At 36.3% G+C, this 72,089-nt stretch overlaps 1 long non-coding RNA gene and 1 other non-coding gene across 2 annotated transcripts; one reads left to right on the forward strand and one right to left on the reverse strand.

The window, feature by feature from the left end:
• Positions 1-24,857: 24,857 nt before the first annotated feature.
• On the forward strand, positions 24,858-24,964 carry LOC128286316 (small nucleolar RNA R71). Its single transcript, XR_008276859.1, has one exon. It is a non-coding gene; the product is annotated as a small nucleolar RNA R71 (small nucleolar RNA).
• A 3,779-nt stretch (positions 24,965-28,743) lies between these two features.
• On the reverse strand, positions 28,744-35,376 carry LOC128285207 (uncharacterized). The gene is made up of 2 exons (XR_008275654.1): positions 35,308-35,376; positions 28,744-28,963 (listed from the first exon to the last, which is right to left on the reverse strand). It is a non-coding gene; the product is annotated as an uncharacterized LOC128285207 (long non-coding RNA).
• Between the last annotated feature and the right edge of the window lie 36,713 nt (positions 35,377-72,089).

Raw genomic sequence — 72,089 nt, forward strand, 5'->3', positions numbered from 1 at the left:
AAATTCCCCCACCTTAGAGGTAGTGGCCGGCCATGGTAAATGTGATGAGTAAAATATGTATTTTATAACAATATAATAATAGTAATGGCCTAAATTATGAGATAAAAAAATTTGGTAAAATAGAAATGGATGGGAGAAACAAAAAGAAAAAAAAACAACATATTTGTTTTTGTTCATCTTCCTCCTTAGCTTGGCCGAAACTTGAAGAGAGAAAGGGAGATAGCCATTCGGTCACCCTTGAGCTTGAATTAAGCCCAAGAGCTTAGAGGGTCAAAGTTGGACAAGGGGAAAGAAAAAGAAATTGAATAGCCGTTGAAGACGTTCGACAACATCCGAGGTAAGTCATTAAGCACGTATTTGATATTGCTTAAATGATTGTAAAATTTATGCAATTGTGTTTAATGGGATGATATATATATTTACAAATGAAAATGTATGTGTATGGAATGATGACATTTGTTGAATGTAAAAGAAATAGTGAAATGTGTGGAAAGTTGCTTTCGGCACAAAGTGTGCGAACAATCTGAGTGTACGGTGGCGAGATTGGCACTAAGTGTGCATGCTGGAAATATATGGCACTAAGTGTGCGAGCTCGAAGGGTATGGCACTGTGTGTGCGGGCTTAAATCGCATGGCACTAAGTGTGCGAAATCGAGTATTAAGCCTTTGTGTGTGCATACTATATATATATATATATCTCCGATCGAACAATTATATGGAGGGTGTGTCTCCATTGAGTTGAGTATGGACAGCGGATCGGGTAAGTACCTTGAGCTCATGACGAATAGGCAATACGTTCTTGCTCGGGGTTGAGCGTGGTAAGCTTTAAATCTATGTGATGATTGCAATTGTATGATTGTGGTGTGAATGAGTTGGTGTGTAAAAATGCCACAATTATCTTATTGTATAGAATATGAAATGTGGATGTATGACTTGGAATGAGATTGAACCGAAAGGTCCGAGGAATTATGGTATAGTTCCGATATGGATGAAGTACCTAGCCTCGTTTACTGTTTCGTTATTTCATTTTATGATAATTTTAGTAATGGATGGTTGTGGAATGCTTATGACTTACTGAGTTATAAACTCACTCGGTGTTTTCTTGTCACCCATTTTAGGTCTCTTGGACTCGTATTGTTTGCGTGCTCGGAACCGTCATTGAAGTCATCACACCGGCTGGAAATATTTTGGTATTGTCTTCGTAGTTGAACTAGGAGAACATTTGGCATGTATAGGCTATTTTGTTTTGTTGAATTGTGGGTTGTAAACTTTAAGCCATGTGAAAATGGCCTATGTGGTCGTTGAGTGGGATGCTAGAACCTATAGCCACGAGTCTTAGAAACTTTAATTTTGATAAGGTGGCCATAAATTGTGTCATGTATGATGGATGATTAGTAAGGCCAAGGAAAGATTCATGAAATTGGCATAGTCTACTGCAGTAACTGTTGCTGACAGCAGCAGTGAGATGAGATTGAAAAATCACTAAAAATAGTAGAAGTAGAATTAAATAGTGAATAAATTATGAAATTTAACCTTGATAAATCTATTTTTATATGGATGAAACGAAACAACCATATGAGCAGTATACTGAGAGATATTAGAGTTCTTGTGAGACAGGGCCAGAACGATTTCTGGGTCCCCTGTCGCGACTTTTAAAATTTACTATAAATTTTCCAGAAAGAATTAGAAGTCATGCCTTATATGTGCAGATTCCATTTTGAGTCTAGTTTCTTTAGAAACAAACAGCGCCAGTATTAAAGCCCTGTACAGAGAGATATTCAAGTTGTAACGCGCGAAGGTCAGTGTAGTCGACCCCTATAACATGGGTGACTTTAAATAATAAACTGTACCAATTGGCCTGACCAAAAATTCTAGAAATAAATCCAGGGATGGATATATGAGTCTAGTTTCAGGGAAAATTTACGGAACTGATTTTCGAATTTTGGAACTCGAGATATGATTTTTAAGGTGATAGTGACGCAGTTAGCTAGCCTGCCTGGAACTGAAATCAATTATTGTCAAGAGAGAAAAAAGGGAAGTAAGCTCGGTAACACCACGTGTTCAAATCCGGTGACGGTCACGGGTTTGGGGTGTTACAGCAAGGGATTCCAGCACAACAAAAGCATAACATTCATATAGCTAACGGATAATTTCATATGCACAAATTCTCAATATCATACTTATTCCACATTCCAACCCCTATATTCATACATAAGGGTTCATCTTAGCCAAATACCGAAAGCTCATTACTCGATTGAGCGAGTATTATTCGAAGGGAATCAACTATTCCAAAGCACATACGAACATACCTCGTTGCTGGAATTCTCAAGCGTATTAACTGAAATTTTACAGCAAGTTCATTCATTCTCGAATCACGTATCTTCGGAGTTTAACCGGATATAGCTACACATTCAAATGCCTTGGGACATAGCCCGATTCTGATAACTTCATACGAATGCCTTGGGACTTAACCCGGATTTAGTAGCTCGCTCGAAAGCCTTCGGATCTTAGTCCGGATTTAGTAACTTCGCACGTATGCCGTCGGATCTTATTCCGGATTTAGTCACTTAGCACAAAGCCTTCGGGACTTAGCCCGGATATCATTCGAATAACCATGTACATTTATCAATAAATCATAACACATTCATATTTCATTTTCATTAGCAAAATTCAAACACAAGTCACTTATCACATTTGCAATTTCGGCTCAATAGCCACACACAAAGAGCATGATTTTAATTTGCTTTAAACATGATCTAATCAATTCAGAATTTAAGCTCTATTACTCAAGAACTTACCTCGGACGTGGTCGAGCGATTTCGACGGCTACTCGACTACTTTTTCCTTCCCTTTATCGGATTTAGCTCCCCTTTGCTCTTGAGCTTAATTTAACAAATAAGTTGATTTAATCATTTGAGCATCGAAAGAGGAATTCAAGGTACTTAGCCCACATATTTTCATTAGACATTAAAGTCACATATGTACGGAAATCATGAATCAAACTCAACACATTAGTTAGTACTCTCCTTAGCTGAATTTTCTAAGCCAAGAATAGGCATCAATATGCTTGCCCCTAACCGAATGCATGCACACCAATTCCCCTCATGTGGCCGAATATGCATGTCCATGTTGAGGCCAATTATGCACTTAATACCACACAAAAACAGCATACATTTTACTAACTAACGCATTACAAATTGTAGCTCAATACAATCTCTCATGTACTTCATAACTGAAACATCATCACAAGCAAATTTATACCTTGAAATAGTATCTATGTCATGCCAATACATCATGTGCAAACATATATACATATAGGTGCAAGGGCCGAATCATAAGAATGACTATGACTATCTCATATATTTTCATTATGGCCGAATGCTCCTTCTACCCCATTTACCTTCACAAAGCATGAACTTCATCATCCAACTTACAAGCTTACAATGTCATGAAGTTTAACCTCATGGTATCTATCAAACTCTCACTCAAAAGTGTTAAAAAAAATATTCAATAATCATCAATCCACCATCACATGCACCATTACAAAGCTTCACTTTTAGCATGCAAATGATATCAACACAACCTCACCTTAGCCGAATATCATCTCCATGACATAGTAAGGATTTGAACCATGGCTAGTTAGAACTCAAGCTAACTACAAAAATATACATGAATCTCATGGCAAAACATCAAACTTACCTTAATCTAGGTACAAGTATGGCCAAACCTCCTCCTAAACCTCTTCCAAACCAACCATGAAGCAAGAACCCCTTCCTTCTTCCTTAGAATTTTCAGCCAAAGGAAATGAAAAAGGATGAACAAATTTTTTTCTTTCTTTCTTTAGGACATTCGGCCAAGAGCTATGGAGAAAGATGGACACTTTTTTTTTTTTTGTTTCTCATCCTACTAACATTAATATTTTATTGCCCATGCTTTTTATTTTATTACTTCTTACATAATGCACTTACAAAACATGTTTCATGACATGTTTTGCCCATATTTCCTTGTCATGGCCGGCCATCACTTGTAAAAAGAGGGGTATTTGACATGCAAGGCCATTGTTTTGCATGCATGCTTTAATTAGTCATCACACATTTCCCTATCCTACTTTCAAAGTTTACTACTAGGTCCTTTCTAGTGAAATTCACATTTATAACTCTAAATTAAAGCATCAAGATTGTCACACATGAGTTAACACATATTATAGGCATCAAAATAAATATCAAATTATTTTTATGCCTCGGTTTTGTGGTCCCGAAACCACTTCCCGACTAGGGTCAATTTTGGGCTGTCACATACTCTGTATTTTTATGTGTGTTTCTATTTTATAGATTTTGGATTCAAGTTACAAGCGTAGGGATCGTCAACAAAGTCTATCACACTATCTACAGCTTCGGTATTTAAATAATCAAACTCGAATTATGGCATGTATAGGCTGGAAATGTGTTTTGAAATGTTAGATTTTTGTTTTGTATAATTTGAGCCATGCAAAAATGGCTTAATTTCCATGTTATTTTTGGATATGTTTGCTTATACGTTGAGTTTATTTTGGCTATGGTATCTTATGCTATGGATGAATAATTTTTGTTTTATGTGTTTTGTGGAGCATTGAAGTTGATTAGTAATTTGGATGTGTTTTGGATGATTCGGCTATAGTATACCCATAAGTATGAATTATATTTGCTATGTTACTCTTGATTAAAATGGTTTGGCTATTACTTGTAATAATAATAATTCCATTTGGTTGACAAGTACATTCGGTTAATTGTTGAAATGAGATAATGAATATATGTTTTGATATTAGTTCGATGTATATATATACTTGTGAAATGTGGTTGATTATAATGCTAATGGTTGTTTGTACAATTAGTCATGTTAATTTTGGTATTCAGTTATTATTTTCATGTGATATATGCTTTGGAGTTGGTTGATGATTACGAGATATATATTTGTGGATGAAAAATCGCTATGATATACATATATTCATATTCATAGGTATATTTAATTATAATATATATGTGTGTACTTATAATATGGATGATATGTTTACGGGTTTAGTTAAATAAATTCGTTGGTTCTTTGTAAGGTTTATGTTTTGAATATATGACAATTTGTAATTTGGTATTTCTTTATATAAATATTATGCACATGATGAATGGATTTTTATATATAACTCATCTTAAGGTATATATTTATATAGGTAAACTTTGTTATCCGAATAAACAAAAGATAAATATGGTGTTTGTATCGATCTCTAATGGTATATTATTTTAAAATTCTAGTTAGTTTATTTGAGTAGTATAATTTGGTTGGTAAATACATTCAATGGAATGTGAATTTAGGTAATGAAAATGTTTATTGATGATTTCGCTTTTGCACTTATGTAATTAAGTATATAATGTTTCAGTTTGATATATGTAAGTGTATAAATATGGTGTTGAATATTTGAATTTAATTTTAGTGAATAAATATGGTTGTTCGAGGTATTTTGGTTGAGGTTCATTATTGATTTATATTTTAATATGATTTATATATTATATTATGATTAATAAAATCATGCTTATTATTTTAATTGAACTTATGTTTTATATATATATGAGTTTGACTTGTATAAATGTGTGGTTGTTTGAAAATGTGTTTTTGTTCATTAATGCCGTGTAATCCTAATCAAACGACGGATACGGGTTAGCGGTGTTACATTTTATTGGTATCAGAGCTACGGTTTAGTCGATTCTAGGACTAACGTTGCGTGTGTGAGTCTAGCTATACATGCCATATTATATATTGCGATAATGTGATGACTTCTGACATTTGAAAATGTGTTTTCATATAGTGAATGGATCCCGACAGAGCTGTAGCTAATGATGTCGAGAGTGTAGCACCTGCTCTCGCGCAAAGGACAGTGTCGATTGATTCTCGATCGATTTCTAGTAATCAGGAGGGAGAGGCTAAACAAGCCTTTTACCAAATGATGAATGACTGGTTTACTCAGTATATCCGAACTAACCCGATTGTACAAAAACCTCCACCCCCGACTAATCCATCTTCGATGCCTGTTGTACCTCAAGTAAGTGATCCGTTGAGATTGTATAAACCACCTATTTATAAAATTAGAAAACATGGGGCTGAAGAGTTTAAAGCTATTGATGATGATAATGCTGAGCAGGCTGAGTTCTGGCTTGATAATACTATCCGTGTGTTTGATGAGCTGTCCTGTACCCTAGATGAATGTTTGAAATGTGTCTTATCATTGCTTCGTGACATAGCATATCACTGGTGGAATACCCTAGTATTGGTAGTTCCGAGAGAGCGAGTGACTTGGGAATTCTTCCAGACTGAGTTCCGTAAGAAGTATATTAGCCAGAGATTTATTGATCAAAAGTGAAAAGAATTTCTAGAGCTGAAACAGGGTCGGACGACCGTGACAGAGTATGAGCAGAAATTTGTAAGACTCAGTCGATATGCCCAAGAGTGTGTTTCTACCGAAGCCATAATGTGTAAAAGATTCGAAGATGGGTTGAATAAAGAAATTAAACTATTAGTTGGCATACTTGAGATAAAAGAGTTTGTTGTACTTGTTGAGCGAGCATGCAAAGCTGAAGAGCTCAGGAAAGAGAAAAGAAAAGCTGACTTTGAAGCTAGAGATACACGTAAGAGAACATCTGGTACGTCATTCCAGTCGGCACCAAAGAAGTTTCGAGATGATTTCAGTCATTTTAAAGCCACTTCGGGTCATTCTAGATGGGATCAGAATAGACCACCAATGAGCTAGAGAGCTACCTCAATAGCTAGTGTGGGTAATGTCAAATCAAATCAACCTGAGTGTAAACATTGTGGTAAATGACATCTTGGCAGTTGCAGATTGCATGATCGGGCCTGTTTTAAATGCGGATCGACAGATCATTACATTCGAGATTGCCCAGGGTTAGCTGAAGAAAAGCCAGTGCAAAACACAAGACTAGGTAACACTGCGGCTCGGGGTAGACCACCCAGAAATGTGGGTAATACGAGTGGCAGTCAGAGAGGAAATAAGGATACAGCATTCAGATCTGAGGCTCGTGCACCTGCCAGAGCCTATGCTATTTGTGCACGAGAGGAGGCTTCATCCCCAGATGTCATTACTGGTACATTCACTCTTTATGATACTAATGTAATTGCATTGATCGATCCTGGTTCTACTCATTCTTATGTGTGTGAGACATTAGTATTCAGGAAGACTCTACCTATTGAGTCTACTGAGTTTGTGATTAAAGTGTCAAATCCCTTGGGTCGATGTGTTATGGTTGATAGAGTGTGTAAGAATTGTTCTTTGATGATTCGAGATTTGTGTTTTCTGGCTGATTTGATGTTCTTGCCATTTGATGAGTTCGACATAATTCTGGGTATGGATTGGTTAACTCTGCATGATGCTGTAGTAAACTGCAAAAGAAAGACCATTGATCTACGGAGCCAGAATGATGAGGTTATTCAGATTGAATCTAATGATCTGAATGGGTTAACAGCAGTGATTTTTTCGATTAGCTGATAAATATGTGAGAAAAGGCTGCGAAGCTTACTTTGCATATGTACTTGACAGTAAAGTGGCCGAAAGAAACATTGAATCAGCACCTGTTGTATGTGAGTATCCAGATGTGTTTCCTGTAGAATTACCAGTTTGCCACCTATTCGGGAGGTAGGGTTTGGTATTGAGTTAATGCCTGGGACGACTCTGATATCCATAGCTCCATACAGAATGGCACCTACAGAATGTGCATTGATTATAGATAGCTCAATAAGGTGACTATAAAGAATAAGTATCCGTTGCCATGGATTGATGATTTGTTTGATCAACTGAAAGGGGCTACAGTGTTTTCGAAAATAAATTTAAGATCAGGCTACTATCAGTTGCGAGTTAAAACTAAGACATGCCAAAGACTGCTTTTCAAACGAGGTATGGGTACTATGAGTTTTTAGTTATGCCATTCGAACTCACTAATGCACCTGCTATTTTCATGGATTTGATGAATTGGATCTTCAGACCATGTCTGGATTGGTTGGTGGTTTTGTTTATAGATGACATTTGATCTACTCTCGTGATGAAGCTAAACATGGTGAACATTTGAGACTTGTGTTACAAACTTTGCGAGATAAACAGTTGTATGCGAAATTCAGCAAATATGTGTTCTGGTTAAATGAAGTCAATTTTTTGGGTCATGTGGTATTAGCATTGGGTATTCGGGTTGATCCGAGCAAAATTTCAGCTATACTCGATTGGAAAGCTCCGAGGAACATTTTTGAAGTCTGAAGTTTTCTAGGACTTGCTGGTTATTATATACGGTTCGTGAAAGGTTTCTCTATGATTACAGCTCCTATGACGAAGCTATTACAGAAAGATGTTAAGTTCGAGTGGTCAGAGAAGTGCCAGAAAAGTTTTGATCAGGTAAAAGCCCTTTTTGACCAAAGCTCTAGTGCTAGTTCAGCTAGAATCGGGAAAAGAATTTGTTATTTATAGTGATGCATCTTTAAATGGTTTGGGCAGTGTATTGATAGAGGAAGGAAAAGTTATAGTTTATGCCTCGAGACAGTTAAAACCACATGAAAAGAACTATCCAAAGCATGACCTAGAATTGGAAACTATTGTGTCTGCGTTGAAAATTTGGCGTCACTATCTATTTGGTGAGAAATGTCATGTTTATTCTGATCATTAAAGCCTGAAATACTTGATGAATTAGAAAGAAATGAATTTGAGACAACGTCGATGGTTAGAATTGCTAAAAGACTACGAGCTTGTGATTGACTACCACCCAGGAAAAGCTAATGTTGTTGCTGATGCTTTAAGACGAAAATCACTGTTTGCTTTCTGTGTAATGAATACGCATATGGCCATACGCATATGGCCATGTCTGGTGATGGTTCGATAATAGTTGAATTGAAAGCAAGACCGTTATTTATTCAACAAATTTGTGATGCCCGGAAGGTTGATAATGAGTTGATAGCAAAACGAGCTCAATGTGATTTAAATGCTGATTCAGAGTTTCGAGTTGATACTGATGACTATTTGAGATTCAGAAACTGAATATGTATCCCGAGGAATTCAGAGTTGATTCAGATGATTTTGAATGAAGCTCACAGCAGTCGGTTATCTGTTCACCCAGGTAGTACAAAAATGTATAATGATCTGAAACAACTTTACTGGTGGCATGGTATGAAACAAGACATTTCTAACTTTGTTGCAAGATGTTTAGTCTGTCAACAAGTAAAAGTTGAACATGAGGTACCTTCTGGAATGCTTCAACCGATCATGATACCTAAGTGGAAGTGGGCAGAGTTACTATGGATTTTGTATCTGGTTTACCATTGACACCAAGCAAGAAAGATGCAATCTAGGTTGTTGTGGATAGATTAACTAAATTGGCTCACTTTGTTCTGATACGTACAGACTACTCACTTGATAAGCTGGCTGAATTGTATGTTTCTCAAATTGTGAGATTACATGGGGTACCTATTTCTATTGTTTAGGATGGAGATCCGAGGTTTACATCGCGGTTTTGGAAGAAACTGCAAGATGCACTAGGTACGAAATTACATTTCAACACTGCTTTCCATCTGCAAATAGGTGGTCAATCTGAGTGAATCATTCTGATACTTGAGGATATGCTGAGATGTTGCATTCTCAAGTTTGAAGGTACATGGGAAAGATACCTACCTCTGATTGAATTTGCGTATAATAATAGTTTCCAATTGAATATCAAAATGGCACCTTATGAGGCTTTGTATGGTTGTAAATGTCGTACGCCTTTGTACTGGACTGAGCTCAGTGAAAGTAAGATACATAGGGTTGACTTGATCACAGAAACTGAATAAAACTTGAAAGTGATTCATGAAAATCTAAAAGCAGCACCAGACCGTCAGAAATCATATGGGAACTTAAAACGTAAAGATATAGAGTTTCAGATCGAAGATAAAGTCTTTTGGAAAGTCTCACCATGGAAGAAGATACTCAGAATTGGTCGCAAAGGCAAATTGAGTCCAAGGTTTATTGGGCCGTATGAAGTAATAGAATGCATCCGACCAGTTGCTTATAGATTGTTGTTGCCATCTAAACTAGAAAACATCCACAATGTATTCCATGCTTCGATGCTTTGTAGATATTGATCTGACCCCTCACATGTGATTAGTCCGGCTGAGGTTGAGATTAAGCCCAATATGATGTACGAAGAGGAACCAATTCGTATTCTGGCTCGCGAGATTAAAGAGTTGCGAACTAAGAAAATTTCGTTAGTTAAAGTACTGTGGCATAAACACGGAGTTGAGGAAGCAACGTGGGAGCCAGAGGGTGCAATGAGAGAACATTATCCGAACCTATTCACTAGTAAGATTTTCGGGGATGAAAATTCGTAAGGGGGAGTGTTGTAACAGCCCGATTTAGACCCTAATCAGAATGGTGGTTTTGGGACCCAAAATCCGAGTTAGAAAAATATTTTTAAATTATTTTTTTGTGTTTATTTTGTGTGAATTTATATCTGTGAAATTTTCGTGATTTAATTTTGTCGCTTAGGTATCCGATTTAATAAAAGGACTTAATCGCGTAAATAAAAAATTGGTAGTTTAATGTATAAAGGGTCAAATTGTTATTGGCTTTACAAAAGGAAGCCCTTAAGTGGTAAATAGCCCATTGACTTATTAAATGAACGGTAGTGGACATATATTATATGGTTTTGTTATAATTTTAGTACGGTTAAATAAGTAAATTAAATCATAAGTTAATAAAATATATTATAACATAAAACATAAATAATTAAAAAAGAAAGCCATGTTCATATTATTTTAATTATTGCCAAAACTAAAACAAGAAAATAAAAGAAAATAAAACCTAGGTTTGGTTGTTTTTCAAGCTCAATCAAGGCAAGAGTTCAGCTCAGTTTTTGATGATTTTTACGTTTTTGAGATCGTTGCTTCGGGTACTACAAAACCCATGCTTGAATTTTTTATTTTGGTGAATATTTTGAGTTATGCTATTGTTGAGAGCTTGTGATTTTTGTTGTTTGATGATGAAATATGAAAGATCTGTTTTAGATTAACATATTTTGTATTCGAGTTTTTGATGATTTTGAGTTATTGGGACTAAATTGCAAAAATAATAATTTGAGGGACTAAAATATGAAATAAATTAAATATATAGACTTGTTTGAGAGTGGGAAAAATTCGGCTCAACATGGGTATGATGAAGTTTTGTGTATTTTGTGCTTTGTGCAAAAATGACTAAATTGTAAAAAGTGTAAATGTCAGGGGTAAAATGGTAATTTTCCCATTTATTTGTTTTTGGACTAAATTGAATGAAAATATGTTCGAATGAGTTTAATTTGAATATGTTCAGATCAAGAACCAAAGAAGCCAGATTGGGATCAGAAAAAAACGAAAGTTGTCTACTAACTGCTTCGTTTCGTTTTACATCATCCGAGGTAAGTTTATAAGCGAATAGACGTGCCTAATTGTCATTCAATGATAAATATATATGCTGGTATGTAATGTATGAATTTATTCATGTTATTTTCGAATGTGTATAAGCTTGGTAACCATGTTCAAGCATTCATTTCGATCGAGTTATGACATCCGTAAGCCCCGCATGAACCTTAGGAATAATTAGGATACATATGTCATGACATAGGATTCTGATATATGTGTAAGAGTAAGACCATGGCATCAATATGTGATTCCGATATGTGTTTACGAGTAAGACCCTGTCTGGGATAGTGGCATCGATATGTGACTACATGTAAGACCATGTCTGAGACGTTGGCATTGTATGATTTGTGTGATTATCCGAGTGTCCTATCCAATTCCGAATGGTTCATCGGGCAAAGGTAAATTGAGTTTGAATGTGTTAAATGAGCTGTATGCCAGGTATGATTTAACTTGTTACCTATTTGAGGTAAAGTAAATATCTTGATTAATTATTGCAAATCTTAAAAGGGTGCAAATGAAGAATATATGCGAATGTGATATGTGTATTTGACTTTGTGAGTTAGTTAACTTGTTTATCATGAATCATCTTTAAACATGTGCATATATGATTAGGTAATTTCGATTATATATTTAATATATGAATATGATGAATTATTTTGATACAGGGGCTTACGTAATCAAGTGTAATTGGCCTTGAAATTATTATTGAAATGAAACTTAGTATTAGGCATGCATCATTATCTGTATTCGGCTTCATGGTTAATAGATGCATATGAAACTATGTGATTACATATGAGTTTATATGTTAATGGGTACGTGAAGTAAGTTACAGTGACTAGTTGGTTGTGGAATATCAATGGTAATAATAATAATTAGGCTTCATGAGTATTCTGCCAGGGTGATAATTGAGTATGAAAATATATATTTATAATGAATTACATATATGTGGATCTGATATATTATGATACTATAATTTAGTTTGGTTTAAATAAGTTGATAATATTTTTGGAATGTTTAATTGCTTATGACTTACTAAGCTTCAAAAGCTTACTCTGTGTTTTTATGTGTGTTTCTATTTTATATATTTTGGATTCAAGTTACAAGCTTGGGGATTGTCAGCAAAGTCTATCACACTATCTACAGCTTCAGTATTTAAATAATCAAACTCGAATTATGGCATGCATAGGCTGGAAATGTGTTTTGAAATGTTAGATTTTGGTTTTGTATAACTTGAGCCATGCGAAAATGGCTTAATTTCCATGTTAATTTCGGATATGTTTGCTTATGCTTTGAGTTTATTTTGGCTATAGTATATTATGCTACGGATGAATAATTTTCTTGTGATATGTGTTTTGTGGAGCATTGAAGTTGATTAGTAATTTGGATGTGTTTTGGATGATTCTACTATAGTATACCCATAAGTATGAATTATATTTGCTATGTTACTCTTGATTAAAATGATTTGGCTATGACTTATAATAATAATAATTCCATTTGGTTGACAAGTACATTCGGTTAACTGTTGAAATTAGATAATGAATATATATTTGGATTTTAGTTCGGTATATATATATACTTGTAAAATGTCATTGATTATAATGCTAATGGTTGTTTGTACAATTAGTCATGTTAATTTTGGTATTCGGTTATTATTTTCATGTGATATATGCTTTGGAGTTGGTTGATGATTACGAGATATATATATTTGTGGATGAAAAATCGGCTATGATATACATATATGCATATTCATAGTTATATTTTATTGACTCAACCATGTTTCATGATAACATTTAATATATATGTGAACTTATAATATGGATGATATGTTTACGGGTTTGTTAAATAAATTCGTTGGTTATTTGTAAGGTTTATGTTTTGAATATATGAAAACTTGTAATTGGTATTTTTTATATAAATATTATGCACAAGATGAATGGATTTTATATATATATAACTCATCTTAAGGTATATATTTATATAGGTAAACTTTGTTATTTGAATAAACAAAAGATAAATATGGTTTTTGTATCGATCTCTAATGGTATGTTATTTTAAAATTCTAGTTAGTTTATTTGAGTAGGATAATTTGGTTTGTAAATACATTCAATGGAATGTGAATTTAGGTAATGAAAATATTGATTGATGATTTGGCTTTTACACTTATGTAATTAAGTATATAATGTTTCGGTTTGATATATGTAAGTGTATAAATATGATGTTGAATATATGAATTTAGTTTTAGTGAATAAATATGGTTGTTTGAGGTATTTTGGTTGAGGTTCATTATTGATTAATATTTTAATATGATTTATATATTATATTATGATTAATAAAATCATGCTTATTATTTTAATTGAACTTATGTTTTATATATATATGAATTTGACTTGTATAAATGTGTGGTTGTTTGGAAATGTGTTTTTGTTCGTTAATGCCTCGTAATCCTAATCCGGCGACGGATACGGGTTAGGGGTGTTACATATTTGCAAATTCATAACTTATTCTACTTGTATCTCATACTTTACATATAAATACATGTACAATTTTGTAACTAACTCATACCTTTTCAGAATACTGTCGAGTACTCGATATCTCGCACACTAAGTGCTAATACATAGCCGAAGCTATTATAATTTCGCACACTAAGTGCCTTGCATTGCCAAAGTTATCCCGGTCTCGCACACTAAGTGCCATATGTATAGCCGATGTTATTCCAAACAGCACACTAAGTGCCATATATATAGCTGATGCTTTCTTGAATCGCACACTAAGTGCCATATGTATATCCGAATTGTCGCCAAGCATGACTATAAGTTCATAAACACAATTTAAGTAATATCAAAACATTTAAAGCATAATTGTAACAATGCTTATCATATACGAACTTGCCTCAGATGTGAAAATAGCAAATCAAGTCGATTAGTCGATAACTTTATCTTTTCCCCGATCCAAGCCCATATTTCGCTTTTCTTGATCTAAATATATTCAAAAGTAACTTATTTAATCATTTATTCATTCAATTTAGTCCAAAACACTCTTTAAGAAACATTTATACTTTTGCCCCTAAACTTTCACATTTTTCACAATTTAGTCCTTTTACACAAAATCACAAATTCATGAAATTCAAGACTAACCCATTCTAGCCAAATTACCGTTATGCCCATAGAAGCCATATTTTTCATTCATTTCTGATACGTGATATTCGCAACAGGTTTTAAAAAATTATAATTAATCGTTCTTGAAACTAACTATTATCACCATGAAGGCAAGTGTACCTATCGAACAGTAGTATAGCTTTAGCAAGACAGGATTGTCGAACCCAAAGGAACCAAGAGTACTAGTAATTACTTTCTTTTTATTATCTAGCCTAAAAATTAAGGGATTTGTTTATCTAAATTAATTAACTAAACTAAGAGTGCACAGAGAGAAATTGAGGAAAAGCTTTTGGGAAAATTCGATTGATTAAGACAATACCCAAGGAAAAATCCACCTAGACTTCACTTGTTATTTGACTCTAAATCAGACGATTTATTCATTTGACTTGATTCGTAGAAATCCCTAAGTTATATTATTATCTCTCTCGAGACTAATAACGTCTAACCCTAGGTTGATTAATTGAAATCTCTTTCTAATTAACACCTAGTGTTGCATTAACTCGATCTATGGATCCCCTTATTAGGTTTCACCCTAATCCGGCAAAATCTTATCACCCTATCTCTAGGCGTGCAATCAACTCTGCTTAATTATGATAAATTTACTCTTAGACAGGGTCTATTCCTCCTCTGAATAAGAGCATTAACTCGAATCAATATCCTAGAATATTAAAACAAGAATTAAGAACACATAATTAAGAACAAGTCAAATATTTATCATACAATTTAGATAATAATAACAACATTCGTCTTAAGTTTCACTACTCTTAGGTATTTAGGGGGTTTAGTTCATAATTATAGAAGAAAACATCTTAAAAGAATAATGAATACAAAACATAAAGAAAATCCAAAACCCCTGAATGGAAATCAAAGGGAGATCTTCAGTCTTGATGATGAATTCGGCTTTTGAGGTGGACCAATCGGCTTCCATTGAGTAATTCCTTGCCTCCTAATCTGCTTCCTCCTTTCCTAAATGCGTCCTCCTTTCCTAAATTGGACTTTTCCGAATAGGGTTATACTTGGGCTCAGTAGGGACACACCTGTGTGCGATTACTCCAGCCCGTGGTCAAGGTTGTTGAATAGGCACGGGCGTGTAGTCTACCCGTGTAAGTCGTGCTTCAATCCTGCCAAAGAGACACGGCCGTGTGACATGCCCGTATGAGGAAGTCCAGGTCGTGTTGATTTCCCATGTGAGTCCATTTTCTCCGTTTTTTCCCGTTTCTCATTCTTTTTACTCTCCTATGCTCATCTAAGTATAAAACATGAAACCAAAGAATTAGGAGCATTGAATTCACCAAATCTAAGGAGAAATCATCCATAAATGTGTTAAGAATAGGATAAAAATATGTATAAATTACGGTTTATCAAATACCCTCACACTTAAGCGTTTGCTTGTCCTCAAGCAAAATCTTCAACTCACAGTCAAAATAAATTCTTCTCAATTTATAATCCCTATCAATAATATCTCAAAATAATCCATAAGTATTCATACATTGAAAATTCAACTAAAAGTACATCAAAGTTTCAAACATTCTAAGTTGAGTATTTTATCACGAAAACATAGGTGTCTCCCCTTATCTAAGTGATTACCTTTGATATCCTCGCTAAAGATTCACTCAAATCACTCAAGGTGTTTAAGGGCATCAATTAAAACACTCATTAGTCAATATAAAAAGTTATTACCATAGGCTTGCTTGAAAATCAAATCTTTGCCACTATATATTGAGCTGATACATCAATCAAAAAAGTTTTTAGAGGGTTGCAACGTGGCTTTGGTTAGGGGGTGTGGTCACAAGCTGAAAGAAAAGGTTAGCATCGAGATTGAATTGAAAAATTACCTAGCTAGAAAAATAACCAGTCATCAATTGAATACAAGTGAGCTTCTTCTCAGAATATGGAATTAACACTCACGCTAAAAAATGACGAATTACTACTAATATGTGTTGAAGTAATTTTTTTTTTTAGAACAAGTCAAATACATAGAAGAACAAAATATAGCTAAGCAATTGGTTCAAATCATATCAAATTAGGGGATTTCAACAATAATGGGTTATGGGTTAATATTGAGGGTAAATCAATTAATGGTTTGTTAGGCTCAAAGGGGTTCACTAAGGGTTAATTATGAAGGTAGGCTTTTGTGAAGTAAATTTTTAAACCTAAGTGCCTTTATCAACTTGTCATATCAAATCAAATGGTGTGGTCTTGACATGCATAATCAAGCAAGTTCTAGAATAACAAATCAATACTGACGCACTCATAATAAAAGTGAGCATGAAAGAAATAAAATATGCTCTAAAGGCTCAAAATCTCACAAAAATTATGACTTTTTTATTTTTAAACTTGTGAATTTCAACTCACGATAATATTTAAACTTAGGGAAACAACCTAAAAGTTTATAATTCTTCAAAAATCAACTTATCATGCTTGATTCCCTAATGTCTTAAAGTTTAAACAATCAATGCATAAATGCCTATGTTTTAATTCAAGACATATCAATAAAAATCATAAATTAATTAAAATTCATTCTAATAGTGATATGAGTGATTCACGTGAGAATAAGACAAAATTCAGGGATTTTTAATGATGATATGAAAAACCCCCCCACACTTAAGATGTACATTGCCCTCAATGTACAAAGATAGATATATTGAAAAATATAGATAAATAATCATAAGATAGGGAGAGAAGTGTAACTTCCTGAATGATGAATGAACTCCTTGATTTGGAGTTATGGAAAATAGTCGGCTAAGGCAATGATGAGAATGGAGGAGGATACTCCGGTGGTGGTAGAGGTTCATTAGTCCATAAGTCCTGCGTCAAAAGAATATTATCTGGTGGTAGCTACGGTCGTGGTCGAGCAGGATATGGCAGCCGTGGAGAACCTTTATCAGTGGAGTTTTTAGTTCCTATGCGATGATGAAATTTGGAGCTCTTTATAACTGTGATAGAATTAAGAACTTTTTAGGAAATATAAGGAAGCATAATTACTCGTAATGAAATAGCTGAAACTATAAATTATTTAATAAAAATTATAAAAACTAAAATTAAAATAATAATAAAGGAAAATGAAATAAAAAGTACTTAAATAAGATAAATAAAGATAAAAGTGAAAATAAAAATAATAATAAAAAGTTTTTAAACATCGTCATCGCCGGATGGTTCGCGAGGTGGTGATGGCGATGAGATGTGAAAGTGTTGACAAATCTGATGTAGAGTCGCATCAATGTGGTCAAAGCGCTGAAAACATTGCTGCTCAAATCGTGTAAGGTGCTCAGAGATGTCAGAGTATGAAGCCGCCGTATGAACTGGACGATGGATGGTGGTGGCTGAGACGGAGGGTCCTCATGACGTGGAGGGACATCATCAGTAATGTCCTCTAGGTCCTCCTCCTCGGTGGACTGGACAAGGCGGTACCGAGGAGGGTAGGTGCCACGTCATTTCTTGATCATCCTCATGTTTACCATGCTCGAGATACCCTGTGAGGACATCTGGCCGATGAGAGTGAGGGAGGATAATTGTGCTGCTGTGTTGAGCAGCCCAAAGTACTGAGCCAATCGAGTCACATAGGGCCAGATAGAGATGACCCCTCTCCTATGTCACTCTGTCTAATGGCGGATGATGAGGGCGATGAAGTAGGTGAGGTCGAGGACACGCCCGTTCGTCATACTCTATAAGAAATAGGCGTCATGGGTGGTGACGACACCGGTGCTCTCTCGTTGTCCCGTCAAAGTGTGAGCCAAGATGGCTTGTAGGTACCTCAAGGATAGAGGGAGAGTCGATGCCTTGGAGTGGCTAGGATCGTAGGTGGCCGAGGCAGGTACGAGGTCCTTCCAGCACTTTGAGGGAGAGTAGTGGATGTGGCGGTGGAGGGTGTCGAGTTCATTGTCGTCTATGAACTTCTCCGTGTACAGCCCTAGTGCAATCCCGAACTCGGGTACGCTCAACTGGCGCACTAGACCACCAAGGCGGAACTGGACCGTTCCAGGATCGTCAAAGTTGGTCATGATGGTCTGAAGATAGAACGTCGAGTAGAGTTCCAATGTGAACTTGAGATAAGTCAGCTCGACAATCTTAAAGAAGAGCCCCCATGGGTCAGTCGTCAGGAGGGCTTGGACCGTGTTAGCCAATTGAATCTGTTCAAGTGTGGCCCAGTCAATGCAGCGGCCTACACTTAGGGGTCAGGCCTATAATGTCTGAAATAGCTCCTCCTGGGGTCCGAAGGGGAACTCGAGGAAAGGGTGTCTAATCTCCGCGGTAGGACTCGAGGATGACGCTGCTCATTTCCTCTTCTTCGAGGCGGGGACAGCGGTCTTCTTACCATATGAGGATGACATTGTATATCTATATTGAAAAGTCAAATTTCAACCAATATGTCCCAAGAATAGCATGGAAAAACAAAACTAAATAGGAATATTTCATGAGACTCACATACTAGATGAAGAGAACAAAACTAAAACAACTAAAGCAAATATATTAAGTTATTAAAATAGGACTATGAGAATAATACGACGGGAATATCTAATGTATGAATGCATGTGGGTAAGCATAAAATCCATGGAAACAAGAAAGATGGAAAAATGCAATATGAAAAATGGCAAAATTCTTTAATAATGAGCATGAGTATTTCTATTATTCTACTATGAATGTTCACTTAAAATAGTCAAATAGATCATAGAAAACATGAAATAGGCAAAATATTTAAAGAAAATAGAGAGAAAAGAGTAAACAAACGCAAAAGGGAGAACCTTGGGTCATCGAAAACAGTGTTATAGGCGGCGCCCAGGCGTGCCAGGTAGGGCGTGTGGAGTTGCAGCGGCTAAGGTTAGAGATTTTTGGGAAGGGAGATGATGAATAGTGAGAGGTTTATATAGATTTTTAGGCATACGGTCGTGGGGCACGCCCGTGTGCCCTATTTTTTGCCTGTGTGTTTCGCGATTTTTAAATTTAGGCATGTCTGACATTCGCCCCATGCCCGTGTTCCTTGGGCGTATGGGTGCACAAGGCCGTGTCGCACGGCCGTTTCTTGCTTCGTTCGCTTCTCCCACACCCGTGTATGATAGCCTACGCCCGTGTTAGTTTGACAGTGTCGACCACGGGGCTAGGCACGGGCGTGTCAAACACCCGTGCTAAATTGACAGGTTTGCCCACGGTTTCAAAACACGAGCGTGTCGTACGCCTGTGTTGGTTTGGCAATTTCGCCCACGGCCTTATCACACGGTCGTGGTGACTTATTGCATCCCGTGTTGGGGAAAATGTTTTGCCCTGTTTTCACACAGCCGTATCGCACGGCCATGTCTCCTCCTATGGTGCAAGCACGGCCTAAGGCACGCCCGTGTGCCTGGCCGTATGGATGGGAAAACCCTGTTTTTCAAGATTCAGTTAGTAGGTTAGATGTGAAAAAACTAGAATTTAAATAAATAATTACTATTAGTGCTTGAGTTACCTCCCGAGAAGCGCTTATTTATAGTCTAAGCTTGACTTACATCTTTGGTGTGTGATCATGGTGGCTCGAGGAGTTTACACTCCTCATCCCTGCTATGAACTTTATAAATATAAGGTTTAAAATGAGTATTGTTTACCTTAAAAGTTCTGAATTTGGCGTGAATTACCTCGACTGTACCATATGGGAAAATACTAAGTACCGTGAGAGGAATTTCTTCATTAGGTTCAGAAGTGGTAATGCGAGGATCTGCTGCATCTAGTAGTACTTTGTCTCCAACCTTAAGTTGATCTGGTGATGTATTGAGCTCGTCCTGGCTCAGTTTCAGTTTATCGGGTGTTCTCGATTTCTGTGTCCGCCATTCATCTAGTTCCTCGATTTGTAGCCTTCATTCTTCATAGATAGGTCTTTTGTTGTTGCTTGAACATGGCTTGTGTAGGTTCTTCGAACTTATTTCTTGCAAAGTAGGTTGCACCACATGGTCAGTTTTAGTAGAATGATTTATACAACCACCTTTAATTTTTGATGTGTTACTCGAATTACGAGCTTGAAGGGTGATTGTTTCGTTTCCCACACGAAGTGTAAGTTCACCTGTGCCAACATCAATTATTGTTCTAACGGTTGCTAAAAAAGGCCTCCCTAAAATTAAAGGAACGTTACTATCCTCTTCTATGTCTAGAACAACGAAATCAACTGGGAATATAAATTTGTCAATTTTAACGAGTACATCTTCAATAATCCCCCTGGAAAATCTGATTGTTTTATCAGCTAATTGAATACTCATCCTAGTTTGTTTGGGTTTCCCAAGACTTAGTTGCTTAAATAATTTGTAAGGCATGACATTGATACTAGCCCCTAAATCAGCCAAAGCATTATTTACATCTAGGCTACCAATTAAATAAGGAATCGTAAAACTTCCTGGATCTTTTAATTTGTTGGCCAGCTTATTCTATAGTATGGCTGAGCAAACCGTATTTAGTTCCACATACGATGCCTCATCCAACTTCCACTTATTTGTTAAAAGCTCCTTTAAGAATTTGACTGCGTTTGGCATCTACGAAAGATCTTCAATAAACGGTAAGTTAATATGTAACTTCTTTAATAATTTAAGGAATTTACCGAATTTTTCTTCTGTGCGGTCTTTCCTTGTCGCGTTTGGGTATGGAACACGAGGTTTTTATTCTTTACTTACTAGTTTCTGGTCATTGTGGTCCATCTCACCCTTATCGGTACTTACCACTGTTTCTTGCCTCGGTTCTGGTTCAGGTGCAACTAACCCTTCCTCATCTTGAATGGTAATTGCATTGATTTGCTCCATTGGGTTAGATTCAATGTGACAACCCTAAAGTGACCCTAGTCGGAAAGCGGTTTCGGGACCGCTAAACCGAGTCACCAAATTATTTGGATGTGATATTTATGGTATAAAATATGTGAATATGAATGTGCGAAAATCTTAAGCTTCGATTTAGTAAATTGCATGTGAATTTAGTCAAAAGGACTTGTGTGACACTTTTGAAATGTGATAGGCTAATCTACAAGGATCTAATAGTGCATGTAAACAAAAAGGAGGACTTGCATGTCAAATTCCCCTTTTAATTGCTAGTGGCTGGCCATGACAAAGGATGATGGGCAAAACATGTCATAGACATGTTTTGTTGGTGCATCATGGGTGGAAAAATAAATTAAAGAGCATGGGCAAAGAAAGAAAAAAATGGTCTCATCCATGCTCCCCCTCCCTTGCCGTGAATGGAAAAAAGAAAACAAAGAAGAAAAAAAATGTTCATCCTTTGATTAATCTTTTGGCGAAAATTTGAAGGAAAAAGGGAAGAAGGAGTGAAGCATTCGGCTATCCTAGGTCACTATTAAGGTAAGTTTGATGTTTTGCCATGAGATTCATGTATATTTTAGTAGTTAGCTTGAGTTCTAACTAGCCATGGTTCCAATCCTTACTATGTCATGGAGATGATATTCGGCTAAGGTAAGATTGTGTTGATATCATTTGCATGCTAAAAGTGAAGCTTTGTAATGGTGCATGTGATGGTGTATTGATGATGAATGTGTTATGGAAAGAAATCGGTCTTCCTAAGAATATATTTGTGAATGTTTATATTAGTAATAGCCGAAATTAAAGAGGTTTGATGTCTTGAACAAATGTTGATTATATGATTCGAAAATGAGATATGTCAATGATGAAGTATAATTGGCCATGGAGGTAGCTCATTTTGGAAGTGTGATTGTGGTATATTTTCTTTGTGATTGATTATAAAAAAATTTGGCTTAAGTGAGGTAATTGGTAAAAGATGTGTTTATGATGTAATACATATGATGTAATAAATATGTATGATATACATATATGTGTGATAAGGCCGAATGGCCAATGCGATGAATGTGAAAGTGTATGTATATGTGATAAGGCCTAATGGCCGATGTGGTGAATGTGAAAGTGTATGTATATGTGATGAGGCCTAATGGCCGATGTGGTGAATGTGAAAGTGTATGTATATGTGATAAGGCCTAATGGCCGATGTGGTGAATGTGAAAGTGTATGTATATGTGATAAAGCCTAATGGCTAATGTAAAATATATGTGTGATATGCATATGTGGTAAAGCCGAATGGCTAATGTGAATGTTGTAACATGTGATTAAATGTACATGAAACTTGGAATATGTTCCGGGTGAGACCCGATGACTACGTGTGGAGATTATGACCGGGTAAGACCCGATGACTACGTGTGGAGATTATGTCCGGGTAAGACTTCTTTTATAAGAATTGCTTATAAAAATACATAATGCGAAAGGTTAAACAGTATGTACTCCAAGCTTATATGTGAGCTTGATTTAAACTAAACCATAAGGTAGTTATGTGATGTATCTGAGAGCAATCTATGAGACTATTCCTATGATTATGATGAGATGTGCATATTTGGATAAAGGGGTGGTATGCCGAAGGAAGAGTGAAATAAAAATACGAACAACTATGTTATAACTTGATTGTTATCTGTTGACTTTGCTTGAAACTTACTAAGCATTGTAATGCTTACTCGTGTACTTTATTTCCTCTCTTTTATAGATCTCATTTGGAAGCTACAGGGCTCGGGGATCGTCAACAACTAGTCACACTATCACTATCCACTGTTTGGTACTGCTATGTTTTGGAATATCTTATGGCATGTATAGAATAGACTAGTAGTGAGAGGATATCTTGGTTAATGTATAGGACTACCCTTTTGGTGTAGGTCATGTACCCTTCGGTTTTGTGTAAATTCGGATAGCCATGCGAAAATGGCTTAGATATACTTTGATCATAGCATTATAATCGTTGTATGTTGTTTGTCAAGAGGTATGGAAATGTTGGTAACGGTTAGCCATGGGAATGGTCATTCATGATCACTTTTGGTATATGTATGACAAACTCTAGTTCATCCATGGAGGATCATGAAATAGGTAAAGTTTACCTTAAAAATAGATGCTGGTAGCAGCAGTGACGTGAATGTGAAAAATCACTAAAAATAGTATAAAGGGAATTAAAAAGTGAATAAATTATGTAGTCGAATCTTGATGAATCTATTTTCGTAGGAAAGTAACGAAACAATCATATGAACAGTATGTTAAGAGATATTTAAGTTTTTGTGAGACAGGGCCAGAACGGTTTCTGGATTCCCTGTTCCGACTTTGGAAATTCATTGTAAATTATCCAGAGATAATTAGGAGTCATGCCATATATGTATAGATTCCTCTTTGAGTCTAGTTTCTAAAGAAACAAACGGCATCAGTATTGAAGCCCTGTACAGGGAGATATCCAATTTGTAACGCACGAAGGTCAGTGTAGTCGATCCTTGCAACAGGGGAGAATTTAACTAATAAACTGTACTAATTGGCCTAACCAATAATTCTAGAAAAAAATTTGTAGATGCATATATGAGTCTAGTTTCAGGGAAAAATTACGAAACTGGTTTTCGAGTTTTGGAACTCAAGATATGATTTTTAAAGTGATAGTTGCAGTTAGCTAACTGCCTGGAAAATTTTTAAAATGGACTGTGAAAGTGAATGGTTTAAGCCGTTAACCCCTCGTGTCCGATTCCGGCAGCGGACTCGGGTACGGGGTGTTACATTCAATTTTACTCGGTAGGCTACCTTATGGTCATTCAGATATCAATTTAGTGAGTTAACCTATTTGAGTTTCGAACCTTTGGATCGTTGCTTGTTGATTTTTAAGTGTTGTCTCGGTATTCTGAAAATGAGTTTCTGACACTGAAATGAATTTTGTTAGCATCTCCTCAGGGTTCGACTTTTTCTCTTGTTAGTAGGGTGGTTGTTGGAAGCCTGGAGGTGGTGGTGGTTGCTGGTTCCCTTGGCCTCCCCATGAGAAATTTGGGTGGTTCCTCCAACTTGCATTGTAAGTATTACTATAAGGATTATTTTGAGATCGAGAATTATTACCCATGTAATTTAACTACTCATTCTCCATGTTGTGGCCATAGGGTGGTTATTCTGAATTGCTTGATCCACCTCCACTTGCTTCGCACTTCATTACTGGGTAAACCTGTGAAGAACCAAGAAAACCGTCAATTTTTTTATTCAAAAGTTCTACCTGATTGGAGAGCATGGTGATCGAATCGACGTTAAAAATGCCAGCTGTTTACGTTAGCTTTGTCCTCATGACTTGCCACTGATAATTATTCAGTGATGTCTCTTCTATAAATTCATAAGCATCTTCAGGTGTCTTATTATTGATGGTTCCACCAGCGGCTGCTTCGATCATCTGTCGAGTCGAATGATTCAGGCCATTATGAAACATTTGAACCTGTAGCCAAAGTGGTAACCCATGGTGAGGGCACCTTCTCAAAAGGTCCTTGTATCTCTCTCATGCATCGTAGAGTGTTTCTAAATCCATCTGCACAAAAGAGGAGATATCATTACGTAATTTGGTTGTTTTAGTCGGCGAAAAATATTTTAATAAAAAATTTTCGGTCATTTGTTCTCAAGTAGTGATTGACCCTCATGGTAACGAGTTCAACCACTGTTTAGCCTTATTCCTCAACGAAAAAGGGAATAACCGAAGGCGAATTGCATCATCATAAATGCCATTAATTTTAAATGTATCACATAGTTCCAAAAAGTTTGCCAAGTGAGCGTTGGGATCTTCGTCCTGCAAACCATCAAACTGAACAAATTGCTGTATCATTTGAATTGTGTTAGGTTTCAGTTCAAAAGTATTTGCAGCAACAGCAGGTCTAACTATGCTCAATTCAGTTCATGTTAAAGAAGGTTTAGCATAATCATACATAGTATGTGGAGCAGGATTCTGATTAGCAGCAATTACAGGAGGTAGCCGATTTTCTTGGTTTTCAGCCATCTCATCGGTTGTGGTTGAAGTATCGTCCTCTTGCTTTTCTTCTGCGTATCGTAAGCTTCGCCTTTTTTCTCTTCGATTTCTGCGAACTGCGCGATCGATCTCACTATCAAAAAGTAATGGTTCTGAAGGGTTTCTTCTGGTCATAAACTAGAAAAACCTGTTCGAAGAAAATAAATAAAGAATTAGAAAATAAAATAAAAATAAAATTTTAAATTGCAATAAAAGTAAAATGGCTAAAGTAATAAAAATCGAGTGTTCCTAATATCCTAATTCCCTGGCAACGGTGCCAAAAACTTGATACATGATATTCGCGATAGGTGTTAAAAATTTATAATTAATCGTTCTTGAAACTAACTATTATCACCATGAAGGCAAGTGTACCTATCAAACAATAGTATAGCTTTAGCAAGACCGGATTGTCGAACCCAAAGGAACCAAGAGTACTAGTAATTACTTTCTTTTTATTATCTAGCCTAAAAATTAAGGGATTTGTTTATCTAAATTAATTAACTAAACTAAGAGTGCACAGAGAGAAATTGGGGAAAAGCTTTTGGGAAAATTCGATTGATTAAGACAATAACCAAGGAAAAATCCACCTAGACTTCACTTGTTATTTGACTCTGAATCAGACAATTTATTCATTTAACTTGATCCGTAGAAATCCCTAAGTTATATTATTATCTCTCTCGAAACTAATAACGTCTAACCCTAGGTTGATTAATTGAAATCTCTTTCTAATTAACACCTAGTGTTGCATTAACTCGATCTATGGATCCCCTTATTAGGTTACACCCTAATCCGGAAAAATCTTATCACCCTATCTCTAAGCATGCAATCAACTCCACTTAATTATGAAAATTTACTCTTAGACAAGGTCTATTCCTATAACACCCCGTACCCGCGTCCGTTGCCGAAGTCGGACACGAGGGGTTTGCAGACCTAAATCACTTGCTTTCACAGTCCATTTTGAATATTTCCAGGCAGTTGGCTAACTGCGTCACTGTCACTTTAAAAATCATATCTTGAGTTCCAAAACTCGAAAATCAGTTTTGTAATTTTTTTCCTGAAACTAGACTCATATGCCCATCTACAGATTTTTTTCTAGGATTTTTGGTCGGGCCAATTAGTACAGTTTATTAGTTAAAGTCTCCCCTGTTACAGGGTGCGACTACACTGACCTTCATGCATTACGATTTGGATATCTCCCTGTACAGGGCTTCAATACTGATGTCGTTTGTTTCTATAGAAACTAGACTCAAAAAGGAATCTATACATATATGGCATGACATCTAAATGTCTCTGGTTAATTTATAATGAATTTCCAAAGTCGGAACAGGGACTCTAGAAACCGTTCTGGCCCTGTCTCACGAAGACTTAAATATCTCTTAACATACTGTCCATATGATCGTTTCGTTACTTTCCTATGAAAATAGACTCATCAAGGTTCGTTTACATAATTTATTCGCTATTTAATTCCATTCCTACTATTTTTAGAGATTTTTCACATTCACATCACTGCTGCTGCCGGCATCAATTTTTAAGGTAAACTTTACCTATCTCATGATCCTCCATGGATCAACTAGAGTTTGTCATACATATACCAAAAGTGATCATGAATAACCATTCCCATGACTAACCGTTACCAACATTTCCATACCTCTCGACGTACGACATACAAAATGATTATAATGCTATGATCAAAGTATACTTAAAGCCATTTTCGCATGGCTTATATACATTAACCAAAATATCCTCCCACTACTAGTCTATTCTATACATGCCATAAGATAGTCCAAAACATAGCAGTACCAAACAGTGGATAGTGATAGTGTGACTAGTTGCTGACGATCCCCGAGCCTGTAGCTTCCAAATGAGATCTATAAAACAGAGGAAACAAAGTAAACGGAGTAAGCATTACAATGCTTAGTAAGTTTTAAGCAGTGTCAACAGATAACAACCAAATTATAACATAGTTGTTCATATTTTTATTTCACTCTTCCTTCGGGCATACCATCCCTTTACCGAATATGCACATCTCATCATATATAATAGGCAGTTAAATTCTCACTTGATAGTGATCTCTTGTAAACATAGGTACATCACATATTTTCACCTAACTTTCCACATCGACCAAATGCACAATAATCATAGAACAGTCTTATTACTTTACTCACATATGCATCACATAACGACCTTGTGATTTAGTCCAAATCAAGCTTAAATATAATCTCAAAATACATACCTGACCAACTTAACGCATTGAATGTATTTATTACCAATTGTTACTGTGAAGTTGTATAATCTTACGCTTTACTCGAATCTTCAGCGAAACCTTTAGTTCGGGGCTTACCCGGACAAAATCTCCACCCGTGGTCATCGGGTCATTAGAGCTCGGATATAGTACGAGCACGAAGCCTACGGTCATCAATCAGTGATAATATTCTCGCATAAAGCCTGCGGGGTTTTAACCCGGATATGGTACTGACACAAATGCCCTTCGGGACTTATCACATTTATACACTTTCACATCCATCACATTGGCCACTCGGCCTTATCACATATATGCACTTTCACATTCATCACATTGGCCATTCGGCCTTATCACATATATGCACTTTCACATTCATCACATGTAACACCCCGTACCCGAGACCGTTTCCGGAGTCGAACACGAGGTGTTAACGGACTTAATTCATTAATTAAACAGCTCATACAATTCATTTTAAAATTTCCAGACAAGCTGGCTAACTGCATCACAGTCGCTTTAAAAATCATATCTCGAGTTACGAAACTCGAAATCCAATTCCGTAAATTTTTCCTGAAACTAGACTCATATATATATCTACTAATTTTTTCTAGAATTTTGGTTGGGCCAATTAGTACAGTTTATTAGTTAAAGTCTCCCTGTTTCAGGGTTCAACTACTCTGACCTCTGTGTATTACAAATCAGATATCTCCCTATACAGACCTTCAATGACTATGCCGTTTATCTCTAATAAAACTAGACTCAATAAGGAATCTGTACATATAAAGCGTGACTTCTAATTATCTTTGTAAAATTTATGGTGAATTTCCAAAGTCATAACAGGGGATCCAGAAATCGCTCTGGCCCTGTTTCACAAAAATTTAAACATCTCATAAAATATAGCTCATATACCTGTTTTGCTTATTCCATATGAAAATAGACTCATCAAGCTTCGATTCCATAACTTATTCATTATTTAATTTCATTTCTACTATTTTTAGTGATTTTTCAAACTCACGTCACTGCTGCTGTCTGAATCTATTTTATGGTAAATTTTACCTATTTCATGGTTTCCATGGATTAGCTAGCAATTTGACATACATAATACCAAATATGATCATGATTAGCCATTCCAATGGCTAATCATTACCAAGCATTTCTATTTCCATACCACTCAATAACCATATCATAAGACCATATATATAAAATGATTATAATTCTATACATGCCATACTCAAAATATACAAGCCATTATGCCAAGATGGTATACGGATAGTGTGAGCGTGCCTCCGACCGCTTCCGATTTCCGAGCTGGCTTGTCAACACTACAAGGAATGAAAAGGAGGAGTAAGCATAAATGCTTAGTAAGCTCACATGCAAATAGCAAGTAACATAACCATATAAGCAAACATAAAACATCATTTGCATAATCATCACCAAGACATTCATATCACCTTTTCATTTATCATCTTACCATATTGTTGTTATATCGAGTTTTCAACCCGAGGGTTAAGTACATACCTGTTCAAAGTATCCATTTCACAACACTTACCAATACGTCCCTTTCATCTTGAGTATTCCTCCATTTGAGTAGAACTTTACCGTTAAACACATCGGAATATAATTCGGATACATGGAAAGTTTGCACATAAGTGCCACATATGTAGCCAAGCTACCATGTAACCCGCCCATAAGTGAACTCGGACTCAACTCAACGAGCTCGGGCGTTCGATCCATAAGTGAACTCGGACTCAACTCAACGAGTTCGGATGCCTAGTTACATCTCACGAACTCGGACTCAACTCAACGAGTTCGGACGCTCGCATCCATAAGTGAACTCGGACTCAACTCAACGAGTTCGGATGCCCAAATATCCCAGTGACATGTCACTTGTATCCTAATCCATTCCTAAGGTTCAACGGACCTTTTCCCAATCATGTGTCTCAACCATCTTCTACGGAATGCCGATATCTGATACTCGGTAGTATTTCACATTTTCCAAGTATATCACATAATTTGACATATTATCAAACAATTATCACAAGTATAATATTTCATAATAATTATCATATCATTTAAAAAAAACATTAAAACATTTAAAATAATAACTATGTTACCAACATTTACATATGAACTTACCTCGTATGCTAAAATGGCTATTTTACCATTTCGTCCACAACTTGGTATTTTCCCCATTTTAGCCCCAATTTCAGTTTTCCTTGCTCTATCATTTAAAATATAGTCTAATTAGGACTCACATTATTCAAATTGACCCAAAATCATATTTTGGAAAAATTACAATTTTGCCCCTAAACTTTTGCATATTTACACTTTTGCCCCAAAGCTCGTAAATTAAAATTCAGCCTATTTTCTTATGTTTTATGACACGCTGATCATTTTTCCCTTCTATGGCAACATCAAATTCTCACTCTAACATGTACTTATGACTATTAGGTATTTTTACCGATTAAGCCCTTTTGCTCGTTTTCACTTAAAACCGAGTAGCACAAGTTGTCTAACATAATTTAAAACCTCATATTCTATCATAAAACACCAAATTACACAAATTTCACCTATGGGTATTTTTCCAAATATAAACCCTAGGTTAAATTATTGCTAGCATAAGCTAAATCGAGCTACCGAGACTCCAAAAACGTAAAATCATTAAAAACGAGGCTAGAACGGACTTACAATCGAGCTTGGAAGCTTGAAAACCCTAGCCATGGTTTTTCCTTGCTATATTCGGCCATGGGGTTGAAGATGAGCAAAATTGGCTTTTAATTTTGTATTTTAATTCATTTTACCCTAAATGACCAAAATGCCCTTACTACTAAACTTTCCAAAAATTCCTTCCATGTCCTAATTTTTGTCCATAGACTTAGAAATTGGTAAAATTACTCTTTAAGGACCTCTAATTAATAATCTAATTCAAATTTATGCAAAATACTTCTAGAACACAAGTTTTGCAATTTATTCAATTTAGTCCCAAATTTCAAATTAAGCACTTTATGCATAAAATTTCTTCACGAAATTTTCACACAATCATGCAATCATATCATAGACCTTAAAATAATCATAAAATAATTATTTATATCTCGGATTTTGTGGTCACGAAACCACTATTCCGACTAGGCCCAAAATCGGGATATTACAACTCTCCCCCTTTAGGATTTTCGTCCCAGAAAATCTTACCGTAAAAGTGGTCTTCACTTTTAATCTCATATTTGGTGTCAAGAACTTGCACTTAGACTGTACCTCCAATACATCTCTTCGTTTCTCATATGATCTAAAAGCTTACAGTCTCAACTCTCAACTGTTCTTAAATTTTCAACCCTTCTCAATTTCCCATGATATCATGACATAAAACCGGATCTCAACTTGATTTAATGGAGACCGAATTCCAAGAAATCCAACAATCAAAGAGACACGAAATTCCATGAATCGATGAGTAGGAATTCATTCAATACGAGATGTGATTTATAGATCTCGCCAAACATTTAACAATAGGATACATCACATTTTCCTCTTTCCGCCATAGAAATAATTCGATATGGCCTCAAGAATAATCCTTCTCATTTCCATCCCAATATCAACATTGACAAGGATAATTTTGATAGATCCCAATGCTCGGCTTTAACCCTTTAACAACTCCGATTTTATGTAACATCGATGCTCTAAACTATCACATTACCTCACCGTCTTGAAACACATCACAATTCATACAACAATACATTCTTGAAAGTCATAAAGTCTTTGCTCAATGTAGACTAGTCTAGTTCAGACGCTTCGGTTACCAATATTCTCATCTATCCGAACTCTGTCAACATGTAATAAACTTTTTAGCTTTCACAAGATGGAAACCTTATCATTCGTAGTGACTTAAACTAATATTCAACTCTTTCTAATAAATATAGACTTCTCGTTCAAACTATTTACTCTTTGATCTGTACAAAATGAAATTCTATTATCAAACTTGGGAAAAATAATCCTGACATAATTGTCACATGAAATCTTTCAAATAAATAATTTACCATACCGACTAAAACTCGCGCTTTTATCACCTATGCCTTTACTGATGTCAAATCCTTACATAGAAATTAGAAAAAATCCCAATACTAAAATCACCACATTACCAAGATCAAATTAGAAGTATAGTCATATTTGACATGATTATCACGAGCTGAAGAACGTTACTTGAACATGAGTCATAATTGACAAATTATGGAACAAAGATAACAAGAAAACCGAATAAAGAAATCCAAGATAGAGAAACCCAGAATAAAGAAATCCAAAATAAAGAGATCCAGGATAAAGAAACCCAAGATACGATACTATGCCGGAGAATCGAAAACCAAATTCATAGAGAAAATACAAAATACCCTGATAATTCTTCAAAGAAAGAAAGTCCAAAAGAAAACATCATTTAATCCCACTGAAATCAAATATAACAAGATCAATATATCTTCCCATACATATATATCAGATGAAGCATCAAGTAGAAGAAACAGAATCATAATATCATATGAATTCTCTCATCAATTCTTATTAGACGAAATGAAATAGAATACCCGATGAAATAGAGCAATATAAATTATAAACCAGTCAGACTACCAATGCTTTCATCCAACACCAAATTAGAAGACATTCCCATATAACAAGAATTTCTTCAGAAGATCAATATCCATAGAAATATTTCTGAGAACGGGTGAACACATAGAACATCTCAAAAGCGATGCTAAATCTGTCCCGGTCATAACTGTCACACTCAGATAATTCACATTTGAAATATCATTTCCCCAACTAGTTCTGCCGTCACAAATTTCATATTAAATCATTCACTAAAGAATGTCAGTTCTGAATAAATTTTGATTTACCAAAGAGAATTCCTTCTCTAACTGGGACGATGCATAATTCCAATAATCTTTATATCAATCGATACTTCGGCTCGACTTTACTTATCAGCTCATTTTCAATCTCGGATCATACTTATAATTATTCTATCACTGAACTCTTTGGGTTCTCAACCGAAAACTTATTCAATACAAATCTCATGAAATTCCATTATAAGTACCACTTTGGTAAGGGGAGGGTTGTAGGACCTCTGACTCGACTTTCTTATACATACACATATGACACAACTTCCATCATCATAGTAACATCATCAAAATCATGTCATTCATTCATGTTGGCTTACACCAATTTTCTTATTGTCCCATTTAGACAATATACTTATGCATACATTCTATGTTTTCTAGACACTTTACTTATCCATTCAATTAATTAAATTAATTCATGCTCATGACATTATATAAGGCCAAACAAACATAAATATTTGCATCACAATCACAACTTTCATTTCGTGCATCATCATGTACATATCATTACAATCATATAATTCAGTCCAACAATTTAACATAGATAAGTTCATTTCATTATAATCCTTTACCTCATAAAAATTATATACCATTAACATTCATCAACATTCGACATCCAATCAAGACAAGGACATTTTCATTCGTATCATAACATTATGACCTTTATTCATACCTCTACTACTTTTTATTTATTCCGTTCATCTTATCAAGTAAGCCACATACACTACATCATATGAGCATTAAGCAAATATGAATATTTATCACAACATGAACTTTCATCTCACATATTATCACATATGTATCATAAACCTTTATTCATACTTTTCTGAACCGAGACTTATCATAATCATAATTTTACTCAAATACCTTTACTTAACATTGAACATGGTTGGCGCAGCTCGGTTGGAGAGTACCCTGTCTAAATAAGACGGTACTTATACGCGTCGGAAGACATCACACTATCACGCATCGCTGGCATGTATAGCTAAACTTTTACACATGCTAGGTTAGTCCGAGAACCGACTAAACCTGCTCGATACCACTAAATGTAACACCCGTGCCGAGACCGTTTCGAGTCGAACACGAGGTGTTAACGGACTTAATTCATTAATTAAACAGCTCATACAATTCATTTTAAAATTTCCAGACAAGCTGGCTAACTGCATCACAGTCGCTTTAAAAATCATATCTCGAGTTACGAAACTCGAAATCCAATTCCGTAAATTTTTCCTGAAACTAGACTCATATATATATCTACTAATTTTTTCTAGAATTTTGGTTGGGCCAATTAGTACAGTTTATTAGTTAAAGTCTCCCTGTTTCAGGGTTCAACTACTCTGACCTCTGTGTATTACAAATCAGATATCTCCCTATACAGACCTTCAATGACTATGCCGTTTATCTCTAATAAAACTAGACTCAATAAGGAATCTGTACATATAAAGCGTGACTTCTAATTATCTTTGTAAAATTTATGGTGAATTTCCAAAGTCATAACAGGGGATCCAGAAATCGCTCTGGCCCTGTTTCACAAAAATTTAAACATCTCATAAAATATAGCTCATATACCTGTTTTGCTTATTCCATATGAAAATAGACTCATCAAGCTTCGATTCCATAACTTATTCATTATTTAATTCCATTTCTACTATTTTTAGTGATTTTTCAAACTCACGTCACTGCTGCTGTCTGAATCTATTTTATGGTAAATTTTACCTATTTCATGGTTTCCATGGATTAGCTAGCAATTTGACATACATAATACCAAATATGATCATGATTAGCCATTCCAATGGCTAATCATTACCAAGCATTTCTATTTCCATACCACTCAATAACCATATCATAAGACCATATATATAAAATGATTATAATGCTATACATGCCATACTCAAAATATACAAGCCATTATGCCAAGATGGTATACGGATAGTGTGAGCGTGCCTCCGACCGTTTCCGATTTCGAGCTGGCTTGTCAACACTACAAGGAATGAAAAGGAGGAGTAAGCATAAATGCTTAGTAAGCTCACATGCAAATAGCAAGTAACATAACCATATAAGCAAACATAAAACATCATTTGCATAATCATCACCAAGACATTCATATCACCTTTTCATTTATCATCTTACCATATTGTTGTTATATCGAGTTTTCAACCCGAGGGTTAAGTACATACCTGTTCAAAGTATCCATTTCACAACACTTACTAATACGTCCCTTTCATCTTGAGTATTCCTCCATTTGAGTAGAACTTTACCCGTTAAACACATGAATATAATTCGGATACATGGAAAGTTTGCACATAAGTGCCACATATGTAGCCAAGCTACCATGTAACCCGCCCATAAGTGAACTCGGACTCAACTCAACGAGCTCGGCGTTCGCATCCATAAGTGAACTCGGACTCAACTCAACGAGTTCGGATGCCTAGTTACATCTCACGAACTCGGACTCAACTCAACGAGTTCGGACGCTCGCATCCATAAGTGAACTCGGACTCAACTCAACGAGTTCGGATGCCCAAATATCCCAGTGACATGTCACTTGTATCCTAATCCATTCCTAAGGTTCAACGGGACCTTTTTCCCAATCATGTGTCTCAACCATCTTCTACGGAATGCCGATACCGATACTCGGTAGTATTTCACATTTTCCAAGTATATCACATAATTTGACATATTATCAAACAATTATCACAAGTATAATATTTCATAATAATTATCATATCATTTAAAAAAAACATTAAAACATTTAAAATAATAACTATGTTACCAACATTTACATATGAACTTACCTCGTATGCGAAAATGGCTATTTTTACCATTTCGTCCACAACTTGGTATTTTCCCCATTTTAGCCCCAATTTCAGTTTTCCTTGCTCTATCATTTAAAATATAGTCTAATTAGGACTCACATTATTCAAATTGACCCAAAATCATATTTTGGAAAAATTACAATTTTGCCCCTAAACTTTTGCATATTTACACTTTTGCCCCAAAGCTCGTAAATTAAAATTCAGCCTATTTTCTTATGTTTTATGACACGCTGATCATTTTTCCTTCTATGGCAACATCAAATTCTCACTCTAACATGTACTTATGACTATTAGGTATTTTTACCGATTAAGCCCTTTTGCTCGTTTTCACTTAAAACCGAGTAGCACAAGTTGTCTAACATAATTTAAAACCTCATATTCTATCATAAAACACCAAATTACACAAATTTCACCTATGGGTATTTTTCCAAATATAAACCCTAGGTTAAATTATTGCTAGCATAAGCTAAATCGAGCTCTAGAGACTCCAAAAACGTAAAAATCATTAAAAACGAGGCTAGAACGGACTTACAATCGAGCTTGGAAGCTTGAAAACCCTAGCCATGGTTTTTCCTTGCTATATTCGGCCATGGGGTTGAAGATGAGCAAAATTGGCTTTTAATTTTGTATTTTAATTCATTTTACCCTAAATGACCAAAATGCCCTTACTACTAAACTTTCCAAAATTCCTTCCATGTCCTAATTTTTGTCCATAGACTTAGAAATTGGTAAAATTACTCTTTAAGGACCTCTAATTAATAATCTAATTCAAATTTATGCAAAATACTTCTAGAACACAAGTTTTGCAATTTATTCAATTTAGTCCCAAATTTCAAATTAAGCACTTTATGCATAAAATTTCTTCACGAAATTTTCACACAATCATGCAATCATATCATAGACCTTAAAATAATCATAAAATAATTATTTATATCTCGGATTTTGTGGTCACGAAACCACTATTCCGACTAGGCCCAAAATCAGGATATTACATCACATGGGCCATTAGGCCTTGTCACATATATACACTTTCACATTCATCACATCGGCCATTAGGCCTTGTCACATATATACACTTTCACATTCATCACATCGGCCATTAGGCCTTGTCACATATATACACTTTCACATTCATCACATCCGCCATTAGGCCTTGTCACATATATACACTTTCACATTCATCACATCCGTCATTAGGCCTTGTCACATATATACACTTTCACATTCATCACATCGGCCATTAGGCCTTATCACATATATGCACTTTCACATTCATTACATTGGCCATTCGGCCTTATCACATATATATATCTCATACATATTTCATATTTTTCTTGTACATCAATTTCAGCAATAGCTTATAAGCAACTCAAATAGTTTCATCAAAGTTTACAACAAAATCACATATTCACTACAAGCAGTTTTCCTGAGCAACAGTCACTAAATTGTTTATAACTGGAGCTACAAAACTCAATATCAATTGCCGTTAATTTTCCCCGAATGTAGACTCATGTATCTTTCATCCATAAAATTTTCAGAATTTTAGGTGTGGCCAATCAATACCAGATTTTTCTTAAAGTTTTCCCCTGTTTCACTGTTCGACTAATCTGACCACTCCTCACTAGGAATCAGATTTCTCATTGTACAGAATTCAAAATGTGTTATATTCAATTTCATTTGAAACTAGACTCGTTAAGGAGTCTAAGCATATAAATTTTACCTTATAACCATTTTTGTGAAAATTATAACGATTTTCTAAAAACAGAACAGGGGATTTCGGAGTCATTCTGACACCGTCTCACACAACTTTAAATATCTCTTTATAGGAAATTTCTTTGCTCACACGGCATCTTTTATAAGGAACTAGACTAATTAAGCTTTGATTACATATTTTATTCAGCCTATAATTTCACACCAACAATTTATGGTGATTTTCTAAAATCACATTACTGCTGCTGTCCTAAGCAAATTATTACAATTTGCTCTTAAATTTCCAAGTCCAAACACTTATGAACTTACCATTTGAGTTTAAAACATATCATGGCCACATCATATCTTATTAAATCAACTCATTATGTTCTATTATGATTGAATTTACTCAACGTTTAATCACTTAAAACTTACCTCGAAAGTGGTCGACGACTAGATATCCACGGCTATTCGTTTACTTCCTCTTTTCCCCTATCCGACTTTGATCCTCTTTGCTCTTAAGCTTAAGTAAAACAATAGATTTGCTTAAGTACTTAACTAATATTATTCACTTAACAATCACATTTGGCAATCACATATCATTTAATCTATATCTAAAACAATAGATTTCAATATGTATCATATTTATGGTCAAACATAGCAAGAAAACTAAATAGGCTTTACTAGCCACACTTAGTTCTATTATAACATAACTCCACTTACTTATATGCACATTCGGCACAAGCAAACTTCATTTCAATTTTGCCACTCTTGAACTTATCCATAATATCCTAAGTTCATTTAGTAGCTAGGCAACAATTATACAAATCAACAAGCATTTAACAACAATGTACTTAACCAATCCTTCAAGCATACATTCGGCAATATATATATATGTCAATGACGAATACACTTAGGCCAATTCTAAAACTTCCACAAATCTTCATGCTTACATGCCATAACCGTATGGTTCTTATCACACTTGGACCACAAAATGCATAAATTTCCCAAATTCTAATTACTATCATAAGCTCAATTTAGCACTCATTTAGCACTTCAACATAGCCGATTGTCATTAAGCAATTAAGCCACAACTATTCAATTTTTTTACCAGCTCAACTCATCTATAATCAACCTTCAATACACTAAAGCATCAAAAACAACATCAAAAAAAATACAAACATCCATGACCGAATGTCATCTTCATAAATTTACAAAAACATTTGCCATGAGCTAGCTTCTATACTTGATGACCACTCCAAATATACAAAGATTTTCAATGAAAGAGCATTAACATACCTTAATCCCCTTAAAGGTGACCAAATGCCTTAACTTCAATTTCTCCCTTTTTCTCTTTAGGTACAGCAATGGAGAAGAGAAAGATAAACCAACTTTGTTTTTATCACCCATTTCTTTTAATATAAGTCCATACTTCATATTATTTATTCATTTAACATTTAATTTATTAATATAAAAGGCATAAAATGACAATCATCCACTAGCCTTGCCGTCCACTAACTTGAGGGAGGGATATTTGACATGCAAGTCCTCATACTTTAAACCATACAATATTTGGCCACTACAAATCAACCTATCACATTTTCAAGTTTCTCACATAAGTCCTTTTTAATAATTCCACATTCAAATGACAAAATTAAAACACGATACTTTCACACATGAAACTTTACATATAATAAACATAGAAAAGAAAATTTATATACTTTTGTAACTCGATTTTGTGGTCCCGAAACCACTTTCCGACCAGGGTCAAGTTAGGGGTGTCACAATTCCTCCTCTGAATAAGAGCATTAACTCGAATCAATATCCTGGAATATTAAAACAAGAATTAAGAACACATAATTAAGAACAAGTCAAATATTTATCATACAATTCAAATAATAATAACAAGATCCATCTTAGGTTTCATTCCCCTTAGGTATTTAGGGGGTTTAGTTCATAATTATAGAAGAAAACATCTCAGAAGAATAATGAATACAAAACATAAAGAAAACCCAAAAACCCCTGAATGGAAATCGAAGGGAGATCTTCAATCTTGATGATGAATTTGGCTTCTGAGATGGACCAATCGGCTTCCCTTGAGTAATTCCTTGCCTCCTACTCTGCGTCTTCCTTTCCTAAGTGCCTCCTCAAGTGTTTAAATAGGCTTTAGAATGCCTAAGAGCCCTCAAAATTGGCCTTTTCCGAATAAGGTTATACTTGGGCTCGGGAAGGACACGCCCGTGTGACACGCCCATGTGCGATTACTCTAGCCCGTGATCAAGGCTGTTGAATAGGCACGGGCGTGTAGTCTACCCATGTAAGTCATGCTTCGATCCTGCCAAAAAGCCACGACCGTGTGACACGCCCGTGTGAGGAAGTCCAGGCCATGTTGATTTCCCATGTGGGTCCATTTTCTCTGTTTTCGACCCGTTTCTCGCTCTTTTTACTCTCCTATACTCACCTAAGTATAAAACATGAAATCAAAGAATTAGGAGCATCGAATTCACCAAATCTAAGGAGAAATCATCCATAAATGTGTTAAGCATGGGATAAAAATATGTATACATTACGACATTTTAACCATACATTTTTCAAATTTCACAATTTAACCCCTAATTTGCATTTTCACTAAAAATCACTTAACAAAACTTGTTTAACTAACATCCAATATTCATAATCTATCTTTAAACATCAAAATATTCATATATTCATCAATGGAAACATTCAAAATATTTAACAATTTTGCAAATTAGTCCCTAGGGTAGCTAATACTAGTTGCAACAATCATAAAAACATAGAAATCACTAAAAACCGAGTCAAAAATCATACCAAATAGCAAGGTGAAGTTGTTGAAACTTCAAGCTCAACAATGGCTAGGTTTTTCTTCTATTTTCAGTGTGAAAGGAGATATAAAAGATGAAGACTTAAATTGGTTTTGTCTAATATAACATTATTCATAAATTACTAAATTAACCTTGGTTTAAAACATCAAAATTCACTTAACATAAGCCCACAATTGTCCACCCACCATTTTAATGGTCTAATTACAACATAAGGACCGCCACTTTAATGATCCATAGCTAATAGACACATTTAAACTAATAGAACATGCATTATTCACTTTATGCTATTTAGTCTTTTTTATCGAATTGACCACTCAAATGAAAAAAATTCTTAACGAATTTTCACACAATCACATTATCATACTGTAAATATTAAAATAATAATAAAATAAATATTTTAACCTCATATTTGTGGTTCCAATACCACTGTTCTGATTTGACTAAAAATGGGCTGATATAGTCTTACCCATATTTTTCCAGCATTAAATTGTGTTCTTGAACCCTCCTAATCAGCCTTTAATCACATTTTAATTAGGGAGAGACATTTTTGATCAATTACCCAATCGGATCCCACAAATCGTGAAGCGTAAGTTCAATTAAGGGTAACTAGTTTGTTATTTTGACATAGTTGTTGGGTAAAGGTTATGAATTGATTAAATGAAGGAATTTAATCATTAATTAGCTACTAATTTTCCAGTATATTATTGAATTAGATGCTGACTCAAATGCCCCAAATCATCCGTAACGATGAAGAATGATTGTATGTATGGTTCGCATCAATACAGTGTAAGGAGTCTAACTAAGTTGGATTCAGAAAATAGTTATAATTTCAACGATTGGTTTGAACTCATAAGTGGGTGTTTAGGGGTTGGTTTAATGGTAATTTGATTGAATTTATACTAAATTTTGGTTTAGGTTCGTTTAAGGAATAATTAAGGAAATTTGAAAGATTCGCTAGTGTGTTGGGAGGAAGTGCAAAGTAAGGTATGGGTCCTAAACTCATAAAATTGTTTGAAAATATTAAATATCATGTTATATTTGATAAATTAGCTCACCGATTGGATTGGCTTAATAGCCAAATTATTGATTTTGTAAGCGGCCGAACCAAGTATGTCTCGAACCTTAAAAGACTGACATGTTGGCAAAATTGCTAGTTTGATAGTATGAATGTTTTATTAAGTTTATAATTGCATATTTGAATTATGAGATATGAGAATGTTTGACTGAATGACATAACGTGTTGAGATATTAAGCTTATGTATGATTTAAACGCATAAGATATTTATTATATTGTGTACTGAAAAGGGTGCTATTTATGCACAATAAAAATTCGTAAAGTATGTGAAATTGAACGATATTGATTGATATCAACACAATGGTAATTTGAAAGATTGAAACACTGTTTCCATTTACTGAAAGTATGTGATTATTGAGGACATGCTAAGCATGTTAAATGAATGTGAAAAGTATTGAGATATGATTATGTATGAGATTGTGTGACATATTGCATATGCATTAGGTTGGGATTTTGTGGTTGACGGAGTAGTTTTGTAGAGCACCGATGGCATATTAAGTCTGCATTATTCATAGTCAGTGCATTGCACCTAGAGTACCGAGGGGAATGGAAATTTATCGTATTTTTACTGGTAGGTTGTCTACATTTTTTCTGCAAAATTTTCTACATATTGTTATCGGAGGTTTTAACCACAAAGGGCTTAAGCTCATAATGTTTTAGAGTTCGGATGATGGGTTCTAGGGAACTCGTGGTGTGTAGCGAATACTATAGGTACGAATCTTTTTGCATTGCATCATGCTCACGATATATTCGAATGTTATTGATTTATGATATGTGTTGTATTGAATGGTATCAAAATTAATGATAATACTCGAATAAATGATGTCCTATACTTATACACCATTTGACATCAATATGACAATAGCTATGTAATGATATGAAATTCCAATGATGGTTCTGTGTTCTTCTGTTACAACTAATATGTTTCACTGTATTCAATATTTATGTCTATTTAAAAAACTATTCAACCCGCACTGAGCTTTCATGAGCTCACCCCAATAGTGTTTAACTTTTTAGGTAAATCTCGAAACTAGGACCAGACCCGGCACATGGAGAATCTCCTTGGACCTCAGATTATTTTTTTATAAGTATTAATTAGTCTCTATTGGTTTTGGTTTGTAATTTTTAATGACTTTTGGTCTGTGGCTTGGTAACTTTTCTTCTGGGATTTTTGCATACATAGATTACTTAAGCATAATAATCAGATAATGCATGATATCGAACTTAAGTAAAATTTCATATTGTTCCCTAGTTTCTACTGTAACACCCCTTATCGTGCCCGAGACTGGGACCAGGTATGAGGTGTTACTAGACATGTACTCGAACATTTTCAGGAAATACGGGTTATAAAATTTCATTCCAATTCGAACCCAATCAAACAACATCTTAGTGTCCCTATTATGGGCCTACGGAGCCCAAAACATACATTGAGAAAGGTCCGAGACTAAACCGAGGACCTTAGAAAGTTCTTGAATTTTTTTCTAAGTTAAGGATCACACGCCCGTGTAGAGGCAATGCACATGCCCGTGTGCTTTGGGACACGCCCGTGTCCCCTACTCGTATGGAATTAATTGAATTTATTTTCTATTTCGAACCTACAGGGGTTTTCACACAGCCAAGAACACGCCCGTGTCCCTGGCCCATGTCCTTCACATGGCCTAGACACGCCCGTGTGGTCGCCCGTGTCCAAAAACAAAGCATTCTATTTATGACATTAGCATGCATTTAGGGGCACATGGCCAAGACAAACGCCTGTGTGCTAGGCCGTGCTCACTACACAGTTGAGACACACGGCCGTGTCTCTACCCGTGTGTTTATTACCATGCATTCTGACTTAATATTTTCAGGTTCAGGGGACACACAGCCATTATGGGGTGGTCCGTGTGTTACATACGGCCTAGACACACGCCTGTGTGTCAACCCGTGTGGACCTTGTTAGGCAATTTTCCAAGCCTTTGGTCACCTTCTAATATGCATATCCACTTATAGTTTTGAATAACACTTGACATGGTCTAATTATACTCTTAAATGACCTTAATATGCTTCATTGCATGTAAACCTCATCTCTTCAGTTTTTATACATGCTAGGTTATCACCTTTATGTTAAGGATTTCCTGGACTTGTAACGCAATTAAGCTTGGCTCGTTATCTGAACTCATTGCCAAATTGTGGCCTAACCCCCCATGTGATTTGGTCATATTATATATGACTAATTGTATCACACCATATTTAATCATCATAAGAACATTGGAACATAACATGCACAATTTGGTAGGTCATAACCTACACCAAAATGAGCCAATTTCCAGGACCATATACAAGCGGATATGTATACTTTTATAAGCCTTCATATTGGCTAATCAAATGACACATATAACAAAATAACAAAAGCCCTATACATGCCATTGTACAAAATAAGAGCATCTATATACCAAAGCTTGACAAGATGATAGTGTGTTGACTCTCCAACCGTCTCCCAATCTTCGTGAGTCCACGAGCTTTGTAAGACAGGGAAGAGAGAGGGGTAAGCATTTACATGCTTAGTAAGCCCGAATAACTAGAAAGTAAACTTACTGATTAATTAGCATGCATCCATATTAGGCAACAAAACCAACAAGCATCAAATAGTTTCCCTATCACATGCACTCAAACCGACAAGTTAGTTCCATAACGATACACCAAGTAATTTGTCTTAGATGAGCTCATTATCCAACATTTTCATTTTTATATCTCATGTTAATCCCGTTGAGTTTCTTGGAAGTCTCGATGGATTATCCATTTACCCTCAAGTCATAAGAGTGATCACCTCAAGTACGCACTCCCACAAACCTCACATCTTACGGCGGGATTACTAGTCCAGGCTAAATCCCTTGTAGTGACAAACATCGTGATGAGCTTAGATTTGAATTACCAGTCCAGGCTAAATTCAGACCCTATTCGGATTACCCGTCCGGGCTAAATCCATAATGCACACATATTCTTCGGGAGGCTCGATCACTCAAGGAACACCTATCCGGGCTAGATCTTTCTTATATTTGAGATCAACGGATTACCCGTCCGGGCTAGATCCTTCCTATATTTGAGATCAACAAATTACCCATCCGGGCCAAATCCTTTTCTGCAACACATGTAGGATCTCAAGTCACGTAAGCCATGGTTTATCCATCGAATTTCCCTTTTTGACTTCAACCGGGACATTTATTATCATTTCATTATTATTAAAACATTTCATGGATTTTCATGCCATCATTATATCCAATCATCATACATTCATAACACATGTAATTAGGCATATTAATAGTTTACTTAAAGTTATTCGAACTTACCTGGTATCCGTTTTGATTTTGCGTCTCGGTTATTCCGAAACCTTTTATTTTCCTCGATCGACCTTGGGAATTTGTTCCTCAAGGTCTATAACAATAAAAATGAATCATTAATACCTCACATTATTCTTTTCGAGTCTAAATTTCACCCCAAGACAAAAATGACCATTTTGACCCTAACCTTTCACATTATTTACGATTTAGTCCCTAGGATCGTATGATGAAATGCATGAATTTTCTACATTACCCAAGCCTAGCTGAATGTTCTTTCCTCTTATGGCAGCCCACATTTTTCCATTATTTCACATTTCTACCACATATTTTACACCTTTTGCAAAAAGGTCCTTTTAGGGGTTTTTCATGAAAATCACCTAGAAAAAGATGTTTATCACACATCCAACTTTCATATTCCTCCATAAAACATCAACGAATAAACATGTCACACATGAGTCACTTTACATACATGAACCCTAACTCAAAATATAGGTAGAAATGGAGAGAGTAAGTTACCGGGATTTCAAAAATACGAAGAACATTAAAAATGGGGCTTGGGAGCACTTACTATTGAGCTTGAAAAGTGAAGAAACCCTAGATAAGGTGGCTCTCAAATTTTGGCAGCAAGGTGGAGAAGATGAGCTGATTTTTGGCTTATTTTCCCATTTTATTTCATTAATTAGCCAAATGACCAAAATTCCCTTAAGCCCTTTCTTTCAAATTTTATCCATGCATGCCCTTTTTGTCCAAAAACTTAAAAATTGGGAAAATTTCTATTTAAGGACTTCTAATTAATAATATAAAGCAATTTCATACAAATTGCTTCTAGAATCCAAGTTTTGCACTTTATTCAATTTGGTCCTTATTTTCCAATTGGACACCTTACTTATAGAATTTCTTCATGAAACTTTAACACATACATATTCTCATATTCTAGACCTCATAATAATCATAAAATAAATATTTCAATGTCATATTTGTGGTCTCGAAGCCACTGTTCTGACTAGGCCCTATTTTGGGATGTTACATCTACTGCATTGCAAATGAATCATTTTTGAAAAACAAATCAATAAGGCAACAAAGTTTCTAAAATAACTTGCAAAATGGTTTTTTTGCTCCATTAATTTAACATCGAGTTTTTTTAAAGAAGAGTGACAAGCAAACAATTTTTCTAAAACAATACTATCAACAATAAAATGAATCCTAAGTATACACAACTTAATGAATGAATGCTTTTAAGCTAGCTCAAAGTACAACTACAGTTTTCTCCAAAATGAGTTTATTTAAGGTCTTCAAAAGTAACGTAAGTTAGATTAGCCATTTTGGTGGCTAATGTAGCATTTTCAATCTAGTCATAATGTCTAGGTTGGGTTTGAGAGGTTACAACTTACATCAAAGTATACGAGTCACGAATACATAGTCCATCATCCACTCAGGATTAAGGTATGCCACACATGAACGTCTATAACACCCCGAAATTTGGGGTTAGAAGTTTTAGGATTTGTAGGTAAGGTTAGTGGCTAGATCAGACAATTGGGTTTGTTGCTGTGTTTTATGTCAGAATGGGCCTACTGGTCTGGTGGTTGGTTGTGTGTTAGTTTGCCTCTGGGTTTTGGGTTTGAATCCTCATGTGTGTTTGAGAAATTAATTTTATTTAAGTTTTGTTTTTTTATTATTTTATGTTTTATATATATATTTATGTTATTTATTTTACGGTATTTTTATTATTGAAAAAAAAGAAGTTGTTTCTAAAAAATCTCTTCTCACGTTCTTATCTTCTTCTTCGCATTTTTTTCTTTTTCTTTTAATCTTTAAATTTTTTTCTACTGCTTTACTTTTGTGGTTTGTTTTTGTCTCGATTGGAGTTCAGCTCTTTTGCTTCTACTTCATTTCTTTTGCTATGTTTTACAATTTCGTCGATAGGAGTTTCTAGAATTGGTGGATTTGAGGCGTCGATCATTTTTGGGTGTTTAAATCGTTAATTCAAGTGTGGGTTTCTTAAATTTTTAATTTAATCATGAATTATTGAATCAATTTTGTAAAATTTGATAATTTTGGGTGTTCCGATGATTGCGTAATCGTAATGTTGCATCACTGTTAAATTGCATAAAATTTGACTAGTTAGGGTGTGTTTCTGCACTATTAGAGGTTAAGGATCTTTTGACATCAAAATTCATATTTTTTGGGCTATTTCGGAGTGGTTTGTGACCACACGGGTGGCCACACAGGCGTGTGCCACACACAAGCTGTCCACACGGTCGTGCGCAATTGGGAATTTAAGGTTTTCAATGATTTTGGTACCACACGGCCTGGCCACATTGGCATGTGTCCTCACATGGGCGTGTGAGATCTCCATATGGCCGTGTCTCCTCTGCTCTTAATTTTAATAGTTTTGGACAGTGAGTTACAGGGGCTGTTCACACGAGCATGTGTGGCCTTCACATGGGCGTATAGACCCCTACACAGCTGTGGGGCCCTATTTCGCCATTTTTTGTACTATGCCTATTTTTGTTCTAATTACGATTTTGTGTGTTCTGACCCTTGGCTAGGTGTTAGTAAGGGTGGTCGGGACTTTGATTCGACCTGGATTTGTGCATTATTCACAATCGTAGTGTTGATTAAGCGATTCATTTGAGTGTTAATTGATGTTATTTTATATCTGGTTCTAATTCTGAGTATTTGAATGTGTGCATTTCTGATTTCGTATTCTGTTTCTATAAGTCTATCTTCGAATGGTGTTCATTTTGCACTTACATTAGTCTTTTTGGGTTGGGTTGTGAAAGGAAGGAAGACTGTTTCTGATCTGGTAGTTTAACTACAACTTATCGGTACAATGGTTTACCACAATTCACTATACTGCATATATGCCAGCCTTGCTGCGTATTATTATCTGAGTGGCTTAGTCCACATGATAGTGTGTAGGGTTGGATAGGCCTTTCGAGGTCCTATGTGGTGTGTTTGGTTGGATAAGCTTAAATAGCTCTTTTAGGGTGTGGATAAGGGACAGAGAGGTGTTTGGCTAGATGGGCGGGTTTTTTTTCTACTTGAATGCATCCATATGCATATGGTTAAGTGATTGGGTGTAAGTTCGTTTTTCGGTATTCTGTCTAGTTGACTTAACATGTGTGACTGATTTTGCGTGTATTAAGGTGTTAGCTTAATGACATTTTAGAACATTGTGTTTATGATGATAAGGTGTATTGGCGGGTTATTGGTTGAGTTTTTGTCTATGATGAGGTGTGCTTGTTTGTTACGTTCTGTTGGGACGTTGATCCCAAATTAACATTTTATTTCTGTATATCTTTTTAAGCTTGTTTTCCTATTGAGCTACTATCTAAAATTCTCTTCTGTAAACCTGATGTTAATTATTTCAAACTCACATTAAGCTTGAGTATCTCACCCTCTCAATTTTCCTTTTTCTTGTATTTTTGTTTGTTGTTGCTGGATTCGACACGTCGGAGGTCTCGAACAGCCACATTTTAGAATCAACTCTAAAAGTATTTTCATAAATACCATTTGTTTTCTAGCTGGTTAAACTAAAATTTTATCTACAATCACTTCTGATCAATGTGACCTCCGAGATTCAGTCTAAACATCTAGGTTGGGTTTTGGGGTGTTACGTTTAGTGGTATTAGAGCCACGTTTGCAAAAACTCGGCCTATATTTTTTTACACATCCGTGTGCGCGTGTGTTCATTTAAAAAAAATTGATAAACTGTACCATAGTATTTTGAAATGATATGTGTTTCACTAATTTTGAGGAGATAAAATGTCTGAGACTCCGATGCTGGTCCAGGGTGGAAATTTGAAACTGTAAGATTAGAAATATAGATTTCGTATTTATTTTGTGTTCATTTTCTGAAAATGTAGATACTCTAAGTTAGTCACAAGACCGATATGGATTCTGATGGTAAGCATGATTATGAGGGTCAATCTGATGAGACTCTTAAAGAGTTATTGGCTTCTCCAAGACGTGAGCTTGTTCAGGAGTCTGAAGTCAATGGGGCTCCGCCAACATCGGGTAGCGATAACTAGAAGGTTGGGCTCGAGGCGCTGACTCGGGTGGTGAAGAGGTGTTAGAGAATGTCTTCGTGGCTAGTTTAGAGGGGAATAGAGAGTTAGTTCAAGGTAGATGTGTGGATTGTGGGAAGAAAAGGGATCATAGCCCTTTAAGGTTGGAGCCTCAGTCTGTGAAGCGTATAAGAACACAGTTTCGTGTTAGTTGTAACGCCCCAATTTTTGGGAATTCTGTGTATAGTGGCAAAAATTTAAAATTTCTGCGTTCTGTCTGTTTGGTGTAGGTTTAATTATGTTAGTGGGCCTCTAGAAGGCCCAAGCTTAGGTTAAAACTCGGTAATTTTAGTTAACTTTAGTTCTATAAGGAAAAAGGGGTTCTGGTTAACTGGGCTTTTAAGTATTAATTGGGCAAAATAAAACATAAGGAAGTAGGTGGCAGAGTGGCATGTGACGCCACTGGGAAGGTTATAAAAGTGGCGTGTGGATGCTAGGGAGAACCAAGGTTCAAGTCACAATGGGAGCATATTAAGGGAATTATTTTTTATGTTTAGAAAGGGTAAGTAATGGAACTCAAGTAAAAGACTGTCAGGAGGAGTTTGAGTTGCTCAGGTGATTGAGTAAGGAGGGGATAAGGGAAAGGATTTAGGAGCTGATGAGGGAGAGAAGTGTTGGCCAAATGGTGGACTCTTGAGGAGTAAGGGTTGGCCGGCCAAGGGTTTTTCTTTAGGGGGCAAGTTTCGGCTAGGTCAAATGCCAAGGATAAGTTCGGCATTAGGGGTAAGTTGTGCCGTTTTTTGACCATCCTTCCTCTTCTTCTCTTCTTTTCTTTTTCTCTCCATCTATTTTCTCCTCTTCTTTTCTCCATAGCCGAATCCTTCTACCACTTTACTCTACACCACTTTCTTACTATTATTTTTAAGCCTTACAGTCGAATATCACAAAAGCCGAAATCCCGAAAGTTCATATTGTCTGTGCCGAATTCTCCTAGCAAAAACCTACTGATTTTCTTTATCCTTTTTGATCAATTCTTTCTTTTTCTGAACCCTAAACCTCTGTCGACAAAGCCACTACAAAACCCTCATATTTTCTTCACTGTTACAAAAAGCCGAAAACGCATAGCCATAGGGACATAGCCAAATTCTAAGATCACTAAAGGCTCGACTTTTGTTATCATTTGAAGGGTTAGATCTGCATTAGAATCGAGTAAGAGTTAATTGGAATCATTGACTGAAGGAAACGGTGGTAAGTTTTTGAACTTAATCTTTATTTCGGGTTTTCAGAAAAGTCGAAACCTCTAAAGGTTAAAGAGGCTGTCGATTTGGGTTTGTAGCTCTAAGGGTTGTTATAACTATTTTATTTTGATAATAGTGGGATCTAGAGGCTACTGATCGAAGGCTTGGACAAGTGGAACGACTGGATCTAGACATAATCGCTAACTTCGGCTAAGGTAGGATCGCTAGTGCCTAATGTGCTTTTGGACGAATGCGGCAAGGGATTAATACATAGTTCATTTTCGATAGTTAGATTAACGTGTTAGTAATCCAATTGTAGGCAGTGCGTGTGTGGATCTCGTCAGCATATCGTCAAAAACAGGTGTGTAACTGACACCCTCTTATAGACTAGATCGGCAAAAGCCGAAAAGCCGAAATGCCGGTATTTTGAGAACTTGCTAGTGTGCGAATGCTCGTGAGATTAATAGTTTGATGTATATGGTAAACTAAAGTGATAAGATTGCAAAGTGCACGATTCCGTGCATTTCGATTTTTTTGGGCTTAATGGGCCAAAATCGGGATAATGGGCCAACGGGCTCAATTCAGTAAGAAAATGCGGTAAGTATTTCTGGTCGTACGTAAATGGCTATGTTATGCATAAAAACCTTATGTATAGTTAAATTACTTGAATACCCCTATGTATGGAAAATTACTGTTATACCCTTAGGTGCAAAATTACCATTATACCCCTAGGGTTACTTTTGACTGAAAAGCATGATGATCGATTCGTATGATGTATGCCACGATTGTATATCATTGCATGGGGACATGGGTTATATTATGAAGGAAGCGCCTGGTGGCTACGCCACAATTATTCGATCCGTGGCTCGCCACATATATTCTGATTCCGTGGCTTTGCCACGATTATTCAGATCCGTGACTCGTCACATTATTCGCTCGCGACCATCTTGCATATTTCAGAAGCGATGTAGCGGTTGGGTGGGTCGAGTAGTCTCCCCACATGGTGAAAGGTTGGTATGGGGGTACATATGGTTGGATATGGGTTGGGTTTTGCATAAACATGTAATATCTGCTACGCTCATTATGGGCCTATGGGCTTTATTTCAATTACATTCGGGCTAAGGCCAACTTATTCATTCATTGTGGTTTGAACCGATATAGGCTATGGTTGGGTTAATTTACACACTGAGTTTCCCCAAACTCACCCTTTTATTTTCATCCACGCATGTAATCCCCAACCATAGTGGGCAGGGAGTTGTGAGGGATTCGGAGTGGCCACACGTTCTGTAAGTTGGTTTTATTCTGGTGAACTGGACATCCTTTTTATTTACGTTTAAGGTTTTGGGTTTTTTTTTTAAATTGTAATAAGGCCGCTTAATTTTTTTTATGGTTTTAATATGTTTTATTAAGGTAGGTATTACTTATATTTAACTGTTGAAATTGGATAGCTTTAGGGCGCATTTTCAAAAACAGTAATTGATTTCAAAATAACATGACAACAAGCAAAGCTTCCGCAATGAAAATATTTTCCAAAATTAATCACTTTTCCTAAAAAAGACTTAATCAAATTGGTTTCCTAGAAATATACATGACGTTAAGGTGTGGCAATGGCGGTGTGCATGTCTAGGATTGGATCCGAAGGAGCTTGGTACTTAGCGATCCGATGGACTCACTTCCTCTTTCGGTTTCCTACCGGTGCATGACTTCCATTCACTTTAACTCGCAATGAAATTATCTTTTAAAACACTAAGTAAGTTTTTCTAGATCAACAATATAAAATGTTTTGAACGCTTCGATGTGGCACGTCGGATCCGGCCATAACGTCTAGGCCGAGTTTAGGGTGTTACATTTAGTGGTATTAGAGCCAAGTTGCAACAACTCGGCTGTGGAATGGGTTTACAAAAACAAAGATTTTTGAAAACAAAAAAATTATAAAAATTGAAAAAAAACTGAGTTTTCAAAATTTAGATCTTTAGAATGTGGCATTCTGAATTTCCGGCCCAAGCCTGTAAGTATTACTCTGAACTTTTCAGAATATTTTCCTAAATTATCTGTCTGTACTGAAACTCTACTAGGATACTCTAGATAGGATGATACTGAAACCATAGGGAAATTTGATAAGAGGTCAAATCAGAGCTAGACTTGATTTTGCGAAAACAAACTCAATTCTCATTCGATTCATAAAACATCTGTAATAAACACTAGAATATTGAATTAATGCCTAAAAATTCATAAACAGACGGGGCCGAGGAAGTGCTCGAGCGAGATCTTCGTCTTTGGGACATATACCGGTGGCGGATACACCGGTACCACCGGCAACAGAGGTGGAGTCCCATAACCGCGGTGCCGGAGATGATGCCCTGTCGCAGGCAATGCTTCCTATTCTGGAAAGGGTTGCCCACGCAAGTACGGGCAAGGGAATTCGGGGATCTATTTCTGAACGACTTCGGGCTAACGGAGCAGAGATCTTTAAGGGCGTGTCTGGTGTAGCCCCGAATGTGGTGGAATATTGGTTGGAGGCCACAGAATGGATTATGGACGACTTGGACTACTCTGTAGAGAGAAGTTGAAGGGAGCCGTATCGTTGCTACGGGACGAGGCTTATCAGTGGTGGCTCACTGTGAGAGAAGGGACCCCAGTTGATAGGGTAACTTGGGAACTGTTTAAGACGGCCTTTAAAAGGAAGTATGTTGGGGCAAGTTATGTGGACGCCCGCAGAAAGGAATTCTTGAATCTGGTGCAAGGAGTTAAAAAAGTTGCTGAGTACGAGGCCGAGTTTTTGAGGCTGAGCAGGTATGCCGTGGGCATAGTCGCTACGGAATATGAGCGAAATGTGCACTTTGGGGATGGTCTTAGAGATGACCTTAGGGTGTTGATTACTCCGCAGAGGGAACGGGACTTTGCGGTCTTGGTGGAGAAGGCGAAGATAGCTGGAGAGGTTAAGCATACTGAAAAGTAGAATCGGGAGAAGGATCGGAACCGCTTTCGGAGGGATTCAGGACCCTCAGGTGGTGCTAATAGAAATGTTAAGAGAGCAAGAGTGGAGGAACCAGTTCGAGCAGTGCCGATGAATGTTGTTAGACCACCAATCTATGGAGACTGTGGTAAGGTACATTTGGGCGAGTGTAGGAAACGTTCCGATGCTTGTTTTCGATGCGGACCTATGGAGCATAGAGTTAAGTACTGTCCTCAAAGAGCTGATCAGGCTCAAGTTACTGTACAGAGGGTTGCTTAACCCACGGGAGGTGGACCACAACCACCGAGGGGACGTGGACAAGGTAGGGGCGAAAATGGAAGTGGTCGAGGTCGAGGGTTTTGGCGGGGGGTGCGAAATCTCAAGCTCGGCGACCGGCGTTGGTGTATCTGACTCATCGTCGAGAGGAGGGTGACGCACTTGACGTCATAACTGGTACGTTTTTGGTTTCTAGCATGCCGTATACTGCTTTGGTGGATATTGGATCCACTCATTCCTATGTTGCATGTGCAATATTTGAGTCATTGGGTGTGCACTCTGAGAAGATTGTGAGTGGGGTATCTTTGCTAAGTCCTTTGGGTCACTCGGTTAGGGTAGACAAACTGTATAGGGATGTACCCTTAGAAACTCAATGTAGGACTTTCCCTGGAGATCTAATGGAGTTACCGTTTGGAGAGTTTGATCTCATTCTGGGAATGGACTGGCTTGTTAAGCATAAGGCGACTTTGGATTGTGCTGCTAAACGAATGGTGTTAAGGACCACAAAGGATGAGGAGGTTATGGTGATAGGTGAGCGAAGGGATTATTTGTCCAATGTGGTGTCGGCATAAAGAGCCGAAAAGTGGATTCGGAAAGGTTGTGAGGCCTATTTGGCATTTCTACGTTAGTCGAAAAAGGAGGGTCTGATAGTGGATAAGGTTAAGACCGTAAAGGAGTTCCAAGATGTTTTTCCAAAGGAGCTTCCGGGATTGCCTCCGAACCGAGAAGTTGAGTTTAGAATCGACTTGTTGCCTGAAATGGCGCCTGTGTCCATCGCACCGTATAGGATGGCACTGAATGAGTTAGTGGATTTAAAGGCACAAATTCAAGAGTTGTTGGATAGGGGCTTCATTAGGCCAAGCGTGTCTCCATGGGGAGCACCGGTGCTATTTGTGAAAAAGAAAGATGGTACGATGCGGATGTGCATTGATTATCGCCAGTTGAACAAATTGACGATTAAGAATAAGTATCCACTGCCAAGGATTGACGATCTGTTCGACCAGCTTAGAGGAGCTTCTGTATTTTCCAAGATCGACCTTCGATCTGGATATCATCAGTTAAGGGTCAAGGAGGCAGATATCCATAAGATGGCATTCAGGACTCGGTATGGTCATTACGAGTTTCTGGTTATGCCATTTAGACTGACGAACGCTCCTGCAGCGTTTATAGATCTGATGTATCGTGTGTTCCAACCATTTTTGGATCGGTTCGTAGTCGTCTTTATTAATGATATCCTGGTATATTCTGAAACGGAAGCGAAGCATGATGAGCATCTCCGTATAGTGCTGCAAGTGTTAAGGGAGAAGGAACTCTATGCGAAGTTCAGCAAGTGTAAATTTTGGTTGAGGGAAGTAACCTTCTTAGGACATGTGGTCTCTACTGAGGGATTAGGGTGGACCCTCGGAAAATTGAAGCAATTTTGGAGTGGAAGCTGCCTAGGTCAGCTTCGAAAATACGGAGTTTTCTAGGATTTGTAGGATACTATAGAAGGTTTGTGGAAGGTTTTTCTGGGATGGCAGCACTTCTGACAAAACTCATAAGGAAAGTAGTACCGTTTGTATGGACTGAGAAGCAGCAGGAAGCTTTTGAGAAGTTGAAGAAAGTTCTGACGAAAGCACCTGTGTTAATTCAGCCGGAGTCTGGGAAGGATTTTACTGTGTACAGTGACGTATCACATGTAGGTTTGGGCTGCATGTTAATGCAAGAGGGTAAGGTGGTTGCATATGCATCACGACAGCTTAAGCCTCACGAAGGGAACTATCTTACTCATGATTTGGAGTTGGTGGCAGTGATATTTGCACTTAAGATTTGGAGACATTACTTGTACGGAGAAAGGTGTATTATATACACAGACCATAAGAGTCTTAAGTATTTGTTGACTCAAAAGGAGCTGAACCTTAGGCAAAGGAGATGGATTGAGTTGCTTAAGGATTATGATTGTTCGATCGAGTATCACCCAGGCAAGGCTAATGTGGTAGCCGATGCTCTAAGTCGTAGAACTATATCTGATCTGAGAGTAATGTTTGCTCGTCTGAGTCTGTATGATGATGGAAGTCTGTTGGCTGAGTTGCAAGTAAGGCCAACCTGGGTGGATCAGATTAAGGAAAAGCAGATGAACGATGAGTCTTTGGTCACTCGTTTTCAACAATTTAAGGAAGGGGAAACTTCTGAGTTTGGGTTAAATGGTGATGGAGTTATGTGCTTCTGAGGAAGAATTTGTGTTCCGAAGGACTCTGATTTAATGCAGACAATATTGAAGAAAGCTCATGGGGGATTTTGTGCCATGCATCCTAGAGGGAACAAGTTGTATCACGACTTGCGAGAATTGTACTGGTGGCCTGGACTTAAACGAGAAGTAACGGAGTTTGTAGGGAAATGTCTGACATGCCAGCCAGTGAAGATACCACTTTGGAAGTGGGAGAGGATAACCATGGACTTTGTGAGTGGGCTACCTTTGACACCATTGAAGAAAGACTCGGTGTGGGTGATTGTGGATAGGTTGGCCAAATCGGCCCATTTCATACCTGTACGTACTGACTTTTCACTTCAAAAGTTAGCCAAGTTGTATGTGGCAGAGATTGTGCGACTTCAAAGAGTCCCAGTTTTGATTATCTCTGACCAGGATCCTAGATTCACATCTTAGTTTTGGCAAAAGTTCCATGAGGCGTTGGGGACGTGATTGAACTTTAGTAAGGCTTTCCATCCCCAAACTGATGGTCAGTCGAAAAGGGTTATTCAGATTCTGGAGGACATGTTGAGGGGATGCGTAATGGACTTTCGAGGTAGTTGGGAGGAGTACTTGCCATTGGCAGAATTTGCATACAATAATAGTTACCAGGCAAGTATTCGGATGGCACCGTATGAAGCACTGTATGGACGAAGGTGTCGTACACCTAATTGTTGGACTGAACTAAGAGAGCGACAAGTTCTTGGACCAGAGTTGGTAGCTGATACTGGGGATAAGGTCAGAATAATTAGGGATCGGTTAAAAGAAGCATCTGATAGGCAAAAGTCGTATGCAGATTTGAAGCGTAAGGAGATTGAGTACTCAGTAGGTGATATGGTCTTCTTAAAGGTTTCTCCTTGGAATAAGATATTAAGGTTTGGTAAGAAGGGCAAGTTGAGTCTGCGGTTCATTGGGCCTTATTGGGTTTTGAAGCGAGTAGGCCCAGTGGCTTATCAATTGGAATTGCCTCCAGAGTTAGATAGGATTCACGATGTTTTTCACATATCCATGTTAAGGCATTATCGTTCTGACCCTGCTCATGTCGTGCTAGTTGCAGAAATTGAAGTTCAGACTGATTTGACTTTTGAGGAGGAGCCTGTGCAGATATTGGCTCGAGATGTTAAGGTTCTCAGAAGAAAATCTGTCCCGTTAGTGAAAGTGCTTTGGCGTAATCATGGCAGAGAGGAAGCCACTTGGGAGCCAGAAGAGGCGATGCAACAGCAATACCCTCTTCTGTTTGGATCAGGTAAATTTTGAGGGCAAAATTTCTTTAAGGAGCGTAGAGTTGTAACGCCCCAATTTTCGGGAATTCTGTGTATATTGGCAAAATTTTAAAATTTTTGTGTTCTGTCTGTTTGGTGTAGGTTTGATTTTGTGAGTGGGCCTCTAGAAAGCCCAAGCTTAGGTTAAAACTCGGTAATTTTAGTTAACATTAGTTCCATAAGGAAAAAGGGGTTCTGGTTAACTAGGCTTTTAAGTATTAATTGGGAAAAATAAAACATAAGGAAGCAGGTGACAGAGTGGCATGTGACGCCACTGGGAAGGTTATAAAAGTGGCGTGTGGATGCTAGGGAGAACCAAGGTTCAAGTCACAATGGGAGCATATTAAGGGAATTATTTTTTATGTTTAGAAAGGGTAAGTAATGAAACTCAAGTAACAAACTGTCAGGAGGAGTTTGAGTTGCTCAGGTGATTGAGTAAGGAGGGAATAAGGGAGAGGATTTAGGAGCTAATGAGGGAGAGAAGTGTTGGCCGAATGGTGGACTCTTGAGGAGCAAGGGTTGGCCGGCCAAGGGTTTTTCTTTAGGGGGCAAGTTTCAGCTAGGTCAAATGCCAAGGATAAGTTCGGCATTAAGGGTAAGTTGTGCCGTTTTCTGACCATCCTTCCTCCTCTTCTCTTCTTTTCTTTTTCTCTCCATCTATTTTCTCCTCTTCTTTTCTCCATAGCCGAATCCTTCTACCACTCTACTCTACACCACTTTCTTACTATTATTTTTAAGCACTACAGCAGAATATCACAAAAGCTGAAATCCCAAAAGTTCATATTGTCTGTGCCGAATTCTCCTAGCAAAAACCTACTGATTTTCTTCATCCTTTTTGATCAATTCTTTCTTTTTCTGAACCCTAAACCTCTATCGACAAAGCCACTACAAAACCCTCATATTTTCTTTACTGTTACAAAAAGCCAAAAACGCATAGCCATAGAAACATAGCTGAATTCTAAGATCACTAAAGGCTTGACTTTTGTTATCATTTGAGGGGTTAGATCTGCATCAGAATCGAGTAAGAGTTAATTGGAATCATTGACTGAAGGAAACGGTGGTAAGTTTTTGAACTTAATCTTTATTTCGGGTTTTCAGAAAAGTCGAAACCCCTAAAGGTTAAGGAGGCTGTTGATTTGGGTTTGTAGCTCTAAGGGTTGTTATAACTATTTTATTTTGATAATAGTGGGATCTAGAGGCTGCCGATCGAAGGCTTGGACAAGTGGAACGACTGGATCTAGACATAATTGCTAACTTCGGCAAAGGTAGGATCGCTAGTGCCTAAGGTGCTTTTGGCCGAATGTGGTAAGGGTTAATACATATTTCGTTTTCGATAGTTAGATTAACGTGTTAGTAATCCAATTGTAGGCAATTCATTTGTGGATCTCATCAGCATATCGTCGCAAACAGGTATGTAACTGACACCCTCTTATAGACTAGATCGACAAAAACTGAAAAGCCGAAATGTCGAAAAGTTGGTAATTTGAGAACTTGCGAGTGTGCGAATACTCATGAGATTAATAGTTTAATGTATATGGTAAACTAAATTGATAAGATTGCAAAGTCTACGATTCCGTGCATTTCGATGTTTTTGGGCTTAATGGGCCAAAATCGGGATAATGGGCCAACGGGCTCAATTCGGTAAGAAAACGCGGTAAGTATTTTTGGTCGTACGTAAATGGCTATGTTATGCATGAAAACCTTAAGTATAGTTAAATTACTTGAATACCCCTATGTATAGAAAATTACTGTTATACCCCTAGGTGCAAAATTACCATTATACCCCTAGGGTTACTTTTGACTGAAAAGCATGATGATCTGATTCTGTATGATGTATGCCATGATTGTATATCTGATTTGATCTGGTGGCTCTGCCACATATATCTGTTCTGGTGGCTCTGCCACGATTATCTGTATCTAGTGACTCTGTCACACTATCTGTTCTGGCAGCCATGCTGCATATTTCTGTGGCGTGTAGCAGTTGGGTGGGTCTAGTAGTCTCCCCACATGGTGAAAGGTTGGTATGGGGGTGCATATGGTTGGATATGGGTTGGGTTTTGCATAAAAATGTAATATCTGTTCTGTTCTGTTATGGGCCTATGGGCTTTATTCTGAATTATGTTCTGGGCTAAGGCCAACTTATTCTGTTTACTGTGGTTTGAACCGATATAGTCTATGGTTGGGTTAATTTACACACTGAGCTTCCCCAAACTCACTCTTTTATTTTCATCCACGCAGATAATCCCCAACCATAGTGGGCTTGGAGCTGTGAGGGATTCGAAGTGGCCACACGTTCTGCAAGTTGGTTTTATTCTGGTGAACTGGACATCCTTTTTATTTACGTTTAAGGTTTCGGGTTTTTTTTTAAATTGTAATAAGGCCGCTTAATTTTTTTTGATGGTTTTAATATGTTTTATTAAGGCAGGTATTACTTATATTTAACTGTTGAAATTGGATAGCTTTGGGGCGCATTTTCAAAAACAGTAATTGATTTCAAAATAACACGACAACAAGCAAGGCTTTCGCAATGAAAATATTTTCCAAAATTAATCAATTTTCCTAAAAAGGACTTAATCAAATTGGTTTCCTGGAAATATACATGACATTAAGGTGTGGCAATGGCGGTGTGCATGTCAGGATTGGATCCGAAGGAGCTTGGTATAGCGATCAGATGGACTCACCTCCTCTTTCCTGGTTTCCTACCTGGTGTACAGTTCCATTCACTTTAACCTGAAATGAAATTATCTTTTAAAACACTAAGTAAGTTTTTCTAGATCAACAATATAAAATGTTTTAAATGCTTCGATGTAGCACGTCGGATCCGGCCATAACATCTAGGCCGGGTTTGGGGTGTTACATTAGTAAAGGTTGTGCGAATGGTTTTGGTAATGGTGCGAGCGTATTAGTTTTTGGGCATTGTAAGAAGCGCCATTCAGGCAACTGTTGGAAGAAGTTGGGAGTGTGTCTTAGATGAGGGTCCACGAAGCATCGAATTAGGGAATGTCCACGACAATAATGAGACAGATATGGTTGTAGGTTGTTGTGATTTTGTTTGTTATTTATTTGAAAGACATTGATGTTTATTCGTTGGATAATGTTTGTATGTCTGATGGATAAATGTGTATCTGCTTTAGTGGTTAAGTGTTTGGGTATGTGTGCGTGTTTTTAAGTTCAAAGTATAGTATGGTAGTGCTCGGGTTTAGGGTGCGCAACGGGAGCGTAGTGGTAGAATTTGCATTAGTCAACTGTTCTGTTAGTGGGAAATTTCGGGGACGAAATTTCTTTAAGAAAAGGTGAGTTATAACACCTTGAAATTTGGGGTTGGAAGTTTTGAGATTTGTAGCTAGGGTTAGTGGCTAGATCGGACAATTGGGTTTGTTGTTGTGTTTTATGTTGAATGGGCCTGCTGGTCTGGTGGTTGGTTGTATGTAAGTTTGCCTCTAGGTTCTGGGTTCGAATCCTCATGTGTGTTTGAGGAATTAATTTTATTTGAGTTCTATTTTTTATTGTTTTATTTTAATATATATATATATTTATGGTATTTTTATTATTGAAAAAAAAAGAGGTTGTTTCTAAAAAATCTCTTCTAATGTTCTTCTTTTCTTCTTCACATTTTCTTCTTTTTCTTTTAATCTTTGATTTTTTTCTACTGCTTCATTTCGGTGGTTTGTTTTCGTCTCGATTGGAGTTCTGCTCTTTTACTTTTACTCAATTTCTTTTGATGTGTTTTATAATTTCGTCAAAAGGAGTTTCTGGAATTGGTGGATTTGAGGCATCGATCATTTTTGGGTGTCTAAATTGCGAATTCAGGTGTGGGTTTCGTAACTTTTAAATTTAATCGTGAATTATTGAATCAATTTTGTGAAATTTGGTAATTTTGGGTGTTCCGGTGATTGCGTAATTGTAATGTTGTATCGCTGTTAAATTGCATAAAATTTGACTAGTTATGGTGTGTTTCTACACTATTAGAGGTTAAGGATCATTTGACGTTGGAATTCATGTTTTCTGGGTTGTTTCGGGGTGGTTTCATAACCACATGGGCGTGTGTTGCAAACGGGCTATAACAACCCGTTTTTAGTCAAATCGAAACAGTGGTTTCGGGACCACAAATTCAAATTCAAAATATTGATTTTATTATTATTTTAATGTTTATAACATGGGATGATGATTGTTTGAAAATTTCATGAAGTAATTTTATCGTTTGAGTGCTTAATACGATAAAAATGACTAAATCGCGTAAAATGTAAAAGTGGATTTCTATTAGCTAAAAGTATCTAATAGCTATAGAACCTTAAACTTAAGGTCCTTATGTTGAAATTAGACCATTTTTTGGTAAGTGGACAATACTGGACATGTAATATGTGATTTTAATGTTTATTAACTAAGGTTAATTAAGTAAAATGTTAATAAACATAATATAAATAAAAACAAAATAATAAAATGGTGTCCATATTTCTTTCTACGACTGAAAATCAACAGAAGAAGAAGCCATGGAAGCTATTTAGGGTTCGGTCATTGCTTAGCTTAATTGTAAGTCTATTTTTGTTCGGTTTTTAATGATTTCTATGTTTTTGTGATCGTTGCAACTAGTACTAGCTAGCCCAGGGACTATTTTGTAAAACTATTAAAGATTTTGAAAGTTTCCATTGATGAGTATGTATGATTTTTGACGTTTGATGATAGATTTTCAATAGTTGTTGATAGTTAAACAAGATTTGTTAAGTGATTTTTAATGAAAATGCAAAATATGGATTAAATTGTGAAATGTGTAAAGTTAGTAGTTAAAATGTGAAATAAATGAAAAATATGGGTTGCTAAGGGCATAATAGTAATTCGGCTAACATGGGTTTAATTGAAATTTTATTAATTTGTGATTTTATGAAATAAGGACTAAATTGTGAAATATGTGAAATATGTGGGGAAAAAGTGTAAATGTGTTTTGAAGTGTGTTCTGGACTAAATTGAATGAATAGATGATTGAATAAGTCAATTTTGAATCTATTTAGATCAAGAAAGGAGAAATACGGACTTAGATTGGGGAAAGAATAAAGTTACAGAATAGTTGACTGGATTCGTCGTTTTATCATCCGAGGTAAGTTCGTATGTTATAATTTCATTTCAAATGTATTCTATATGCTTTGATATAGCATAAATTGTGATTATGTGACTTTGGACAAGTTTGGGAATGATTCGACGATGATTCGACAGTTGAAAGCCCGGTTGAACCTTAGAAATAGTTTATGATGCTAGTGACATGTCGTTAGGGATACTTTGAGTTGGCTTCGGGCCATGATATAGCACTTTAGGTGCATGAAAAACTGATTTGGCTTCTGGCCATGCATATCGGCTAATTTGGCTTCGAGCCATGATATCAATATTTTGGAGATAAGTTACCTTGATTTGGCTACGGGCCATGGTATAGGTACTTATCATGTGAAACCCTTGAGTATCCAACTTCTATTTTGAATGGTTCAACGAGTAAATGAGAAACGGGAATGTATATGAGGTTGGAACGAGATGGTACAGGTATGTGTATAAACTATTTTAATGTTGAATCGAAGAAATGAGAATGGAAGTATATAGTTTTGTGAATGAGCTTTTGAAAGGTTTGATAGTTAAGGAAAGTTGCATATTGATGTATTCAAATTATTGATTTATGTTATGTGATTGCATTAAGTTTATATCATACGAGCTTACTAAGCTTTATAGTTTACTTTGTTTATTATTCTATGTTTACTAGCTCGAATACGGGGATCATCGGAGACATCGTCACACTATCCACCTATCTTTTGGTACCTATGAACTTTGGTATTTAAGTATATGGCATGTATAGCCATTTTGAGCCATTTTGATTATGAGTTGATAATGATCTTGGATATTTGTAATGTCTTTTAAATATATATGTTTCGGTTTGTAAATTTAACCATAAGAGTTGGCTTAATTTGGTGAATTTGGTTATGTGCATATATGTGCATATATGGTTGATATTTTGAGTTCATGGATAGATATGTGAATGGCTTCGTAAATAGCCTATTTTTGTCCACACAGACAGAGACACGGGCATGTGTCTTAGCCGTGTATGACACACGGTCAAGTACACGGCCGTGTGTCCCCTGGTGTTGATTTTGAAATTAATTCAGAGGCTAGAGATTCAAAAAAAACCGATAAATAAACCATATCATTCTTCATCAATGAAATTTTAGGATTCGTATAATCGATAAAATGCATCAGTGGGATATTAGAATAGAGATCGTGGAAATCAACATATGAGTTCTAAAGCTCAAGCAACTTCCATCTCGAGCGTTGGCAGTGCAAGAAACAGCAAACCCGATTGTCAACAATGTGGGAGGAAATATTTTGGAGAGTGTTGGAATAAGAATAATAGAGCTTGTTTCAAATGTGGCTCGCCAGATCATTTTATTCAAGATTGCCCAGAGTTATCCGATAAAGATAAATTTCAGAATGCAAGGTCGAGCAACACAACTATGAAAGGGAGACCACCAAGAAATATGGGGAATGTGTCCAGTGGTAGAGGTGTAACTAAGGATTCAGCTGTGAGATCTAAAGCCAGAGCACCTGCTAGAGCCTATGCTATTTGCGCTCGCGAAGAGACATCGTCCCTAGATGTTATTACTGGTACATTCTCTCTTTACAACACTAATGTGACTACTTTAATTGATCCTGGATCAACACATTTGTATGTTTGTGAGAATTTAGTGTCTAGTAAGAAATTGCTTGTTGAGTCTACAGAAATTGTAATTAAAATATCGAACCTCTTAGGATAGTATGTTCTAGTTGAAAAAATATGCAAGAACTAGCCTTTAATGACTCAAGGTTACTATTTTTTGGCTGACTTGATGCTTTTACCATTTGATGAGTTTCATGTGATTTTGGGTATGGAATGGTTAACTCTACATGATGCAGTTGTGAATTGTAGACGAAAGATTATAGAACTGAAGTGTCAGAATAATGAAATTCTTCGGATTAAATCTGATGAGTTGCGTGGATTGCCAATAGTAATTTTGTCAATGTCGGCTCAAAGATATGTGAGAAAAGGTTGTGATGCGTACCTAGCATATGTTGTAGATACTAAGGTGTCAAAAAAAAAGATTGAATCGGTGCCTGTGGTTTGTAAATATCCAGATGTATTTCCAGGAGAATTGCTTGGGTTGCCACCAGTCAGAGAGGTTGAGTTTGCTATTGAATTAGTACCGGGAACATCTTTGATATCTATAGCTCCGTATAAAATGGCTTCAACAGATTTGAAAGAGTTGACAACTCAGTTGCAAGAGTTAACAGATAGAGGTTTTGAACGATCGAGTTTTTTGCCCTAGGGTGCGCTAGTATTGTTTGTAAAGAAGAAAGACGAGCCAATGAGAATATGTATCAACTATCGATAGCTCAACAAGGTTATGATAGAGAACAAGTATTTTTTGCCGAGAATAGACGATTTCTTTGATTAGTTAAAAGGTGCAATAGTGTTTTCGAAGATTGATTTGAGATCGGGTTATTATCAATTGAGAGTTAAAGACTCAGATGTTCTGAAAACTGCATTCAAAACAAGGTACTGACATTATGAATTCCTTGTTATGCTTTTTGGATAGACTAATGCTCCTACCATATTTATGGATTTGATGAATCAGATATTTAGACTGTATTTAGACAGATTTGTTATTGTGTTCATGGACGACATTTTAATCTATTCACGAGATGAGTCTGGGCATGCGGAGCACTTTAGGATTGTGTTGCAAACATTGAGAGATAAGCAATTGTATGCTAAATTCAATAAATGTTAGTTTTGGCTCTGGGAAGTCGAATTTTTGGGGCATATTGTCTCGAAGGATAACATTCAAGTTGATCCAAGCAAGATTTTTGTAGTTATTGACTAGAAACCACCTAGAAATGTATCTGAGGTCAGAAGTTTTCTGGGGTTGACAGGTTACTACCGATGTTTTGTTAAAGGGTTCTTGATGATTGCTACACCGATAACCAGACTGCTACAGAAAGATGTAAAGTTTGAATGGTCCGAGAAATGTCAATAAAGTTTCGATCAATTGAAAGCAATGTTAATTGAGGCACCAGTGTTAGTTCAACCTGAATCGGGTAAAAAAATTACGATTTACAGTGATGCGTCATTGAACGGTTTGGGTTGCGTATTGATGCAAGAGGGAAAAGTTGTAGCTTATGCCTCCAGACAGTTGAAACCGCATGAAGAGAATTATCTGACACATGATTTAGAATTGGCCGCTATTGTATTTGTACTGAAAATTTGGCGACATCATTTGTACGTTGAAAAATGCCACATCTATATTGATCATAAAAGCTTAAAATATATTATGACTTAGAAAGATTTGAATTTGCAACAATGGAGATGGCTTGAGTTACTTAAAGACTATGAGTTAGTAATTGATTATCACCCAGGGAAAGTGAATGTAGTCACGAATGCTTTGAGTAGAAAATCATTGTTTGCTTTGAGAGAAATGAATACATAGTTGACATTATCTGATGATGGCTCGATTTTAGCTGAGTTAAAGGCTAAACCAGTTTTTATTCAAAAAATTTGCGAAGCTCAAAAATGTTATACTGAGTTACAAGCTAAAAGAGTGCAATGTGAGTCGACTAGTGATTCAGAGTACCAAATCGGATCTGATGATTGTTTGATGTTTCGAGATAGAATCTATGTACTAAAAAATCCAAAGTTGATTCAGAAACTTTTGCACGAGGCACATAGTGGTTGCTTATCTGTTCATCCTGGGAGTACCGAAATGTACAATGATTTGAAGAATTTGTATTGGTGGTCGGGTATGAAATGAGACATTTCTGAGTTTGTATCAAAGTGTTGATTTGTCAGCACGTGAAAGCTAAGCATCAAGTACCTTCGGGTTTGCTTCAGCCTGTGATGATACCGGAATGGAAATGGGATAGAGTGACTACAGATTTCATATCAGGATTACCCATGTCTCCGAAGAAGAAAGATGCAATTTGGGTTGTCGTTGATCGATTGACGAAATTAGCACATTTCATCCCGGTACGTACTGACTATTCACTTGATAGATTAGCTGAATTGCACATTTCTGAGATCGTTAGATTGCACGGGTGCCAGTGTCGATTATTTCGGATAGAGATCTGAGTTTTATGTCACGATTTTGGAAGAAATTACAAGAAACTCTAGGTACAAAGTTGAATCTTAGTACAGCTTTTCATCCATAATCTGACAGGCAATCTGAGAGAGTAATTCAGGTACTCGAAGATATGCTCCGATGTTGTATTTTAGAATTCAAAGGTAACTGGGAGAAATATTTGCCGCTGGTTGAATTTACATATAATAACAGCTTTCAATCGAGCATAAAGATGGCACCGTACGAAGCTTTGTATGGTCGCAAATGCCAAACTCCATTTTACTGGACTGAGCTTAGTGAGAAACAGATTCATAGGGTTGATTTGGTTAGAAAAACTGAAGAGAAAGTGAAAGTAATTCGCGACAGTTTGAGAGCAGCTTCAGATCATCAGAAATCGTACGCGGATTTGAAACGAAAAGACATTGAATTTCAGATCAGTGATAAAGTGTTCTTGAAAGTATCTCCGTGGAAGAAAATACTTCGTTTTGGTCGCAAAGGAAAATTGAGTCCGCGATTCATCGGGCCGTATCAGATTATTGAAAAAATAAGGCGAGTAGTATATCGACTAGCTTTGCTGACTGAGTTAGAAAAGATCCACAATGTGTTTCTTGTATCGATGTTGCAACGATATAGATAGGACCCTTCACATGTAATTTCTCCGGTAGAAATTGAAATTCAACCTGATATGACGTACAATGAAGAACCGATCAGAATTCTAGCTTGAGATATGAAAGAACTAAGAAATAAATGCATAGCTTTAGTAAAAGTCTTATGCCAATGTCATGGTGTTGGAGAGGCTACGTGGGAACCCAAGGAAGCTATGAGAAAATAGTACCCTAACCTATTCACTGGTAAGATTTTCGGGGACAAAAATCCCTAAGAGGGGGAGAGTTATAACAATCCATTTTTAGTCAAATCAGAACAGTGGTCTTGGGACCACAAATACGAAGTCAAAATATTTATTTTATTATTATTTTAATTTTCATAACATGGTATGATGATTGTGTGAAAATTTCGTGATGTAATTTTATCGTTTGAATGCTTAATTCGGTAAAAATGACTAAATCGCGTAAACTGTAAAAGTGGAGTTCTATTAGCTAAAAGTATCTAATAGCTATATAACTTTAAAGTTAAGGTCCTTATGTTGAAATTAGACCATTTTGTTGGTAAGTGGACAATATTGGACATGTAATATGTGATTTTAATGTTTATTAACTAAGGTTAATTATGTGAAATGTTAATAAACATAAGATAAATAAAAACAATGTAACGCCCCAATTTTCGGGTTTTCTGTGTTTCTGTGATTTTTAAAATTTGTGTGTGTTCTGGTTGGTTAAAATATATATTTTAGTAGGTTAGTGGGCTTTTGGAAGGCCCAAACTTAAGTTAAATCCGTGGTAGTATTCAGAATTTTAATTTTATGAACAGGTGATGCAATTGACGTTTGGGCTTTTAAGAGTAAAGGGGTAAAAGATGACACAAAAAGGAGTGTGGCGTAGTGGCAAGGTGTCACCACTTAGGGGACAAGGAAGTGACACCATAGAGGAAGCAAGGGGTTCAAGGTTCAAGTCTTGGCTTTTGCAATATATTTTGGTTTTTCTTTTCAATAAATCTGGAAGCAAGTAGGTGCGCTTTAAAGTTTAATGTGTTGGATTTATGACACAAATGAGTTGATGGCCTAGTGGTGGTGGCGTGAGTTGGCATGTGTGAGGAATTTGGTTCGAATCCCTTGGCACGCAAAGGTTGATTATTTTGCTATGTTGGGACGGCAAGAGTTGGTGTTGGTTTTAAACTCTAGTGATGGAGGGATCCCACATCGGGAAGCTAACATAAAAGTAGATGGAGAGCTGGCTTTAAATAGAGCAAACCATGAGGAGAGTAGGCATACCCTTCTTGGCTAATCCCTTTCGCTTTGTGACGTGCTCGTTTGTGTTAGGCGTCAGCTAAGAGTGTTTGGAGCGCGGATTAACTGCAGTCTCCTAACAGTGTGTATTTCTCATTACTCTAGCAAGATGGGGCGGCTATTTAGGTGCGATAATGAAATGGGCCATGTGGTCCCAATGGGTCCGTAGGCCCAAGTGGATAAGTTGTAGAATTACTAAAATACCCCTGTAGGGTAGGACTACCGATTTACTCCTGGAGGGTAAAATGACTATTTTGCCCCTCGTGCGTAAATGACTAACTTGTGGGCTGATTGGGTTAGTTGACGTGGATTTATGTTAGTTATCATTAATTCATAAGTCTAATGTGTTAGTGATCGATTGTAGGATTATCGCGTGGGAGATATCATCATCAATCGTCATCAACCAGGTGTGTAAACGACACCCTCCCTTAGACTGAATCAATAAAAGCCGAAATACTGAAACGTTGGTATTTTGTGAACTCGCGAGCGTGCCAGCGCTCGTGAGATAGTTGTTAATGAATATGGTGCATTTGGATGATTAGAGTGCAGAGTGTGCATTTTCGTGCACAACGGTATTTTTGAGCTTAATGGGCCGAAAAAGGGCCAATGGGACAACGGGGCCACTTTGGTAAAAAGACGAGGTAAGTACTTCTGATTACTTGGTAAATGTTAGAATGAGCATGAAACCTTAGAAATAGGTAATAATTACTGAAATACCCTTATGCATGCAAAATTACAATTTTACCCCTAGGGTTATTTTTTTCTAAAAAGCATGATGTTCTGTTTTTGTATACGTATGCCATGACATATTATTTCTGTTGCATGGGACATGGGTTTATATTGATGGAGGAAGCGTTCTGGCAGCCTCGCTACAATCTGGTGGCCTCGCCACATATATCTATTCTGGTGACTTCGTCATAATATCTGGCGACCTCATTTGCAATCTGGTGGCTTAACCATATATATATATATATATATATATATATATATATATATATCTGCTACAGTGGCCTAGCCACAATATCAGATTTGGTGACTTAGTCACAATATCATGACCTCATTGCAATTTTTGTGGTGTGTAGCGGTTGGGTGGGTCGAGTAGTCTCCTACATGGTGTAAGGCTAGTACGGGGGTGTTATGGATGGCTCTGGGTTGGGATTTTTGCATTCATGATATATTTGTTCTGTATCTACTATGGGCCTATGGGTTTCATTCTAATTTTCATCTTGGGCCAAGGCCAGATAAGTCTGACGACGAGGTTTGATCTGTTTTGGGCTATGGTTGGGTTATGTTACACATCGAGCCACAGAACTCACCCTTTATTTTCATCTCTGCAGGAAATCCCCAACCATAGTAGGCTTGGAGCTATAAGGGATTCGGAGTGGCCACATCATCTGCAAAGTTGGTTTTTCTAAGTTTATTTTTATTATTTTTATATTCTAATTTAATTTTGGGTTTTAAGTTGTAATAAGGCCACTACTTAAATTTCTTTTTCCTCTATGGTTTTATTTTTTGATTATATCTATACTATGACGAAACTACTAGTGTTAGGCTACGCGGGTTTTCAAAATTAATGAACGTTTTCAAGACTCAACAAGCACAACAAATGGATAGCCTAAAGATTGATAAACCGACTTTTCATTCAACCGCTTTTTTTACAAAGACCACCCCAATCACTTAAACCAGCGAATGCATACTAAGTCGAAGTCCATGTGACACGTCAGATCTGGCCATAACGTTTGGGCCGGTTTTGGGGTGTTACAAACAAAATAATAAAACGGTGTCCATCTTTCTTTCTACAACCAAAAATCAACTGAAGAAGAATCCATGAAAGCTATTTAGGGTTTGGTCATTGCTTATCTCAATTGTAAGTCCATTTTGTTTGATTTTTAGTGATTTTTATATTTTTGTGATCGTTGCAACTAATACTAGCAAGCCCAGGGACTATTTTGCAAAACTGTTAAAGATTTTGAAAGTTTCCATTGATGAATATGTATGAGTTTTGATGTTTGATGATAGATTTTGAATAATTGTTGATAGTTAAACAAGTTTTGTTAAGTGATTTTTAGTGAAAATGCAAAATAGGGATTAAATTGTGAAATGTGTAAAATTAGTAGTTAAAATGTGAAATAAATGAAAAATATAGGCTTCTAGGGGCATAATAGTAATTCGGCTAGCATTGGTTTAATTGAAATTTCATTAATTTTTTATTTTATGAAATAAGGACTAAATTGTGAAATATGTGAAATATGTTGGCCAAAAGTGTAAATGTGTTTTAATGTGTGTTTTGGACTAAATTGAATGAATAGATGATTGAATAAGTCATTTTTGAATATATTTAGATCAAAAAAGGAGAAATATGGACTTAGATTGGGGAAAGAATAAAGTTATGGAATAGTTGACTCGATTCGTTGTTTTAGCGTCCGAGGTAAGTTCGTATGTTATAATTTCATTTCAAATGTATTATATATGCTTTGATATAGCATAAATTGTTATTATGTGACTTTGGACAAGTTTGGGAATGATTTGATGATGTTGGAAGCCCGGTTGAACCTTAGAAATAGTTTAAAATGCTAGTGACATGTCATTAGGGATACTTTGAGTTGGCTTCGGGCCATGATATAGCACTTCGAGTGCGTGATAAACTGATTTGGCTTCGGGCCATGCATATCAGCTGATTTGGCTTCAGGCCATGATATTAGTATTTCGGAGATAAGTTACCTTGATTTGGCTACAGGTCATGGTATAGGTACTTATCATGTGAGACCCTTGAGTATCCGACTTCTATTTTGAATGGTTCAATAGGTAAATGAGAAACGAGAATGTATATGATGTTGGTACGAGATTGTACAAGTATGTGTATAAACTATTTTTGTGTTGAATCGAAGAAATGAGAATGGAAGTAAAGGTTTGATAGTTAAGGAAAGCTACATATTGATGTATTCAAATTATTGATTTATGTTATGTGATTGCATTAAGTTTATATCATACAAGCTTACTAAGCTTTTATAGCTTACTTTGTTTATTCTTCTATGTTTTATAGTGAATTCAAAGCTAGCTCAGATATGGGGATTGTCGGAGATATCGTGTAATAGCCTGGTTTTAGCTAAATATGAACAATGGTTTCAGAACCACAAATCTAAGTTTGGAAAATTATTTTAATATTATTTTTTATGTTTACATCATGTCAATATATATGTGTGAAAATTTCGTGAGCTATTTTTATCGTTTAATAGCTCAATTAGAGAAAAAGGATTAAATCGCATAAAACGCAAAAGTTGCATTCTATATGATAAAGGTGTTTAATTGTTATGGCTTATTAAATGAAAGGTCTTTATGTTGTAATTAGACCATTGATAGTGTAATTTGACATAAATGGGCATTAAATGGATGTTTATAATTTTTTTTTAATCAAGGTTAATTATGTAAAATGTTAATTAAAATAACATAAATAAAATGAAAGATGAAAACATGTTCATCTTTACTTGCTTACAACTGAAAAATAGAAAAGAAAACCTAGAATTGGAGAGCTTTAAATTTCGGCACCTTTGAAGCTTGATTAAGTTATGAATTTTGTTCGATTTTTGATGATTTTTATGTTTTTGTGATCGTTGCTTTGAGTACTAGCTAGGCCGTACCCTAATTTCTGAAATTTTTTAAGATTTTTTGAAATTCCATTGATGAATCCATGAGTTTTATGATGTTTGAAGATGAATTATGCAAGTTTGGTGTTTGATATACATGTTTTGTAAAGTGATTTTTTGACAAAAATGTCAATTACGGATTAAATTGAGAAAAATGTAAATTGAAGGGTTAAATTCTGAAATAAATGAAAAATATGGGCTGCTAGGGATCTATAGAGAATTTGGCCAAGCATGAGTTTTGTCAAATTTTGTGAATTTTGTGTATTTATGAAATAGGGACTAAATTGAATAAATGTGTAACTTTAAGGGCTAAAGTGCAAAAAATGCCTAAATATGTGTTTGTGGATGAAATTGTTTGAATTAGTAATTAAATAGGTTAATTTTGAATTCATATAGATGAAGAAAGAAAGAAATCAAATTTAGATCGGGGAAAATCGAAAGTTGTCGAATTGTCGACCCTATACGTCAACCCTTAATACGAGGTAAGTTTATATGCAAATACATGCTTTTAAATTGAATTAGATATGTATTATTTTTAATTGAATTGCAATGAGTATAAACGTATAATACCCCTAACTTGTATCCGTCACTGGACTAGGGTTAAGAAGTATTACCGGACATATCGGAACATTTCGAAATTTCTTGACAATCATGTCATACATCATCATAAAGTCCCTTTCTTAGGTCAACGTGACCTTAAACATGCATTAGAAAGAGGTTAGGACTAAACCGAATGTAACACCCCGAATTTGGGCCTAGAAGTATTGGGCCTTGAGTGTGGGTCCGTAAGGAGGTTTTATATAGGTATTTAATTGTGCAATGAAATGACACAATTAAATGTTTGCTTTAGTGGTTAATGGCTTTGAGAAGTGTTAGAGAAATCTTGGGTTCAAACTTGGGCTTTAGCAAAAATTTTGGTATTAAGTGAAAAAAAACCTGGATGCTTGGATGAGGGTTTTTAAATTATTGTGTTAAATAAATGACACAAGGAAGCTTGTAGTCTAGTGGTTGTGGCGTCATTAAGGTTGTATGGGAGCCTGGGTTCAAGCCTTGGCTCTTGCAATTTATTTTGGGTTTTTAAAGGGAACCTGGACTTTGGCCTTTAGACCTTACAATTAATTGGGGATAAAATATGACACAAAAAGCCTTGTGGCTTAGTGGCAAGTAGCGTATGGAGCATTTAAGGGGAGGCATAGGTTCGA

This window comes from Gossypium arboreum, chromosome 12 (genome assembly GCF_025698485.1).
Source record: "Gossypium arboreum isolate Shixiya-1 chromosome 12, ASM2569848v2, whole genome shotgun sequence".
Lineage (NCBI taxonomy): Eukaryota > Viridiplantae > Streptophyta > Magnoliopsida > Malvales > Malvaceae > Gossypium > Gossypium arboreum.